This window comes from Loxodonta africana, chromosome 7, assembly GCF_030014295.1.
Source record: "Loxodonta africana isolate mLoxAfr1 chromosome 7, mLoxAfr1.hap2, whole genome shotgun sequence".
Lineage (NCBI taxonomy): Eukaryota > Metazoa > Chordata > Mammalia > Proboscidea > Elephantidae > Loxodonta > Loxodonta africana.
The window spans coordinates 18,489,933-18,562,021 of NC_087348.1; the positions used below are offsets into that span (position 1 = coordinate 18,489,933).

At 41.3% G+C, this 72,089-nt stretch overlaps 2 protein-coding genes across 2 annotated transcripts; both read left to right on the plus strand.

Annotated features, from left to right (window-relative positions):
• Positions 1-30,230: 30,230 nt before the first annotated feature.
• On the plus strand, positions 30,231-31,710 carry LOC100659581 (olfactory receptor 9I1). The gene has a single exon (XM_003421342.3). It carries the CDS (start codon positions 30,571-30,573, stop codon positions 31,513-31,515), a length of 945 nt encoding a protein of 314 aa, XP_003421390.1. The 5' UTR covers positions 30,231-30,570; the 3' UTR covers positions 31,516-31,710.
• A 12,436-nt stretch (positions 31,711-44,146) lies between these two features.
• On the plus strand, positions 44,147-45,412 carry LOC100656640 (olfactory receptor 9I1-like). Its single transcript, XM_003421389.3, has one exon. It carries the CDS (start codon positions 44,147-44,149, stop codon positions 45,098-45,100), a length of 954 nt encoding a protein of 317 aa, XP_003421437.2. The 3' UTR covers positions 45,101-45,412.
• The last annotated feature ends 26,677 nt before the right edge of the window (positions 45,413-72,089 follow it).

A 72,089-nucleotide genomic window follows, 5' to 3' on the forward strand; every position in this document is an offset into this window, starting at 1 on the left:
TGGTAAAAGTGAAAAGGACTTTACTTACTGATGAAGATCAAAGACCATAGCCTTTGGTATGGATTACACCTCAGCATAAAGAAAACCATAACCCTCAAGACTGAACCTGTTGCCAGTGAGTGGATTCTGACTCATAGTAGGGCAGAGTAGAACTGCTCCACACAGTTTCCAAGGAGCGCCTGATGGATTCGAACTGCTGGCTTTTTGGTTAACAGCCATAGCTCTTAACCGCTACACTACTGGGGTTTCTGAAGTTGTCAAAATTTCATTTTATTTTGGATCCACAATCAACATCCATGGAAGGAGCAGTCAGGAAATCAAAAGACGTGTTACATTGGGCAAATCTGCTGCGAAAGACCTCTGTGAAGTGTTAAAAAGCATAGATATCACCTTGAAGACTAAGGTGCGCCTGACCCAAGCCATGGTATTTGCAATCACCTCATATGCATGGGAAGGCTGTACAATGAATAAGGAAGACCAGAGAACCATTGACGCCTTTGATTTGTGGTGTTGGGGAAGAATATTGAGTATACCACAGACAGCCAAAAAAACGAACAAAAAACCCGTCTTGGAAGAAATACAACCAGAATGCTCCTTAGAAGCAAGGATGTTGAGACTATGTCTCACACGTTTTGGACATGTTATCAGAAGGATCAGTCCCTGGAAAAGAACATCATGCTTGGTCAAGTAGAGGGTCATCAAAAAAGAGGAAGACCTTCAATGAGATGGACTGACACAGTGGCTGCAGCAGTGAGCTCAAGCGGAACAACGATTGTGAAGATGGCTATGAATTGGAACTGACTCAACGGCACCTAACAACAACAACAAAATTCATAGTTTACATTAGGGTTTGCTCTTTGTGTTGTACAGTCCTATGGATTTTGGCAAATGCGTAACATCATGTGTCCACCATTATACTATTCTACAACATTATTTCACTGCCCTAAAAAATGCCATGTGCTCCACCTATTCATTCCCTTCCACCCAGACTCCCAGAACCCCTGGAAACCACTGATCTTTTCACTGTGTCTTTATAGTTTTGCCTTTTCCAGAATGTAGCTTTTTCAGACTGAGATCTTTCACTTAGCAATATGCATTTAAGGTTTCTCCATGTCTTTTTTTAGCTTGATACTGCAGTTCTTTTTATAGTTAAATAATACTCATTGTGTAAATATACCACAGTTTATTTTTCCACTCAGCTATTGAAGGACATCTTGGTTGCTTCCAGTTTTGAGTGATTATAAATAAAGATACTATAAACCTTTGTGTACAGATTTTTATGCGGACATGTATTTTGAACCCATTTGAGTAAATACCTAGCGGCTTGATTGCCAGATGGTATGATAAACCTATATTTAGCTTTGTAAGAAAATTCCAGGCTATCCTCCAAAGTGACAGTACCATTTTCATTCCCACCTGTTGCTCCACATCCTTACCAGCATTGGGTATTGTCAATGTTTTAGATTTTAACCATTTCATGGGTGTATGGTAATGTTACATATTGAACTGTGTCCCCCAAAAATATGTGCCAACATGGCTAGGCCGTGATTCCCAGTATTATATGATTGTCCACCATTTTGTCATCTGATGTGATTATCCTATGCGTTGTAAATCCTACCTCTATCATGTTAATGAGGCAAGATTAGAAGCAGTTATGTTAGTGATGCAGGACTCCATCTACAAGATTAGGTTGTACCTTGAGTCAATCTCTTTTGAGATATAAAATAAGCAAGCAGAGAGACAGGGGGACCTCCTACCACCAGGAATGAACCAGGAGGGGAGCAAGTCCTTTGGACCTGGGGTCCCTGTTCTGAGAAGCTCCTAGACCAGGGGAAGATTGATGACAAGGACTTTCCTCCAGAGCCAACAGAGAGAGAAAGCCTTCCACTAGAGCTGGCACCCTGAATTCTGACTTCCAGCCTGCTAGACTATGAGAGAATAAATTTCTGTTTTTTTAAAGCCATCCACTTGCGGTATTTCTGTTATAGCCGCACTAGATAACCAAGACAGGTAGTATCTCATTGTTGGCTTTAATTTGCAATTCCCTGCTGACTTAAGCATATATTTTAACACTGGCATGCCTTAAACTTGTTTTGATGTAGGGTATGAGAGACAGTTCAAATTTGTTTTCCCAAACAGTTAGCCAATTGTTCCATTATCAGTGATTTAATAAACTTATCTTTCCCCACTGACGTAAAACACCAGCTTTATTATAGATTAAATCCTAAATTTTCATGTGTACTTGGGTATATTTCTGAGCTTTTCAATTTGCTGTATTGATAAGTCTAATTATTCTCATGCCTGAAAAACATTGTTTTAATTATTAAAGCTTCATAGTAAGCTTTTATATAAGGTAGATTAATTGCCCTCTCTCTACTATTCTTCTTTTTCGAGATTTTCTTGGCTGTTTTCTCCCATTTATCCTTCCCATAATACTATAAACATTGAAATATCTTTTCTTTATAATAACATATGATTTTTCTAACAAATACCCACACAAAGATTATGAAAGTGACTTCTCTTTCATAAAATCCACTGAAGCTCATTTTAACAGTTTGGTATACATTCTTCTAGATGTTTCAATGCCTGTTAAAACATATGAAACAATAAATACTTCAGAGTTGGTATCAGGATCTTTTTCGTTAAAATTGCTAGGAAACCCACTAACGTTGACTTAAATAAAAAAATAAAATGTGCTGACTCATGTAACTGAAAATGGTTAACGTTTCTAAGCCTGTTTTCTCATCTGTATAATCAAGATAAATCTTCCTCTTTCATAATGTTATTATGAGGTCGAAATGAAATAAAGCCTTTAAAGTGATGAGCATGGTACCCAACTCAGGGTAAGAGTTCAATAAATGTTGACAATAATATTTTGAGACATTGAGCCAACTAAGGTGGGTTGGTCTTGAAGGCTTCAGGCACAATTATCTCCAGGAATTCAAATTGATGTCATCAGACCACAGTTTTTCTTGCTCCATCTCTTAATTTCTGTCTATGGGGTTCAGCTCCACATGGGAGTCCTCAAAGTTCCTAGACATAAATACTCAAAGGTCTAGCAGAAATAAAGAGTGTCTTGAAGTATTCTGGTTGCCAGGCCAGTACACCCACCCAAAACTGCTGTGAATGTTGGCTGCTAATGACTCATAGCTACACCCTTCTCTGGAGGGTGAACCAAAGAATCCACTTCTCCCAAAAATGCATGAAAGGTCACATCCCTACCTCTTGGGGGCAGCCTATCTTCAAGGGACGATTTATATGGGCTGCAAAAGGCCAAATCCCTAGCCTAGAGGCAGAACTAAGTCTAAGGTACTATTCACACACAGAGTTCCCTGAAGGATCAAACCAAGCCTAGACATCAGCTGAAACTACCTCTTTGCTTAGCCTGTTCCTGCTTCCTTCACCTCATTACAGGTTTCTTCTGTGAGCGTTTTCTCAATGATTCACTTGCACACAAGTCATTGTCTCAGCCTCTTCCTTTAAGGAACCCCACCCAACATACTTCTCTTCCCCAAAAGTCCAAACTGAAGTTCGGAGCATGATGCTTTCGTACTAACAACAAGAAGAAGAAGAATGTGATACATCAAAGCATCCCATATTCTCTCAATATTTCAAAAAGGGGGGAGTGTGCTGACACATTTTGGAGATTGCAACTAATGTCACAAAACAAATGTATATAAATTTTTGTATCAGAAGTTATCTTGAGCTGTAAACTTTCACCTAAAGTAAAATTAAAAAAAAAAAAAAAAGGAGGCAGATAATAAATACCATGCAATCATCTGCTTCCACAAGTTTCCCCCAAAACAAGCCAAACCCATTGCCATTAATTCCAACTCATGGCAACCCCATGTACTTCAAGTAGAACTGTGCTCTATAGAGTTTTCTTGGCTTTAATTTTACGGAAGCAGATAGACCTTTTACCACGGCACTGATGGATGGATACAAAACCGCCAACCTTTCAGGAGAGAAGTAGAAAACAACAGACTCTTAGCGCCACTCAAGGATCTACAATTCCCCAAAACCAATGGCGCCATGGAGTCAATTCCAACGCAGAGCAACACTATAGGAAGAGTAGAGCTGCCCCACAGGGTTTCCAAGGCTGTAATCTTTTTTTCTTTATTGGTGCTTTGGTGTGACTTGTTGCTGTTGTTGTTAGGTGCCATCGAGTGAGTTCCGACTCATAGCAACCCTATGCACAACAGAATGAAACACTGCCCGGTCCCACGCCATGCTTACAATTGTTACTATGCTTGAGCCCATCGTTGCAGCCAATGTGTCCATCCACCTTGTTGAGGGTCTTCCTCTTTTCCGCTGACCCTGTACTCTGCCAAACATGGTGTCCTTCTCCAGGGACTGATCCCTCCTGACAACATGTCCAAAGTATGTAAGATGCAGTCTCGCCATCCTTGCCTCTAAGGAGCATTCTGGCCGCACTTCTTCCGAGACAGATTTGTTCGTTCTTTTGGCAGTCCATGGTATATTCAATATCTTTGCCAACACCACAATTCAAAGGCATCAGCTCTTCTTCGGTCTTCTTTATTCACTGTCCAGCTTTCACATGCATATGATGTGATTGAAAAGACCACGGGTTGGGTCAGGCGCACCTTAGTCTTTAGGGTGACATATTTGCTCTTCAACACTTTGAAGAGGTCCTTTGCAGCAGATTTCCCCAGTGCAATGCATCTTTTGATTTCTGGACTGCTGCTTCCGTGGCTGTTGATTGTGGATCCAAGTAAAATGAAATTTTTGACAACTTCAATCTTTTCTCCATTTATCATGATGTTGCTCATTGGTCCAGTTGTGAGGATTTTTTTTTTCTTTATGTTGAGCTGTAATCCATACTGAAGGCTGTGGTCTTTGATCTTCATTAATAAGTGCGTCAAGTCCTCTTCACTTTCAGCAAGCAAGGTTGTGTCATCTGCATAACGCAGGTTGCTAATGAGTCTTCCTCCAATCCTGATGCCCCGTTTTTCTTCGTATAGTCCAGCTTCTCGTATTATTTGTTCAGCATACAGGCATGGTAAAAGAATACAACCCTGACGCACACCTTTCCTGACTTTAAACCAGTTTCCCCTTGTTCTGTCCCAACAACTGCCTCTTGGTCTACGTAAAGGTTCCTCATTAGCACAATTAAGTGTTCTGGAATTCCCATTCTTCGCAGTGTTATCCATAGTTTGTTATGATCCACACAGTCGAATGCCTTTGCATAGTCAATAAAACATAGGTAAACATCCTTCTGGTATTCTCTGCTTTCAGCCAGGATCCATCTGATATCAGCAATGATATCCCTGGTTCCATGTTTTCTTCTGAAACCAGCCTGAATTTCTGGCAGTTCTCTGTTGATATACTGCTGCAGCCATTTTTTAATGATCTTCAGCAAAATTTTGCTTGTGTGTGATATTAGTGATATTGTTGTATAATTTCCACATTTGGTTGGATCACCTTTCTTGGGAATAGGCATAAATATGGATCTCTTCCAATCAGTTGGCCAGGAAGCTGTCTTCCATATTTCTTGGCATAGACAAGTGAGCACCTCCAGCGATGCATCTGTTTGTTGAAATATCTCAGTTGGTATTCCATCAATTCCTGGAGCCTTGTTTTCCGCCAATGCCTTCAGAGCAGCTTGGACTTCTTCCTTCCCTCCCATCGGTTCCTGATCATATGCCACCTCTTGAAATGGTTGAATATCGACTAATTCTTTTTGGTATAATGACTGTGTATTCCTTCCATCTTCTTTTGATGCTTCCTGCATCGTTTAATATTTTCCCCATGGAACCCTTCACTATTGCAACTTGAGGCTTGAATTTTTTCTTCAGTTCTTTCAGCTTGAGAAATGCCGAGTGTGTTCTTCCCTTTTGGTTTTCCATCTCTAGCTCTTTGCACATGTCATTGTAATACTTTACTTTGTCTTCTCGAGAGGCCCTTTGAAATCTTCTCTTCAGTTCCTTTACTTCAACAATTCTTCCTTTTGCTTTAGCTGCTCGACGCTTGAGAGCAAGTTTCAGAGACTCCTCTGACATCCATCTTGGTCTTTTCTTTCTTTCCTGTCTTTTCAGTGATCTCTTGCTTTCTTCATGGATGATGTCCTTGATGTCATTCCAGAACTCATCTGGTCTTAGGTCACTAGTGTTCAATGCATCAAATCTACTCTTGAGATGGTCTCTAAATTCAGGTGGGATATACTCAAGGTCATATTTTGGCTCTCATGGACTTGCTCTGATTTTCTTCAGTTTCAGCTTGAACTTGCATAGGAGCAATTGATGGTCCGTTCCACAGTCGGCCCCTGGCCTTGTTCTGACTGATGATATTGAGCTTTTCCATCATTCCTTTCCACAGATGTAGTCAGTTTGATTTCTGTGTGTTCCATCTGGCGAGGTCCATGTGTATCGTCACCGTTTATGTTGGTTAAAGAAGGTATTTGCAATGAAGAAGTCGGTCTTGCAAAATTCTATCATTCGATCTCTGGCATTGTTTCTATCACCAAGGCCATATTTTCCAACTACTAATCCTTCTTCTTTGTTTCCAACTTTCACATTCCAATCACCAGTAATTATCAATGCATCTTGATTGCATGTTCGATCAATTTCAGACTGCAACAGCTGATAAAAATATTCTATTTCTTCATCTTTGGCCCTAGTTGTTGGTGCATAAATTTGAATAATAGTCGTATTAACTGGTCTTCCCTGTAGACGTATGGATATTATCCTATCACTGACAGCGTTGTACTTCAGGATAGATCTTGAAATGTTCTTTTTGACGATGAATGCAACACCATTCCTCTTCGAGTTGTCATTCCCAGCGTAGTAGACTATATGATTGTCCAATTCAAAATGGCCAATACCAGTCCATTTCAGCTCACTAATGCCTAGAATATCAATGTTTATGTGTTCCATTTCATTTTTGACAATTTCCAATTTTCCTAGATTCATCCTTCGTATATTCCAGGTTCTGATTATTAATGGATGTTTGCAGCTGTTTCTTCTCATTTTCAGTTGTGCCACATCAGCAAATGAAGGTCCTGAAAGCTTTACTCCATCCACATCATTAAGGTTGACTCTACTTTGAGGAGGCAGCTCTTCCTCAGTCATCTTTTGAGTGCCTTCCAACCTGGAGGGCTCATCTTCCAGCACTATATCAGACAATGTTCCGCTGCTATTCATAAGGTTTTCACTGGCTAATGCTTTTCAGAAGTAGACTGCCAGGTCCTTCTTCCTAGTCTGTCTTAGTCTGGAAGCTCAGCTGAAACTTGCCCTCCTTGGGAGACCCTGCTGGTATCTGAATACCTGTGGCATAGCTTCCAGCATCACAGTAACACACAAGCCCCCACAGTACGACAAACTGACAGACACGTGGGGGTTGGTGTAACTTTACAGAGCAAATTAGTTTGTCATTCAACAATTTATGCACAAATTGTTTTGTGACACTGCTAGCAATCCCCACAATGTATCAGAACTCTCCCCTTTTCCACCCCAGTTTCCCTTCACCCAGTTTTCTCTTCCTTCCTGCCTTCTCATCTTTGATTTTAGGCAGGTATTGCTTGCATACTTAATTAAATGAAGACGCACATTCCTCACGCATGTTATTGTTTGTTTTATAGACCTGTCTAATCTTTGGCTGAAGGTTGAACTTCAGTTTTGAGTTGAAAGTATGTCTGGGCCATAGTTTCAGGGATTCCTCCAATCTCTGTCAGACCAGTAAGTATGGTCTGTCTTTGCGAATTTGAATTTTGTTCTATAATTTTCTCCCACTCTATTTGGGACCCTCTATTGTGTTCACTGTCAGAGCAGTTAGTGGTGGTAACTAGGGACCATCTAGTTCTTCTAGGCTCAGGCTGGTAGAGGCTGTGGTAAATGTGGTCCATTAGTCCTTTGGACTAATCTTTCCCTTGTTTCTTTGGTTTTCTTCGTTTTCCTTTGCTCCGGACTGGATGGGACCAGTAGGTGTATCTTAGATGGCTGCTTGCAAACTTTCAATACTCTAGATGCTAATCACCAAAGTCAGATTCAGAACAGTTTCTTTATTTACTATGTTATGTCAATTGACCTAGATGTCCCCTAAGACCATGGTCCCCAGCCCTCAGCCCCATTAACTCAGTCCCTCAAGGTGTTTGAATGTGTCTAGGAAGCATCTATGACTTTTCCTTGGTCAAGTTGTGCTGACTTCCCACGTGTTGTATACCATCTTTCCGTTTACCAAAGTTAACACTTGTCTACTTTCTAGTTAGTGATTTCCCCTCCCTATTTCTCCCCTCCCTCATTACCATCAAAGATTGTTCCCTTCTGTGTTTAAACCTTTCCTTGAGTGTTTATACCAATGGTTTCATACAGTATTTTCTCCTTTTGTGGTTGGCGTATTTCACTCAGCATAATGCCCTCCTGAGTCATCCATGTTGTAAGAAGTTTCACAGATTCATACTGTTCTTTAACATTGCGTAGTATTCCATTAAGTGTATGTACCCGAATTTGTTGACCCATTTGTCTGTTGATGGTCACTTAGGTTGTTTCCATCTTTTTGCTGTTGTGAATAGTGCTGCAATGAACATGGGTATGTGTATGTCTATTCGTGTGATGGCTCTTATTTCTCTAGGATATATTCCTAGGAGTGGGATTGCTGGATTGTACGGTATTCCTATTTCTAGATTTTTAAGGAAGCACCATATCTTTTTCCAAAACAGTTGTACCATTTTGCATTTCCATCAGCAGTCCATAAGAGTTCTGATCTCCCCCACAGCTCCTTCAACATTTGTTATTTTCTGGTTTTTGTTTTGTTTTTGTTTTTGATTCACACCAGTAATGTCGGGGTGAGATGATATCTCAGTGTAGTTTTGATTTGCATTTCTCTAATGGCTAGTGATTGACAGCATTTCCTCAAGTGTCTGTAAGCTCCATGAATATCTTCTTTGAGAAAGTGACCATTCATATCCTTTGCCCATTTTTAATTGGATTATTTGTCTTTTTGTTGTTGAGGTGCTTAAGTATGTCATAGATTTTAGAGACTAGGCCCTTGTTGGTATGTTGTAGCCAAAAATTTTTTCCTTGATTGTAGGTTATCCTTTTAATCTTTTGGTAAAGTCTTTTGATGAGGACCTCCCAGTGATCTAGTTTATCTTCTGGCATTTGTGCATTGTTACTTATGGTTTGTATACTATTTATGCCACATATTAGGGCCCTAGCATTGTCCCTATTTTTTCTTCCATGATCTTTATAGTTTTAGGTTTTATGCTTAGGTCTTCGATCCATTTTGAATTAGTTTTTCTGTATAGTATGAGGTATGGGTCCTGTTTCATTTTTTTACAGAGGGACACCCAGTTTCACCAGCAATTTGTTAAAAAGACTGTCTTTTCCCCATTTAATGGACTTTGGTCCTTTGTCAAAGACCAGCTGACCATAGATGGATGGATTTACATCTGGATTCTTGATTCTGTTCCATTGTCTATGTGTCTGTCTTTGTACCAGTACCAGGCTGTTTTGACTACTGTGGCTGTATAGTAGGTTCTGAGATCAGGTAATGTGAAGCCTCCTACTTTGTTCTTCTTCAATAATGCCTTACTTATATCTGGGTCCTCTTTCGGTCCCATATAAAGTTAGTGAGTAGTTTTTCTGTCCTGTTAAAGAATATTGTTGATATTTGGATCAAAAATGTATTATAGGAGGTGGAGCCAAGAGGGCAGAATAGACAGATGCTTCTGGTGAGCACTCTTACAACAAAGACCCAAAAAAAAAACAAGTGAAACGAGTATATTTATGAAAAGCTAGGAGCCCTGGACTTCAAAGCAAGCTCAGAAAATGAACGAGGGGCGGGGGAGGGGGAAGAAATGGTTTAGAACCTGAGAGGAGTTACCCGACCTGAATCTCGGGGAGCCCTCAGGCACAATTCCTGAAGGGGCAGCAGTGGGCTGGTACTAGCACTCCTTAGGGAGAAGCAGCCAGCCACACAGCCTACTCACACCTCCAGAACCAGAGAAGAACAGCGCTCTCAGCAAAAGCTAAGTACTTTCATATATTTTACCCAAGCCAGCTGCAGCAGCTGATTTCCCTGGGCCTGAGATAGGCTCTGTCAAGCGCCTAGAGCCATCCTCCTGGCCTGGGAGAAGGAATAAATTTGCAAATGGGGGAAAAGATAATTTGCCAGCTCTACTAACCGGGGGAGCTCAGGACAGAAGCAGCTCCTGTCCATGCATAAATGGTCCGTGGACTTTGAGTACCTTTCCCCTCTGCATGGACCTGTGTGGGTCTATTTCAGAAGAATAGACCCTTGTTGGCAGACTCCAACCATTTTGGCTGTGCAGCAGAGAGGTGGATGTTTGATGTTTGACATTGCTTTGCTTGTTAAACAGGGTCCTAGTCTATGCACATCAGGGGCCTAAGGACTTGTGGCTCCACTCAGGTCACTGAGCCACCCAGGACAGGGGTCCAAGGATAACTGGTACCTCCCAGTCCTTACAACCTAAAATATTGGGTGCACATGGTCTATCTGCAGAACCTACCCACCTGTACACTCTAGGGCACAGGGACACACTTTCCTCAGAGACACATGGGGAATGATTCTCAGCCCTCTACCTTGTTCAGAGTCTGACCCCTTGCTGCAACCAGATACCCAGATACCAGTACCTACAACAATCACCCCTGCCTCTAAAAGACTGTAGGACAGACCCTGTACCACACACTTGATGATCAGCTACCTACACACCTGAGCTGAATTCATACAAGAAAAGTGAATGGACTCCTAGACTGATATACCTGATAACAGCTCTAGCCATCTGGGCATAGGACATCAGAGCTCCAAAGGCGAAAATAATCAAGCTAGCTCATTCAAGCAACCCATTTGGACATATCAAAACAAAACAAAGCAAGAAGCTATGACACAGTAAGCAAACACAAAATGAATTAATACAATAACATATAGATGGCTCAGAGACAACAGTCAATATCAAGTTGCAAAAAGAAACAGACCATGATCACCTCAACAAGCTCTCAAAACAAAGAATCAAGGCTCTTCTAGATGAAAGTGCCTTCCTGGAACTACCAGAGGCAGAATAAAAAAGATTAATATACAGAACCCTTCAAGACATCTGGAAGGAAATGAGGCAATATGCAAAACAAGCCACGGAACACAAAGATAAAACAAGAACATAATGAAAAATTCAATAAGCTGGAAAAATCCATAGACAGACAGCAATCACAAATTCAGAAGGTTAACAATAAAATTACAGAAGTAGACAACTCAATAGAAAGTCAGAGAAGCATAATTGAGCAAGTGGAAGGCAGAATTTCTGAACCTACTGATAAATCACTTGCCACTAACATAGTTGAAGAAAAACCAGACAAAAGAAATATAAAAAATGAAAAAAACTTAAGAATCATGTGGGACTCTAACAAGAGAAATAACCTACAAGTGATTGGAGTACCAGAACAGGGAGGGATAACAGAAAATATGGAGAGAATTGTTGAAGATTTGTTGGCAGAAAGCTTCCCTGATACCATGAAAGATAAGGAGATATCTATCCAAGATGTTCATCGAACTCCACATAAGGTAGATTTTAAAAGACAGTCACCAAGACATATTATAATCAAACTTGCCAAAACCAAAGATAAAGAGAGTATTCTAAGAGCAACAAAGGATAAACAAAAAGTCCCCTACAAAGGACAGTCAATAAGAATAAGCCTGGACTCCTCGGCAGAAACCATGCAGGCAAGGAAGGATGACTTATATAAAAAATTGAACGAAAAAAATTGTCAGCCAAGAATCTTTTATCCAGAAAAACTATCTCTCAAATATGAAGGTGAAATTAGGACATTTCCGGATAAACAGAAGTTTAGGGAATTCATTAAAACCAAACCAAAACTACAAGAAATACTAAAGGAAGTTCTTTGGTTAGAAAATTAATAATATCAGGTATCAGCCCAAGACTAGAACACTGGGAGAGTAATCAGAAGTCAACCCAGACAGGAAAATCACAAAAATAAATCAAGAAAAAAAAAAAAAAGCTCAAAACAGGGAAACAGTTATGTTATTACATAAAAGAAGACAACATTAAAACAATAAAGAGGAACTAAGAAATGTAGTAACATATCTCCCATATGGAGTGGAAGACAAGGCATTACAAAGAAATAAAAGTTAGGTTTAAATTCAGAAAAATAGGGGTAGATAATAAGATAACCACAAAGGAGACAAACTATCCTACTCATCAAAATAAAATACGAGAAAAAAATAGAGACTCAGCAGAAACAAAAACAACAATGACGAATATGAGGAAAAGACAGTATATAAAGATAATCTTAGCACATAAGATTAAGTGGGAAAAAGAAACTGTCAACAACACACAAAAAAAGACATCAAAACGATAGCACTAAATTCATACCTATCCATAATTATGCTGAATGTAAATGGACTAAATGCACCAATAAAGAGACAGAGAGTGGCAGAATGGATTAAAAAACTAGATCCGTCTATATGCTGCCTACAAGAGACACACCTTAGACTTAGAGACACGAACAAACTAAAACTCAAAGGATGGAAAAAAATATATCAAGCAAACAACAATCAAAAAAGAACAGGAGTGGCAATATTAATTTCTGACAAAATTGACTTTCAAGTTAAATCCATCATAAAGCGTAAGAAAGGACACTATATAATGATTAAAGGGACAATATACCAAGAAGATATAACCATATTAAATATTTATGCACCCAATGACAGGGCTGCAAGATACGTAAAACAAGCTCTATCAGCATTGAAAAGTGAGATAGACAGCTCCACAATAATAGTAGGAGACTTCAACACACCACTTTCGGTGAAAGACAGCACATCCAGAAAGAAGCTCAATAAAGACACGGAAGATCTAAATGCCACAATCAACCAAATTGACCTCATAGACATATACAGAACACTCCACCCAACAGCAACCAAGTATACTTTCTTTTCTAGTGCACATGAAACATTTTCTAGGGTACACCACATATTAGGTCATAAAGCAAGCCTTAGCAGAATCCAAAACATTGTAATATTCCAAAGCATCTTCTCTGACCATAAGGCCATAAAAGTGGAAATCAATAACAGGAAAAGCAGGGAAAAGAAATCAAACACTTAGAAACTGAACAATACCCTGCTCAAAAAAAGACTGGATTACAGAAGACATTAAGGGTAGAATAAAGAAATTCATAAAATCCAAGGAGAATGAAAACACTTCCTATCAGAACCTTTGGGACACAGACAAAGCAGTGCTCAGTGGTCAATTTAGATCAATAAATGCACGCATCCAAAAAGAAGAAAGGGCCAAAATCAAAGAATTATCCCTACAACTTGAACAAATAGAAAGAGAGCAACAAAAGAAACCCACAGGCACCAGAAGAAAACAAATAATAAAAATTAGAGGGGGCCAAGACAGCTGACTAGGTAGAACTACCACAGATCCCTCTTGCACTCAGAAAAACAAGTGAATTGATCACATACATGGCAATCTACAAACCCTGACCATCAAACACAGAACTAAGGAGTTGACCTGAGTGACAGGGGAGCGAAAAGCCGCGCGGTGAAGTAGCGACTGCTTCTGGAACCTGAGTCTCCCGCCACAGCCTTGAGCCCTTGTGGTTCCCTGCTGCCAGAGTGGTTGGGCTGATTGCGGCTTACTGAGAGGGGCCAAGCACAGGACGCAGCCCTAACCCCTAACCCCCGGAATAACCTCAGCAGAGACCCAGCCAGCACAAGCAGCCTGCACACTGACGCAGCTGACAGGAGAACGAGAACCCACAGGGAAGCAGCGACTGTTTTCAGAGCCTGGAGCCAGCATCCCAGTCAGAAAATCTTGGCGCTGGGATTTGGACTAAGCACAGAGGAGCAGATCACGGCTTCCTGAGATGGTGCAAGCACTGGACACAGCCCTGACCCTCTGGAGTAACCTCGGTCGGAAACCCAGCTAGCACATGCAGGCTGCACACCAACGCAGCTGACAGGAGAAGGAGAAATCGCGGGGAAGCAGCGACTGGCTTTGGAGCCTGGAGCACAGCGTCACAGCCAGAAAACCTTGATGCTGGGCTTTGGACTAGAAGCAGAGGAGCTGATCACAACTTCCTGAGACGGTGCAAGCACTGGACGCAGGCCTGATGCTTGGGGACAATCTCAACCCAGCCAGCCACACAAGCTACACACCCCTCTGGAATCTCAGATAAAACAGTCTTCACCAAACAAGATAAGTAACTTTGTCTATATTGCCATGCTACTCTCTCCTATCTATCTGATCCCTCCCCTCCCTTCCCCAGGTCGGCTTCATTAACATTGGAATTTCCTGGGCCAGGGATTGAAGTGCTCTGGGGGGGGGGGGTTCTAACCCATTCTTCTGGCCTGAGAGAAGTAGCAATTAACAATCAGGGAGAGAAAAATCCTTCCCTGACCTCCCTAAACTGGAATAATAATACACAACCAGCTCCAGCCAAGCAAAAGAGATCCACGGTCTCTGGCTTTCACTAGAGGTCTGACTGTAATTCTTTTAGCAAAGCAGTAGAAAGACAAGTTTTGGAGGTCTGATACCTCTCTACCTACCAAACAGAGCCCTCACTGATCCAAAGCAGGGAACTGACGGCTAAAGCTCCACCCACACCACCTACCCACCTGCTAAAGGGGTCTGAGGATAGTGACACCTACCAATCTTTAGAGGTACTGGCATTGGGTGCCTAAGGTACAGCAGCAGAGCACACCCACCAAAGTGCTCTGGGAATAGAGACACTCCTACCTCACTGGCACGTGGGGGAAGGCAGTCAGCATTCCGCCCTCCTTGGAGTGTGACCCTCTGCTGCTACTAGAATCTGGTGTGTACAACCATCACCACTATTCCTCTAACCTAATAGGTGACAGCCTACAACACACACTAGGTGACCCACAATCAGCACACCTAAGCTGATCCTATTCAAGAATAGTGAATGTACTCATAGGCTCATATATGTGGTAAAAGATCAAACCAGCTGGTAATAGGCCATAAGTAATTCAAAGGCTATGACAATCAAGACAGCACAATCTAGTAGCCCAGCTGGGTTTATTGAAATAAAACAAAACAAGAAGATAAGACTCAGTGAGCAAATACAAAATAAATCATTACAATATCTTATAGATGGCTCAGAGACAGCAGTCGATATCAAATCACATAAAGAAACAGACCATGATTGTGCCTACAAAATCCCCAATTAAACAATCAAAATCTTTCCCAAATGCAGACACAATCCTGGAATTGCCAGATGTAAGATAAAATCCTGCAATTGCCAGATGTAGAATATAAAAAACTAATATACAGAATGCTTTTCAAGACATCGGGGATGACCTCAGAAATGAAATAAGGCAATCTACAAAAAAAGCCAAGGAACACACTGATAAAGCAGTTAAAGAAACCAAAAAGATTATTCAAGAATGTAGTAAAAAAAAATTAATAAGCTGCAAGAAGCCATAGAGAGGCGGCATTCAGAAATTTAAAAGATTAACAATAAAATTACAGAATTAGACAACTTGATAGTAAGTCAGAGGAGCAGAATGTAGGAATTGGAATGCAGAGTGGGGGAGTTGGATGATAAGACAATTGACACCAATATAGTTGAAGAAAAGTCTGATAAAAGAATTTTAAAAAATGAAGAAACCCTAAGAATCATGTGGGACTCTATCAAGAAGAATAACTTGCATGTGATTGGAGCTCCACAACAGGGAGCGATAACAGAAAATACAGACAGAATAGTTGAAGATCTGTTGGTAGAAAACTTCCTTGACATCATGAAAGATGAAAGGATATCTATCCAAGATGCTCATCGAATGTCACACAAGATAGATCCCAAAAGAAAAATCGCCAAGGCATATTATCAAACTCGCGAAAACCAAAGATAAAGAGAAAATTTTAAAAGGAGCCAGGGGTAAACAAAAAGTCGCCTACAAAGGAGAATCAATAAGAATAAGTTCAGACTACTCAGTAGAAACCATGCAGGCAAGAAGGCAATGGGTTGACATATATAGAGCACTGAAGGAGAAAAACTGCCAGCCAAGAATCATATATCCAGCAAAACTCTTTCTCAAATATGAAGGTGAAATTAAGACATTTACAGAGAAACACAAGCTTAGAGAATTTGCAAAAACCAAACCAAAGCTACAAGAATTAGTAAAGGAAATTCTTTGGTCAGAAAATCAATAATATCAGATACCAACACAGCACAAGGTCACAGAACAGAGCATCCTGGTATCAACTCAAATAGGGAAATCACAAAAACAAAATAAGATTAATTTAAAAAAGAAAAAAATGCTCAAAACAGGGAATCATTGAAGTCATTATGTAAAAGATTACAATAATAAAAAAGAGGGACTAAATACAGGAGGCATAGCTCTTCCATATGGAGAGGAAAACAAGGCGATATAGGATGATACAAGTTAGGTTTTTACTTAGAAAAATAGGGGTAAATATTAAGGTAACCACAAAGAGGTCTAACAATTCCATAACTCAAAATAAAAACCAAGAAAACCATAATGACTCGGCAAAAATAAATTCAACTACTATGAAAATGAGGAACACACAATTTGCAAAGAAAAACTTCTCAACTCAAAAAAGTAAGTGGAAAAATGAAATTATCAACAACACACGAAAAAAGGCATCAAAATGACAGCACTAAACTCATACTTATCTATAATTACGCTGAACGTAAACGGACTAAATGCACCAATAAAGAGACAGAGAGTCTCAGACTGGATAAAAAAACACGATCCATCTATATGCTGCCTACAAGAGACACACCTTAGACTTAGAGACACAAACAAACTAAAACTCAAAGGATGGAAAAAAATATATCAAGCAAACAACAATCAAAAAAGAGCAGGAGTGGCAATATTAATTTCTGACAAAATAGACTTGAAAGTTAAATCCATCACAAGGGATGAAGAAGGACACTATAATGATTAAAGGGACAACTTACCAGGAAGATATAACCATACTAAATATTTACGCAACTAAAGACAGCGCTGCAAGATACATAAAACAAACTTTAACAGAACTGAAAAGTGAGATAGACAGCTCCACAATAATAGTAGAAGACTTCAACACACCACTTTCGGAGAAGGATAGGACTTCCAGTAAGAAGCTCAGTAGAGACTCGGACGACCTAATTGCTACAATCAACCAACTTGACCTCATAGACTTATACAGAACACTCCACCTAACAGCTGCAAAGTATACTTTTTTTCTCTAGTGCACATGGAACAGTCTCTAGAATAGATCGCATATTAGGTCATAAAACAAACCTTTGCAGAATCCAAAACATCGAAATATTACAAAGCATCTTCTCAGACCATAAGGCCGTAAAAGTAGAAATCAATAACAGAAAAATCAGGGAAAAGAAATCAAACACTTAGAAACTGAACAAATACCCTGCTCAGAAAAGACTGGGTTATAGAAGACATTAAGGAGGGAATAAAGAAATTCATAGAATGCAACAAGACTGAAGACACTCCCTATCAAAACCTCTGGGACACAGCAAAAGCATTTCTCAGAGGTCAATTTATATCAATAAATGGACACATACATAAAGAAGAAAGAGCCAAAATCAGAGAACTGTCCCTACAACTTGAACAAATAGAAAGTGAGCAACAAAAGAATCTGTCAGGCACCAGAAGAAAACAAATAATAAAAATTAGAGCAGAACTAAATGAATTAGAGAACGGAAAAACAATTGAAAGAATTAACAAAGCCAAAAGATGGTTCTTTGAAATAATTAACAAAAATGATAAACCATTGGCCAGACTGACTAAAGAAATACAGGAAAGGAAACAAATAACCCGAATAAGAAACAAGATGGGCCACATCACAACAGACCCAACTGAAATTAAAAGAATCATGTCAGTCTACTACAAAAAATTGTACTCTAACATATTTGAAAACCTGGAAGAAATGGATGAATTCCTAGAAACACACTACCTACCTAAACTAACACAATCTGAAGTAGAGCAACTAAATAGACACATAACAAAAGAAGAGATTGAAAAGGTAATCAAAAAACTCCCAGCAAAAAAAAAAGCCCTTGCCTGGATGGCTTCACTGCAGAGTTCTACCAAACTTTCAGAGAAGAGTTAACACCACTACTACTAAAGGTATTTCAAAGCATAGAGAAGGGTGGAATACTACGTAACTCATTCTATGAAGCTAGCATATCCCTGATACCAAAGCCGGGTAAAGACACCACAAAAAAAGAAAATTACAGACCTATCTAAATTCTAGCCAATAGAATTCAACATATCAAAAAAATAATCCACCATGACCAAGTGGGATTTATACCAGGTATGCAAGGCTGGTTTAATATTAGAAAAACCATTAATGTAATCCACCATATAAATAAAACACAAGACAAAAACCACATGATCTTATCAATTGATGCAGAAAAGGCATTTGACAAAGTCCAACACCCATTCATGATAAAAACTCTCAGCAAAATAGGAATAGAAGGAAAATTCTTCAACATAATAAAGGGCACCTATACAAAGCCAACTGCCAACATCATCCTAAATGGAGAGAGCCTGAAAGCATTTCCCTTGAGAACGGAAACCAGACAAGGATACCCTGTATCACCACTCTTATTCAGCATTGTGCTGGAGGTCCTAGCCGGAGTAATTAGGCTAGACAAAGAAATAAAGCGCATCTGGATTGGCAAGGAAGAAGTAAAATTATCTCTATTTGCAGACGACATGATCTTATACACAGAAAACCCTAAGGAATCCTCCAGAAAACTACTGAAACTAGTAGAAGAGTTCAACAGAGTTTCAGGTTACAAGATAATCATACAAAAATCAGTTGGATTCCTCTACATCAATAAAAAGAACATTGAACATGAAATCACCAAATCAATACTACTCACAGTAGCCCCCAAAGAGATAAAATACTTAGGAATAAATCTTACCGAAGATGTAAAAGACCTATTCAAAGGAAACTGCAAGGTACTACTGCAAGAGACTAAAAGGGACCTACATAAGTGGAAAAACATACCTTGCTCATGGATAGGAAGTCTTAACATTTAAAAAAAGTCAATTCTACCAAAAGCCATCTATATATACAATGCACTTCTGATCCAAATTCCGACTACATTTTTTAATGTGATGGAGAAACAAATCACCAACTTCATATGGAAGAGAAAGAAGCCCCGGATAAGCAGAGCATTACTGAAAAAGAAGAACAAAGCGGGAGGCCTTCCTCTACCTGATTTTAGAACCTAACAGCCTGGGACTGGTATGACAATAGATACACAGACCAATGGAACAGAATTGAGAATCCAGACATAAATCCATCCACATATGAGCAGTCCACATTTGATAAAGGCCCCAAAGCAGTTAAATGGGGAAAACACAGTCTTTTTAACAAATGGTGCTGCCATAACTGGATATCCATCTGCAAAAAAAAATGAAACAAGACCCATACCTCATGTCATGCACAAAAATGAGCTCAAATGAATCTAAAACAATAAAGATCATGGAAGAAAAAATAGGGACAAAGTTAGAAGCCCTAATACATGGCATAAACAGTATACAAAACATTACTAACAATGCAGAAGGAAAACTAGAAAACTGGGAGCTCCAAAAAATCAAACACTTACGCTCATCCAAAGACTTCACCAAAAGAGTAAAAAGATTACTTATGGACCAGGAAAAAGTTTTCACCTATGACAATTCCTATCAGCACTTGATCTCTAAAATCTACATGATACTGCAAAAACTCAATTACAAAAAGACAAATGACCCAATTAAAACATGGGCAAAAGATATGAACAGACACTTCACTAAAGAAGACATTTAGGTAGCTGACAGATACATGAGGAAATGCTCACAATCATTAGCCATTAGAGAAGTGCAAATCAAAACTACAATGAGATTTCATCTCACTCCAACAAGGCTGGCATTACTCAAAAAAACACAAAATCATAAATGTTGGAGAGGTTGTGGATAGATCGGAACACTTATACACTGCTGGTGGGAATGTAAAATGGTGCAACCACTTTGGAAATAGATTTGGTGTTTCCTTAAAAAACTAGAAATAGAACTACCATATGATCCAGCAATCCCACTCCTTGGAATATATCCTAGAAAAATAAGAGCCTTTACACGAACAGATATATGCACACGCATGTTCATTGCAACACTGTTTACAATAGCCAAAAGTTGGAAGCAACGAAGGTGCCCATCAATGGATGAATGGATAAATAAATTATGGTATATTCACACAACGGAGTACTACACATCGATAAAGAACAGTGAGGAATCTGTGAAACATTTCATAACATGGAGGAATCTGGAAGGCATTATGCTGAGTGAAATTAGTCAGTTGCAAAAGGACAAAGAGTGTATAAGACCACTATTATAAGAACTCGAGAAATAGTTTCAACAGAGAAGAAAATATTCCTTTATGGTTATGAGAGGAGGGAGGGAGGGAGGATGGGAGAGGGGTATTCACTAATTAGATAGTAGATAAGAACTACTTTAGGTGAAGGGAAAGACAGCACACAATAGAGGGGAGATCAGCACAACTGGACTCAACCAAAAGCAAAGAAGTTTCCTGAATAAACTGAATGCTTAGAAGGCCAGAGTCACAGCGACAGGGGTTTGGGGACCATGGTTTCAGGGGACATCTAAGTCAATTGGCATAATAAAATCTATTAAGAAAACATTCTGCATCCCACTTTGGAAAGTGGCATCTGGGGTCTTAAACACTAGCAAGTAGCTGTCTAAGATGCAACAATTGGTCTCAACCCTCCTGGACCAAAGGAGAATGAAGAACACCAAGGACACAAAGTAATTATGAGCCCAAGAGACAGAAAAGGCTACAAGCACTAGAGATTACATCATCCTGAGACCAGAAGAACTAGATGGTGCCTGTCCACAACCGATGACTGCCCTGACAGGGAACACAACAGAGAACCCTAAGGGAGCAGGAGAGCAGTGGGATGCAGACCCAAAATTCTCTTAAAAAGACCAGACTTAATGGCCTGACTGAGACTAGAAGGACCCCAGTAGTCATGGCCCCCAGACCTTCTGTTGGCCCAGGACAGGAACCATTCCCAAAGCCAGCTCTTAATACAGGGATTGGACTAGAGAATGGGATGGAGAGGGATGCTGGTGAGGAGTGAGCTTCTTGGATAAGGAGGACACTTGAGACTGTGTTGGCATTTCCTGCCTGGAGGGGAGATGTGAAGGTAGCGGGAGTTAGAAGCTGGAGAAATGGACCCAAAGAGAGAGTGGAGGGAGGGACCAGGCTGTCTCATTGGGGGAAGAGCAATTGGGAGTAAGTAGCAAGATGTATATAAGTTTTTGTGTGAGAGACTGACTTGATTTTTAAACTTTCATTTAAAGCACAATAAAAATTTTCAAAAAAAAAGAATGTATTATATCTGTAGATCACTTTGGGTTGAATTGATATGTTCACAATGTTGAGTCCTCCTATCCATGAGCATGTATGTTTTTTCCATTTATATAGGCCTCTTGGTTTCTTGAAGTAGTGTTTTGTAGTTTTCTTTGTATAGGTTTTTTATGTCCCTGGTTAGATTTATTCCTCAGTATCTTTTTTTTTTAAGTGGCTATTATAAATGCTATTATTTTCCTGATTCCTTTTCGAAGTTCTCTTTGTTGGTGTGTAGAAATCCAACGGATTTTTGTACATTGATCTTGTATCCTGCTACTCTACTGAATTTTTCTATTATTAGTTCCAGTAGTTTTCTTGTGGAATCTTTGGGGTTCTATATGTACAAGATCATATCATCTGTGAATAGGGATAGTTTTACTTTTTCCTTTCCAATTCAACTGCCCTTTATTTCTCTCTTTTTTTTTTTTTCACCATATTGCTCTATCTAGGACTTCCAACACAATGTTGAATAGGAGTGGTGATAAAGGTCATCTTTGGCTTGTTCAGGTTCTCAGGGGGAATGCTTTCAGCCTCTCTCCATTCAGAATGGTGTTTGTTGTTGTTTTTTTATAGATGCCCTTTATTATGTAGAGAAATTTTCCTTCTATTCCTATTTTATCGAGATTTTTATCAGGAATGAGTGTTGGACTTTATCAAATGCCTTTTCTGTATCAATTGAGATGATTATGCAATTCTTTTGTTTTATTTATGTGAAGAATTTTGTTGATTAATTTTTTAATGTTGAACCAGCCTTGCATACCTGGTATGAATCCCACTTGGTCAAGGCTATAATCTTTACTGAAACAAATTGCCATGTCTTTCTCCCACAGAGTGATTGATGAGATCAAACCATCTACCTTTTGTTAGCAACTGAGTGCATAACCACCGTGCTACCAAGGCTCCTACAAGTTTCCCAGGTGATGTTTAATGAAATATTCTCATTGCTGACATTCTCCCTCCCTTTCCTCTTTTCCCGACCCAATTGCCACTCTACCATCTTTACCACTCTAGGAAATATTTGCAGTATGGTAGCAAACCCCAAACCCAAACCCACTGCCATGGAGTCAATTCCAACTCACAGGGGCCCTACAAGACAAAGTAGAACTGCCCCACAAGGTTTCCAAGGCTGTAAATCTTTACATCTTTCTCCATCGGAGAGGCTGGTGGATTGAACCACCAACCTTTTGGTTAGCAGCCGAGCACTTTAACCACTGTACCACCAAGGGTCCTTGCCGTACAGTACACAACTCTTCAAAAAAAAAAAAGACCACTGCCGAGTCAATTCCAACTCATAGTGACCCTCTAGGACAGAGTAGAACTGCCCCATGGAGTTTCCAAGGCTGTAATCTTTTACAGAAGCAGACTGCCACATCTTTCTCCTGCAGAGCAGCTGGTGAGTTCAAACTGCCCACATTTCAGTTAACAGCCGAGCCCTTTAACCACTGTGCCATCAGGGCACCTCATCACATACACTTACTTCACACTTATTTCAATAGACATTTAATTATAGGAAATGATAATAAATATTTTTAACAACACATTGGAAGCTGGAATTTCCTGTGCTGCCAGGAGCCTTGATTTGTGACTGCTTCCCTTCTTTGTAATATATTCCTGCATCATCTGACATCTGCAGTTACAAAAACCACTCTGGCTGGCTGATTGCTTGCTAATTATCGTAGGGTTTTATGCCAGCTATGTTACTTGGGAGTAAATGGGGCACATAGTCTCTCTGAGACCCATTCTGCTGGAAGCACTCTGATTCTACGATAATAAGCTGATGGAAGCACACAGGGTGGAGGGACAACTCCATTAAGCAGGACACATGTTAGTAGGAGGAAGCAAGATGGTTCCTCCAGGAACCCACAAGATAGCTGGGGAGATGAGATAAGCCACCAAGAAACAGCTATGAACCATGCAAGACAAGTGGAATTAAGTGCTAAATGGTGTGGTTCTAAGTGGTTACGGGTTTCAGAGAAGAGATTACAGCTGGAGTTACTCAAAAAAGCCATTGCCCATAGAAAGCCTGGAAATGCATCGCATAGAAAGGTGAACTAATAAGCTACTCAAGGTGTGGACTCAACTGAAGCATGTCTTTTGTTTAGACTGCCCCAGCCTCATTTCCTTCTGAACCAACAAGCATCCTTCCTTGTGAAATTCAGAGCAGACAATATACCTGGGTTTCACCGCCTGAGATGGGACTTGTCCTCAGGACTGAGGATGGGCACCGTGTAAAGAGAACTTCACAGAAGTCAGCAGACCTGAGTCCCACTGACTAGCTGCGGGATAGCGGAAGCTTACACGAGGACCAGAGACAAAGAAAAACCACATTCTTTCTGTCTTATAGGGTTGCTATGAGTCGGAATCAACTCCACGGCACTAGTATTTTTTTTTTAGGTTTTTCTCTGCAGAAGCTTCAGATGAGCTTTGAGGCTAACCAGGTTTAGGAGTTGCCATGAAATCTCACAAGATTTGTTTCTATTCCCTCAAATGCAAAGAAAAGAGGAGATAATGACCCCCTACTGAAGTGTGTTCTCCCCAATAGGGCAGACTTTTCCCAAGACCCTTGGGGACCGTCCCAGGTGCTGACTCATGATGCAGAGACAATCTTTGAGCTCACTGCACCCCTCCCACAAAACCACCCCCAAAAGCATTTAAAATATCTCACTGGTTTGCTTAGCAAGAAGAAAGCCTAAAAATCTATCTGTCTTGGCTATCCTCATATCTTTGGGCAATCTTAGCTGCTTTTGACAAGATGCTGCACAAACTTAGATCCAAGAGGAACCCAACTGGAATTATTCCACCAGGTAATTAAGACATAATTGTCACCCTGGTAACCTTGGCAGGATACCCGCTCTAAAGTAAGGTCCACAGAAGCTGGGGAAGTGAAACAGAGCAGAGAACCTGGCCACTGTCATCGGAACTTGTCAACTAATGGAACTGAGTCTAGGCTGGGATTTCAGCTCTTGTATGAAATGCCCAATTAAGACTGGATCTTTTTTTTTTTTTTTTAATCTAGACCTATGTGTCAATGGGTAAATTTAGAAAATATAAACAGTTACATGGGGTGATATGTGGACAGGGGGTCGACTGGAGACTTTGGACCAGAGACTTCCCCATAAGCTACTGTGCTCCCTGTAATTATGCTGAGGTGATTAATCATATATACTGGAGTTCCAACTTTTAAATCAGACAGGCCTGGGTTAGAATCTGGCCTTTTTCACTTACTAGCCATGTGACCTTGGGCAAGTTACTTAACCATTCAATCTTATTTTCCTCCTCCATGTACCTGTATAATGAGGTTGTTGAGATTACATGAGATAATGTATGTAGAATGTTCAGTATTATGATTGGCACAGGGTTATGCTCAAGAAATGGTTGCCAGTATTAAGAAGAGCAGAGTTGCATAGTGGTTCAACACTTCATCTCTGAGGCCAGGGCACCAGAGTTCGGATCTAAACACCTCTTTCTAGCTGTGAAACCTCAGGCAAAATATTTAATGTTTCTAAGCCTCAGTTTTCTCGTCTGTAAAATAAAGATAAGTGTCCCTGCATGGTGCAAATGGTTAGGCCCTTGACTATTAGCTAAAAGATTAGCAACTCCAACCCACTTAGAGGCAACTCAGAAGACAGGCCTGGCGATCTGCTTCACAGCCTTGAAAACCCTATGGAGCAGTTCTACTCTGCACACATGGGGTCACTATGAGTTGGAATTGTTTTGAGGGCAACTAACAACAACAAACCTATTTTCTCATCTGTAAAATAAAGGTAAATATTCCTCTCTGTCTTAGTCATCTAGTGCTGCTATAACAGAAATACCACAAGTGGGTGGCTTTAACAAAGAGAAATTTATTTCCTCACAGTAAAGTATGCTAAAAGTCCAAATTCAAGGCATCAGCTCTAGGGGTAGGCTTTCTGTCTCTGTCGGCTCTGGAGGAAGGTGCTTGTCCTCCACTTTCCCATGGTCGAGGAGCTTTTCAGGTGCAGGGACCCTGTGTCCAAACGACATGTTCTCCCAGTGCTACTTTCTTGGTGGTATGAGGTCCCCAACTCTCTGCTTTCTTCCCTTTCCTTTTATCTCTTAAGAGATAAAAGATGGTGTAGGCCACACCCCAGGGAAACTCCCTTTACACTGGATCAGGGAGGTGACCTGAGTAAGGGCGGTGTTACAATCCCACCCTAATCCCCTCAACATAAAATTACAATCACAAAATGGAGGACAACCACACAATACTGGGAATCATGGCCTAACCAGGTCGACACATATTTTTGGGGGAACACAGTTCAATCCATGACACTTTCTCATACTGATATTGTGAGGTTGGAACGAAATAAAGACTTTAAAGGGCTTTAAAGGGCTTTGCCTTATCTGAAGGCAAAAACCAAAAACCTGTTGCTGTCAAGTTGATTCCAACTCATAGCGACCCCATAGAACAGAGTAGAACAGCCCCATGTGGTTTTCTTTACAATGTACCATCCTTAGCCCTGAGGGCAAGTCCAATCTCAGGGGCTGAAACTCAGCTGCACTGTCTGCTCTGAATTTCATAAGGAAGGATGCTTATTGGTTCAAGAGGAAATGAGGCTGGGACAGTCTAAACAAAAAACATGCTTCAATTGAATCCACACCCTGAGTAGCTTATTAGTTCACCTTTCTATGCGATGCATTTCCAGACTTTCTATGGGCAAAGGCCAGAGCTCAATAAATGTTAATGATGTTTTGTGATACTGAACCCAAAAAGGTGCAGAGAGTTAACTTCGTTGAGCTCCTTCACTTTCCAAAGGGTTCAACATTTGGAAGCAAGACAAAGTGGAGCTTGGGGGAGGATTCCAAGTTAGTAAGGAAACATCTGATTATCAAAATAACTATGGAGAGGATTTCCATAAATCATAAAGATACAGTGGAGTGTAAGGAGACGGCAAAGCATAGCTGCACGGAATTTGCTCTCAAACAACTAGGGTTCAGAATCCAACACTTCTACTTGTGAAACTGATGACTTTAGACAAGTTAATTCCCCAGAGGTTCACATTCCTTGCCAGTAAAAATAAGGTAATAACATTTGCTCAGAAAGTTATTTTCAGCATTAAATAAGATAACATATGCAAAGCACTCAAAGTTTTTAGGGGAATGTGTAAGTAAAATATGATATAAAAACACCAATTGTCTTAGTCATCTAGTACAGCTATAACAGAAATACCACAAGTAAATGGCTTTAACAAAGAGAATTTTGTTCTTTCACAGTCCAGTAGGCTAGAAGTCCGAATTCAGGGCGTCAGCTCCAGGGGAAGGCTTTCTGTCTGTGTTGGCTCTGGAGGAAGGTCCTTCTCATCAATCTTCCCTTGGACTAGGAGCTTCTCCTCACAGGAACCCAGAGTCCAAAGGACACACTCTGCTCCCAGTGCTTCCTTCTTGGTCACTTCCTTTTCATCTCTTGTAAGATAAAAGGTGGTGCAGGCCACACCCCAGGGAAACTCCTTTTACATTGGTTCAGGGATGTGACCTTAGTAAGAGTGTTACAATCCCACCCTAATCCTCTTTAACATAAAATTACAATCACAAAATGGAGGACAACCACACAATACTGGGAATCATGACCTAACCAAGTTGACACATATTTTGGGGGGACACAATTCAATCTATGACACCAAGGAAGTCCATAACAAAATAAGAAATAACAAATTAGATTTCCCGAAAACATGGACAAACCATAAAAATATTATGCATGTGGAAAAAGGAAAAACAAAATTGAATTTATAGTATAATACCATGTATGTAAATTTTAAAACATACCAAAAACATTATATTTTTTAAGATACATATATTTCTAAATAAACATGAAAGAAATAAATAAGAGAGGAATCATGTGTGTGAACATGTGTATACATATATATCTATGTGTGTGCAAACATATAAATATATATATACAGAGAGAGAGAATATACTAGAGAGGACACTGATGTGGAGAAGGGGAAGGGGTGGGGATGGAGAAAGATAGATGGAAAATAATAAAACGAAATGAAGAAGTACCTTGCCCTGAACAATGGTGCTGGTTTCTCAGGAACTGGGGAATATGTTTAACTCAATTCTGGGCCTGATATTCAAGAAGATTGTGTTTAAGTCACAATAAATCAATTGAAATCATGCTCGTATATTTTAGATACTCAAAAATTAGTAGTTAAACAGTATGCAGTTTTCAAATAGTACAGATATTAGGAAAATTCTTTCAATAGCCTCATTTAGCCCATACAGGTAAACATATAAAATCACAGATGTGAGAGACATATGTTAATGATCATATAAGCTCATTCCACCACTTTTCAGAGCAGAAGCTTAAGCCCAAAGAGGGAAAGCAAACTTTTGAAGGGTATCTAGCTAGTTAGTGCCTGTCCTAGACATGGCAGCCATGGAGCTTGACAATACCAGCAGAGCCTTCCAAAGAAACTAACTCATTCCCAGACCCTGCTGCTGGGGTGAGCTGGGTGGAAGAGGTGAAGATGAAGAACGACCCTAGAAGACTATGTTTTATATGATATATGACCACTGTTTAGAGCTGGAGGAGGCCCCTGACCCAAGAGCAGCTTTCATTAGGCCTGGCAGAAAGTTTGTGCTGCTTGTCCCTCTACCCACATAGAGAGTAAAGCTATCGTGATGATTCTACAGATGCCTAGGCTGGTTGGGGACTTCATCACAAGTTCAGGTCCTCTTACTGGAAGGTACCAGCGGAATTAAACCTCAGGTGGGAGAGAAGTAGAATAGTCATCTGTGGAAGCCTGAAGAACTGCCTGCTATACCCAGGTCTGCAAATAACTAATTATTTGACTTTTTTACTTTTAACCTGTCTGGGTGTCAGTTTTCTCACCTCCAGAATAATGAAAGTATCAATAATGTCTACTTCACAGGGCTGTGGAGGCAATCACAGACATTCATAGATAGAAAAATGTGTAAAAGTATAGAGAGGTATTATGAAGAGTTTTTATTACTGTGGATTTTATCAATAATAGCAATCCCCATGTTACTACAGCAAAGAAAATTCCTAGCTGTGTTATATGGGAAGGAGTTTCTTAATAATCCAACTTTGATATTCATGGATTCACCAGGGTTTCTGGATGACATAATGTGGGTAGTCATGGGTTTGGTTATAGATTGAAGAACTCTGAAATAGCAAATTCTAAACTGAGAAAGTTTGGGAGGTGTTACTAAGGAGGCCAAGCAAACAGTCCATGGGGACCAGTGCAGGGTAATGAACCCAGGAGACTTGGGTGTGGACTCTGAATCTACTACTGACCCACACAGAGGTCAAAAAATAGCTTTACATGTCTTGTCTCAGTTTCTCATTTACAAGTAAGTCTAATGGCACCTGTTCCATAGGATTGTTGGGAGGCATCCATAAAATATTGTACATGGAACAAGGTTCTGGTACAGTAGAGATGTCTTTCAAGAAAGGTCATATAATTCTGGGTTTCCATTCAAGTGCTCCCAAGGATCACTTGGACCTGAGGCATTTTAAGAGGAATCCTAGGTGGGCTTGGAATGTGAAGAGCAGCAAGCATGCAGTACTACAGTGTGACTCAAAATCATGTCATATAGCAATATAAAATTCTAGGAAATGAAAAAAAAATGCCATGACTCAAATATAAAGCAAAGTTAACTATGGTGTAATTATTTTGACTGATTGGTAGGGCACAAGAAAAGAGCATTCATTTGACTTGATGTTTGAAAGCTTCTCCTAGCAGCAGCAGAAGTTAAGGGACATTTTTTCTCTACATATCCAATCACATTATTTAGTCTTGCAGAAAATGGCACATGTTTTATCATAATAGAGAAACACCATTTACTATTTTCAGAATCAACCCATAGACAAAGTATAAAAGACTTAACTAGAATAGCAGGCATTGTTAAATGAATGGGGTGTTTTTTAAAAATGGGACCAAGAGGAGGATAGAGGAAAGAATGGTGGAATAAATTCTCCACTTTACTCAGTGAGACTCCAAATTTCTCACTCAATTATTGCAACAAAGAAGTAGAGATATAAATACATTATTTAGAGATATAAAGATAACTCAGAAAATCTAAAGATAGTCATATAATAAAGTTCATGTGAGGGAAATTCTTCATCTTCTAGAACAGGAAGTCAATACATTCTATCTAAAACTGATGATGATATTAGCAACAATAATAATAGCTAACATTATTTAGCTCTTTCTGTGTGTCAGGCACTGCTCCTCATCTTTAACAATTATTCATTTATCTAATACTCAGAATTGCACTATAACATAGGTGTATTTTTTTTCATGCTACAGATAAGGAAATTGAAGCAGAAAGGGGTTAGATAACTGGCCCAAGGTCACACAACTGGAAGATAGCAAGGCCAGGAGTTTGAACATATTATAATTACAGTGTTGTAAATAACCAAAAAAAAAAATTTAATACAAGTTATTGAAGAAGATGGCCTCTGAGCAGGTATGGTAAATACTAAAATGAAGAGAATGACTTTTAGTTTTCATTTAACACCATTCTAACAAGGCTTTTATTTATTTATTTTTTTACCATATGCCTGAATAATTACATACATAATAATAAGAAAAGTGTATCCACGTATAATCTGATGGAATAGTCAACATCAAGACCAGATTCATCATCTTCCAACTTCTGAAAGTCTTTCATAAGAGGAAGGGATTAGAATTTTTGTAACTATACGAAAGGGTAAACCTAAGGCCAATGTTTGGAAGGTGTAGAGAAAGAGAATGTGGTCCATGAATAGAAATAACAGATGGAGCTGTCCAATGACGGAGCCTCACACAGTAACTGGATGATCACGTGATGAGTACATGGAAGAGGAGACACCAGCATTAGATGGGGATTAGAATAGATGCTATCTGGGCGGCTTAAAAATTTGAAAGTCTATGTGTCTCCTCAACAGCACTGGGTCTGGGCCAAATATGAGCCAGAATTAATTTGAATAAGAGTACAAGTTTAAGGCTCATCTTCACAAAATGCATAAGAAGAAAGCAGACGTCCAAGGAGAATCGACCAGGTACAGGATTTCTGAAAAGCAAGTTCTATAAGTTGGCTCAGAAATATAAATCTAACTTTTACCTTAAAGAAAAAGAATTTGTCCTTCAATTCTGGAATTGTTTAATTTCACCCTTCTCCTTAGACCAATAGTCTACATTGAACCCATGGCCAAGAATAATCTCACCACAGTAACTGAGTTCATCCTCATGGGCTTTACCAACCACCTCAAGTTGGAGGTTCCCCTCTTCATGGTGTTTCTGAGTTTCTACCTAGTCACCCTTCTGGGGAATGTGGGGATGGTCATTCTGATCCAAGTAGATGTCCAACTCCACACCCCAATGTACTTCTTCCTGTGCCATCTTTCCCTCTTGGATACCTGCTATACCTCAGTCATCATCCCTCAGATCCTGGCCACACTGGCCACAGGCAAGACAGCCATCTCCTATGGCTGCTGTGCTGCCCAGTTCTTTTTCTTCACCTTTTGTGCAGGAACAGAGTGTTTCCTGCTGGCAGTAATGGCCTATGACCGTTATGTTGCCATTAGCAACCCACTGCTCTACACTGTGGCCATGAATTCCAGAACCTGTTGGAGTTTGGTGGCGGGAGCCTATGTCTGTGGTGTATCAGGAGCCTTACTTCGTACCACGTGTACCTTCACCCTCTCCTTCTGTGATGACAATCAGATCAACTTTTTCTTCTGTGACCTCCCACCCCTGCTGAAGCTCGCCTGCAATGACACAACAAACATTGAGATTGTCGTTATCTTCTTCAGCAACTTTGTGATCTTGGTCAATGCTTTAGTCATCCTGATTTCCTATCTTCTCATCATCAAAATCATCTTGAGGATGAAGTCTTCTGGTGGCAGGGGCAAGACTTTCTCCACATGTATCTCCCACCTCACTGTTGTGGCTCTCTTCTTTGGAACCCTCATCTTCATGTATCTACAGAGCAGCACAGGCAAATCCCTGGAAGAAGACAAAGTCGTGTCTGTTTTCTACACTGTGGTCATCCCTATGCTGAACCCTCTGATCTACAGCTTGAGAAACAAGGATGTGAATGCTGCCTTCAAAAAGATCACTGGGAGATTCCAGGTGTCCCACAGCATGTAGATCTGAGTAAGTGGACCTCTCACCTTAGTCCATTCCACCCCCCCATATCTACATATTCTAATAGGTATCAGCACTATACGCAACCTGTACCTAAAAACAGAAAGAAGATCCTCAAATGTGAAATTTGTTTCCACCAATTCCATGGTACTTCCTTTTTTTTTTTTCCCCCTCTCCCACCCCTAGTTCATCCCCTCCTTTCTAAGCACCTAGAAATCTCATGCTACTCTCTAACACCATAGCTTATAGAATCTCAGGGGTCCAAGGGGTGTTGAGTTTATCTCATCCCACCCCAATAGTCTTTGCACCAATGCATGGTTTTCCCATGCTTTTCTTGTTTTTTCTCCCATTGATTCTGCCTTTTTCACTACGTCAAAGATTATGTCTGGAGATCCCTGTGAATCAAGCATTGTTTGTTCTTTTAATGTAGCTGATCAACCCAGTAAGCGTGGAGTATTGCATAAGACAAAACTGAGTCTCTAACTGGCCAGGGAAAGAAGGTTTTTGAGAAACAGGCCTTCCTCTTCATGATTCTAGAGACTCAAGTCACCCTCTTGGATTTTCTTCCTTCTTACTCAGTCCAGAAAAATGGAAATTGCAAATCGCCCTCCCCATTTGATCACTCACTGGTTTTGTTGTTCCTGTTTTAATATTTTTCTGATATCTTCACATGTACTAAGCCACTTTACCTTTGGAAACATCCCCTCAAGGGCTGTCTAGTTTCTGAAGAACTCTGTGTCTTGCTTCTTCTCTTCACCACCATCGCCTGCCTCATGAACATTTCTCTTCTAGGAATCATTCCTTTTCAGGGACATCAAAGTTAGAGTGTAAAGATAGCTATAAAGATACCAGTGAAACACATATTACCTTCTCTGGTAAAAGATTTGGTGAGAGGGGAAAATAATTGTAACTCCCACATGAAACTGCAAAACCCTTGAGAAGAGACTGTTTTCTTCATCACTGTACCCACCCCCAAGTCCAGAGTCTGGACCAGATTTTATCTCAATAATTGTTTTTGAAAGGACTTTTATGGCACATGCATGATCTCATTTCAGCCCCATGGCAATTCTTTAAGGCAAATAGAGAAGACATGGATAAATATAAAATTTAAATTTTATAAGTAAAAATACTGACATTCTCATGGTTGAAAGAGTGCTCAGAATATATGACAGTAGATCAGGCATGGATTTTGGAGTCAACCTGTATCTGAATCCTGATTCTACCACTAATTCATTGTGAGACCTGGGGCAAATTATTTAATTTCTCAGATCCTAATTTCCTTCATGCATAAAATAAGGATAACAATATCTAACTCAAGAAAATGTTAAAGATGATGACTGAGAAATCTCCTAGGTGCTCTTCCCTTCTCTTCTTCCACTTTCTGATGTCAACCGTAGGCCCTTGCTACAGTTCCATAGCCATAGACAAAAATAAAATAGATCATGGACCAATGACAGTGAAAAGTAATGAACTGAGGAAGATGAAAAATGCAATCCTTTGCACCTAAGTTACAAAGGAAAAGAAATAAGACAAATTTAGGTGTTTAAGAAAGGATAGTATGTATCTTCACCCAACAAGGTTAAGAATAACAAAACAATTTTTTTTTAATTATTGAATGTATTGTTTTGTAACCAATGATTCCTTGTATCCAACCTTGATTTTATGAGAAGTTGATCCTCTGTGCGTCTACAAATGGCAACAACCATTTTATTAAAATGACCACCACCCCGTCTGCAGTTTGACTGGTTCAGAAATAAACACATGACCTATATTAGGTTAATAAAAAATTTTTCACTGGGCCTTTTGAACCTGAACACATAAAAGAAACTTAGAATAGGCAACCAGGTTCACTAAGGTAGATGAGTTATGTGAGGCAAGAATGAAGCAGGTGTTCAAAGAGAATCTGCAAAAAAAAAAAGACCAAGACGGTGTCCTGACTGGTTCCAGCCTATGTTTCCAGTCATATGGGGGAACAGCCACAATAATTTCTCTTGCTTCCTTCAGACACCATTAGAATCATAAAATAAATTACTTTTTTTTTTTTGCCTGATTCAAATTTGGTTTTGTCATGAGGTTCATAGGAGTTCACAATGATACAACTCTAATGGAGAGGAACTCTTCAGTGTATCATGGCAGATCTGCCCTGGTTGACACTGAATGAACAGAGTACTGGTTCCCAGTTTCCTTCATATTTCCATCATAGTCCCAATACAGGAGAAACTTCCATATGCAGAACCCTTTGTTTAAGTAACTGTTGTTCTAGTACTTGCCTTTGCCCTTCATAGAATGTAATTCCATGGAAGCAAAGAATTCTACTGTTTAGGTGCATTGCCAGGTGCTCAATAAATATCTCTTCAAAAGTATAAAGAAGACAAATTAATAGGACTTCCATTTCTGGAAATTTGGTAAACTATGGTTTTCCAACCAACCTTGCCCCTGAAAAATAAGTTTAAAAAAAGAGTAGAAAATATACTAAAAATTAAGAGCTAAAATCTAAGGAAAATGAGAACCCCAGGAAGTAAACAGAGTATTGAAGCTGTGTTTGCCACTGAGAGCATTTGGCTATGAGGACGTATTAGCTGTGTATTGCTGTTAAACTTGGAAGCTTAAAAGAACACATGTTTACTGTCTCACAGTTTCTAATGGTCAGAAGTGCAGGCATAGGTCAGTTGGGTGTCTCTAACTCAGGGTCTCTCATTCAAGGTGTTGGTCAGGGCTGCAGTCATCTTGAGGCTTGACTGAGGGAGAATCCACTTCCAACCTCACTCATGTTGCTGTTGGCAGATCTTTGCTGACTGTTGACCAGATATACCAGTTCCTATGTGGGCCTCTCACAACATGGCAGCTGACTTTCCTCGGAGTGAATGCCCACTCAGCCCACACTCAAGAGGCGGTAATTATTCAAAGGCATGAATTCTAGGAAGGGAGCATTACTGGGGGCCATCTTAGAGGCTACTACCACAATCTACCTTCTGGCCTCAAATGATTCATATTGTTCAGCTAGAACGAGGTATACAGCTAGGCTATTTTTTCAGCTTCCTTTTCAGCTAGGTGTGGACACGTGACTGAGTTTTCAGCCAATAGAATGTTTGAATAAACGGTGTACCACTTCCTGACCCATGAAAACATGTGAACAGCCATGCTCTTTACCCCTCAACTAGCTTGAGATAAGTGAGCTGTGGCCCTGGAAGACATGTGTTGTAAATGGCAGAGACACAAGATGGGTAGAACTATGGTCTCTGAATCACCCTTAAAGGAAAGGTTCTCTCAAATCCAGAACACTTGTTTCATACATTATATGAGAAGGAAATAAACTTCTATTGTTTAAGCCGCTGGTATTTTGTGTTTGTTCCTGCAAGTAGCATTACCCTAGCTAGTTGAGAAATTGATATCTTGAAATGGAATACTACCATAGCAAAAAATAAAAATAAGAAATATTTAGATGATAGACAGATAGATAGGCAGACTTAAGCAGAAGGAGCAGTTGGAAAGAAAAATAAATACTTGAAGCTAGAAATGCACCTTATGTAGTGGCAGAATATTTACTAAAGCTGTCACATGTGACCATTTTGAAGGAAGACCATGTGCATACTAAGCCGATAAACTCTACAGATTTTAAAAAAGCCAATTTGTTGATGTGTTTGGGCTGTCGTTGTTGCTGTTGTTGGCTGCCATCGAGTCGGCCCCCAACTCATGGCAACCCCATGTATTACAGAGTAGAACTGCTCCATAGGGTTTTCTTAGCTGTAACCTTTACAGAAGCAGATCACCAGGACTTTCTTCCTTGAAGTTGCTGGGTGGGTTTGAACTCGCAATCTTTAGCAGCCAATCTCAAACCACTTGAGCCACCTAGGCTCTCTGTTCGGTTCAAGAAAGAGATAACATCAGACAAAAAATGGCTGAATTTTAAGTGGAGAGCACAGGGAATGAAGAAAGCCCAAAATTCAGGGACCTTGTAAGGCTGGAAAAGCTGATTATTCGTGGGCCCAAAGAAATAATAGCAACAAAGGCCCAGCAAACTTCTCAGTTGAACAAAGTAGCTCAGCCTTGCAGAAAATATCAGATTATGGTGTTATCTTCCCACCCACAACCATTTTTTTATGTAAATTTAAACTGCCATTAAGTTGAGAGAAAAATGTAAGGACAAGGAAGCAAAGAAATAATTTTGAGAAAAACTACTAGTAAAGACCATTGGGTATGGTTACTAATCATTAACAAGTTGATCAGAACTTTATCAAGTGTTTGATGGAATTTTATTGCCAAAGAACCATAAGCTTAGTCCATAAAATCCTGTGACTGTTCAGAAAATTTTAATATAACCTTCAGGACCCAAATCTGCTCAGACTGTGTAAACTGCACATCTTCCAAAGAGAGAACATTCCCTAGCATCTCCTTCAGATATGATCATGGGAGATAATAGAAAAGACAGAACTCCACAGAGTGCAGAGTCAGGAGCCACGGAGAACAATCGACAAGGGAAACCATTGAACAGAGCCAGGATCTAATCAAAGACTTTCCACATTTCCATAATAAGAGGTCTCTATTTTTTCTTTTTATAAAGACTATCGGAGTCCTTCTGGTGCAGCAGTTAAGAGCTACAGCTGCTAACCAAAAGGTCATCAGTTCAAACCCACAAGCCACTCCTTGGAAACCCTATGAGGCAGTTCTACTCTGCCCTATAGGGTGGCTATAAGTCGGAACTGAATTGACGGCAGCAGGTTTGGTTTTTGTTTTTGTTTTTGTTTTAAATGCCTATAATACAGCCATGGTGGTGCAGTGGTTAAAGTGCTTAGCTGCTAACTGAAAGGTCAATGGTTAGAACTCACCAGCCACTCCATGGGAGAAAGATGTGGCAGTCTGCCTCTGTAAAGATTATAGCCTTGGAAACCCTACAAGGCCATTCTACTCTGTCCTATAGGGTCACTATGAGTCAGAACCGACTTGACAGCAGTGGGTTTCATTTTGGTTATAATGCCTATGGAGTCCCTGGGTGGTACAAACAGTTTATGTGCTCAGCTCCTAACTGAAAGATTAGAAGTTCAAGTACACCTCACAAAATGTTGAATAAGAAAAGCAAGCAAAAAAAAAAAAAAACTAGAGTATGATTTAATTTATATAAAGTTGAAAATAGGCTTAACCAAGGAACGTTGTTTAGGGATACATACACAGACGACATAGCTATAAATAGAACAAGAAAATGATTATAATGCCACTCAAGATATAAAGGTAAGGGAGGTGTTATGGATTGAATTGTTCCTCTCCCTTCCCCCGTGAAACGTGTTGAAATCCTAACCCCTATACCTGTGGGTGTAATCCAATCTAATGCAATGTAACTATCTTCCGTAATGTAATCTCCTGTGATGCAGTCAATCAGCTGGAGTCACACCAGTGTAGGGTGGATCCTAAACCTAATAACTTCTTAGCTATAAAAAGAGCAGCATAGAGACTGAGATGCGTGCACAAAAGGGGAAGGGCAGCCACCATGTGAGGATTGTCTATAAGCCAAGGACCAAGGAACACCCTGGGCAATGGACAAGGAAGGAATCTACATGGTAGAGACCCTGATTTGGACTTTTAGCTTCTAGAATTGTGAGAAAATAAATTTCTGTTCTTTGAAGCCACCCACTTGTGGTATTTCTATTACAGCAGCACAAGGAAACTAAAACAGGAGGAATATGATGGGGGAAGTCCCACCAGGACATCTGGAAAAAGGAAGTTTTCTATTCCTGTTGATCTGATAACGATTGCCTGGGTGTTTGTTTTATAATTTTTAATTAAACTGTATTCGTTTTCATGTATTTGTATGTGTTTTATATTTAACAATAAAAATGAAAAACAAATATCTGAAACCCCCACCCCACCCCAAGCTAGAACAAAGGCCAGAGTCACAAGCTCTGTGCCTACGATGGACAGTGTCCCACAAGATCCTGTGATTCAAGGGGCTCTAGGAGGCCACTACTCAGGAATGGCTTTATCCTGTTCTATTGTTGTGACCTAATCTTCTACCATTAAAGTAGTCATCCTTTATTTCAAAGTTGAATACTTTATAGTATTGAACACATAACCCAGGGAATATTCTGGGAAGCAGATGGTTAAACTGAGGGGAAGGGCCTGATGCTCAAGAACCTACCACAGTCTAGAACAGAGAGGTAAGCCAAGTGGTGCTCACCAAGGGCTGAACAATTGCCTATATGGGGTTCACAAATGCTTTCTAGAAAAGTGAGACTTGAACTTGAGTCTAAAGGAAAGTGGAATCCTTGAGCAAACCAGGCTAATAGGTGAAACAAACCTGATCAACCACACCCATAGTTTGATAAGCCCAGCCTTATCTTCCCAACCATAGTCACCCTCCACCATCACTTTTGATTGGACCACACAACCTCCAGCTGGAAGCTGAGAAGCTGTGTGACCTCAGGTAGGACATACAACCCACTGGGTCTGTTTCCTCATCTGCAAAGTGTCAGAGTAGGTCTGGACTCCCAGTTTTTTTCCAGCCTGGGAGGAAGTAGCATGAAGGTGGCAGTGTTCATTCCCTGCACACAGAGGATCTTGGGAAGTGACATCATTCACAGTCAATCTTTTATCCTCCTGAGCCTTTTGATTCCTCCTGACATTGTTCTTTCTTACCTAGCTGTATAGAGAGGAGGGTATAATAGCCTTGCAGTCAGCTAGCTGAAGAGAGCTGGCTTCTTCCAGAAATGTGAAGCCCTGTCCTGCTCATTAAGCTGCAATTTGGAAGCAAATCGGGGCTCACACAATCCCCACTGAAGACAGGTAAATCATCACAGTGAATTTTACAGAAAACAGAGAAAGAGTTTCTCTGTCTTTAATTTATCACCTTCCTATGCAAGCATCATCTTGGGTTACATCAACCAGTAACAAAATGTCATTGAGTCCATTATGACTCATGGTGACCCCATGTGTGTCAGAGTAGAACTGTGCTCCATAGAGTTTTCAATGGCTGATTTTTCAGAAGTAGATCACCAAGCCCTTCTTCCAATGCACTTCTGGTGGACTTGAACCTCCAACTTTTCAGTTAGTAGCTAAGTGCATTAACTGTTTACACCACTTAGGAACTCTGGGTGATATCTACAAGATGTTAAAAACCACTGAAAGATTTGATTTAATCAGAAAACTCAATGATTTCAAAATTTGAAGATCCTAATTGGGTTGTTTGGGAAAAAAGACTAAACAGTCAGCCACCTGGTAGACCTATGAGGTCATGAGCTCTAAAATGTTCACCAAGCTTGGCCGGCTAAAACTGAGCACACTCTGGCCCTGCTTCCTGCTGGTGTGTTCAAAGGTGAGTTCTCAGCATATGCGTAAAATCAGCCTAAGAAAGATTAGGTAGTTGTGTTTTCTATGCTTTTCAGATCCCCACAGCAGTAATTTCCTTGAACCTGCTGAGCACACAGAAGAAAATGCTAACAGAAGTCCCTTGTAGGAGCAGCTCTTTCCCTACAAGGTAAAGTACACCTTGTAATTATGTTATATTGAGTGAGTGATAAAATACATACCAAAGACTATTGAGTGTGCTTTCCAAATCTTTTAACTTAATTAAAATGTTATCTTTGTGACTTTTTGGACAAGTTATTTATCTTCTCAAAGCTTCAATGCTGTCTTCTATAAAATAAGCATGTAGATACATACCTTGCTGGGCTTGCAGTAGCAGTAACAAATACATTAAGGGCAGGGAACAATATTTAGCATACAGGTGTTTTTACTCCCTTGACATCCACATTTAACCTAGTGTTCAGAGCTTGGATTGAGAATGGACCTTTTCCCCTCCGGGGAGATTTTTCTCAGTTGCTGAGTTCAGAGAGAAAGATACTCAATGAGAAGTATTTTGAGAAGATAATGCGGAAAGGGGCTACAATGAGGGAGGTGATGCGTCAGGGAACCCCAGTTGACCTGGGACTCTGGGTTTCCCAGCAGATCTTCAACAATCCTCCAGCCCTGTGGCCCATCCTCCACCTGTTAGTTCTGATTTGTACTTCTATGACTCTGTGGGCCTTCGCAAGACACCAAATGGACACTAGTGTCAAGGACCCACAGAGATCAATTTGGGAGAGAATGTTATGGGTCGCCCTGGATAAAAGTTACTTCCTCTCTGTGCCTCAATTTTCTCATGTGTCAAATAAGAGACTGGTTGGTCAGGTGTGTTCAAAACTCTTTTTAGCAGTTGTCTTAGTTATCTAGTGCTGCTATAACAGAAATAGCACAATGGACAGCTTTAACAAAGAGAAATTTATTCTCTCACAGTCTCTTAGTCGAGAAGCCTGAACTCAGGGCGTCAGGTCCAGAGGAAGGCTTTCCTCTCTGTCGGCTCTGGGGGAAGGTCCTTGTCATCAATCTTCATGGAGCTTCTTAGTGCAGGAACCCCAGGTCCAAAGGACATGCTATTCTCCTGGCTTGTGTTTCTTGGTGGTATAAGGTCCCCAAGTCTCTCTGCTCACTTCTCTCTTTCATGTCTTAAACGAGATTGGCTTAAGACACAACCTAATCTTGTAGATTGAGTCCTGTCTCGTTAACATAACTGCCACTAATCCCATCTCATTAACATCATAGAGATAGAGTTTACAACACATCAGATGGCAAAATGGTGGACAATCAAGCAACACTGGAAATCACGATCTAGCCAAGTTGACAGATATTTTGAGGGGACACAATTTAATCCATGACAACATCATACCCCCTTTTCCAAACAAAATGAAATGAATAATCTTGTTTTTACAAGAGTTAAAAGAATTGCTGGTTTGTTCAGAGCTGGAACTGAGATTGCAGTGCCTCATTTGCTCAGCTTCTCTTTCATTTCCCTCTCTGTCCCCTTGAGGCATCTCCTTGAAATCTAAGGTTTCTTAGGAGCAGAGCTGGAAAATCACTGAACCACATCCTCAAGGCCCTTTCCAACTCTAGGGTCCTATGCATGCATAATGTCCCAGGTCTCTGGGAGGGTCTTGGATGCCTTCAACAGGTGTAGAGAGGGGCATGGTGAGCCACCACTTCCAATGCCATAGTCTCCCTGAGCCAATACTGAAGGTCATGTGCACAGTGACTCCAAATATTGGCAAGAAAGAGAAACCAGTCACCCAGATTCTCACTTGCCATAATGCCACATTCAAATGTAGGGCATCAAGCAGAGGTGGACACGGAAAACTAACAGACAAGCTCAAGATTTCAAGGAATGTTCTTATCATGTAGGTTTTCCTGTTGAGACAGTCAATGTCTTAAGCAGATGCAAACTGTAGCTACCACCACCAGAAGAAAGCTACAAAATGAATGTATCCCTCAAGACAAAAGAGGGCAAATAGGGTATGACAATGTCTATACTCAGGCTGAGTGGCCTGAGTTGTGCAAATACTACTGGACATGTCCAAGGAATAGACAGAAATGTTGTGACCATCCTGGGGGAAAAAAAAATTGCTGTGTTTGGCCAATCATGATAGCACAAATCCTACTAAGTAGTGGAATACTGCAATAATTTATAAAGCATATGATTATTTAGAAATCTGGATTTGCTGAAATATTTAATTCAAACATTCAGAGTAATTTTTAAGAGCCTCAAAGAAGCATATATCCATAGTCCTATGGTTCAGAGATAGGCATAGCAAAAAGAATCCTTGGAGATCATCTAGCCAAGCATGTCCTAGAACGCAGATTCGATATCTCTAAATGTCCGTGTAAAAAGAGGCTCTGTGAATAAATAAGGATGGAAATGCTACCCTGTACGGAAGAATTGAAGCCCTGGTGGCACAGTGTTCAAGAGCTCACGGGCTAACCAAAAGGTCAGCAGTAGGAATCCACCAGCCACTCCTTGGAAACCTTATGAGGCAGTTCTACTCTCTCCTATAAGGTCACTATGAGTCAGAATCAACTCAACAGCAATGGGTTAAGGAAGTGGTATTGAGTCTTAGAAGAGAATCGTAGATTTTAATGCAAATTCAAGGTCTCTGTACTAGAAAGTTACAAAATAAGCCATGGCCACATTAAAGACAAGAGATACCACAGTACCAGCCCCCATCCAAAGCCCTGGTATGAAGGTATAATAGTTATATATACCTTCAACTTTTTTAATTTATGAGGTGGACAAAAAAAAAAAAAAGGCAGCTAGATAAATTGAACTCTCTTTTTAAATTCTTTGAACTAAGAGATCTTGAAATAATTTTTCAGTTTTCAATAGATATAAAGGTGATGGACTTCTATGAAGTGATGAGCCAGAGCCACGCACAAGTCTAAGTTATGACAAAGCAGAGACAATAAAAATAATGGCCAACTCAGTTGACAGGACAGAAACAGGCAGACCGTTGAAACATAGAAAAATCATAGTAATATCAGTGCTCTGGAGGAAAGATGCTTAGACTTCTGTTCTTAAAGTCCCTTAAATTCAGTAATCTAGGACTTCCTTCCATCTCCAGTTTTCATTAGACCCAAGTCAGTAAGAGCAGTAAAAAATGGGTAGACCATGCTATCTTAGAGTGCTGATATAACAGAAATACCACAAGCGGATGGCTTTAACAAAGAGAAATTTATTCTTTCACAGTTCAGTAGGCTAGAAGTCCAAATTCAGGGTGCCAGCTCCAGAGGAAGGCTTTCTCTCTCTGTCAGCTCGGAAATGTCCTTGTCAGCAACCTTCCCCAGTCGTGGAGTTTCTCGCGCAAGGACCCAGGGTCTAAAGGACACGCTATTCTGCTGGCTCTCGTTTCTTGGTGATATGATGTCCCCATGTCTCTCTGCTTATTTCTCTCTTTTATAGCTCAAAAAAGATTCGTTTTAAGGCACAACCTAGTCTTGCAAATTGAGTACCGCCTCATTAACAATGGCAGTTGCCGTTAATCTCATTAACATCGTAGAAGCAGGATTTACAACACATAGAAAAATCACATCAGATGACAAAATGGTGGACAATCACACAATACTGGGAATCACGGCCTAGCAAAGTTGACAGATATTTTGGGGGAACGCTATTCAATCCATAACAATCCACAACATTTCTCCTTTTTTAGACTATGCCCAAGAAACAACAGATCAACAGTTTTGATATGCATTGTTCTCCAACGCCTTATTGCAATTGTTAATTATTGGAGATTTGGTGGACCTGATGCTCTGAATCTGAAATACCAGGACTTTGCTTTTGCCTTATGACCCGTGCAATCCACAGGGTCAAAATTGACAAGCATCCATGAAAGTTTCTGTGAAAGTTCTATGAATAGTAAGAATCCTGTATTTCACAAACAAACCCTTAAACCTGACTCTAACTAGGCTCCTGGTGAGTCTTGCATTCCCTGATGGAGCAGCTTCCACATCCACCCCCTGGAGACATCACCCTGGAGGAAAGAACCCAGAGCAATCTGCAGCTGACAAAGGAACCCACTCTACCTCAGAAACTGAAGAATCAACCTGATTTCTATGGAAAACTGGTTCTACCAAATACCGTAAAGCTTTCTGTGAGCTACCTCTAGACTAAAAAAAAAAAAAACTAAAGAGGCTAAAAATCAAAGTAGAAAGTTTATGGTCAAGAAGGATCAGTGTCAGGTAGTGGAACAAGCAATGCCCTGGAGTTATGACACTGCGGTTTAAACTCTAGCTCCCGCACTTGCAATTTATTGCCTCTGACAAGCTATTTTAACTTTCTGAATCACAGTTTTCACATTTCAAATGTAAAATAATAATGGCTGTTTTGTTTATATCAGGAGTATTATTGTGAGGAATCACTAATATGGAAATTTCCAACACAGAAAAAAAAAAAAAATTCCAACTCATGGCTACCCCACACGTTACAGAGTAGAACTGCTCCATAGGATTTTCTTGGCTATCATCTTTACAGAAGCAGATCACCAGGCCTTCTTCCACGGTGCTGCTGGGTGGGCTCAAACCACCAATCTTTCAGTTAACATCTGATGGAAAACTTCTTGTGCCACCCAGGGGCCTCCAACATGGAATAAGAACTCCATAAATCTAATAGTTTTCACAGAATCACTTTCTTTCATGGGCCAAATCAGTCGAGGACCTTGTTTATAGGAGAGAGAAAAAAAAAAAAATTATTATGAGAAGACACACAAGGAATTGTTGAAGTACCTGGGAATGTTTGACCTGACGAGGAAAAGACTAGACAAAAGGGGGGCATTACCTCTATCTGAAAGAGCAATTTGGCTATTTTAACAGGCAGAATTGCTCAAAGGTAGAGTGGCCAAAAAGTCCTTTCACATAAATATTGATACAGGGCCCTGCATCTAGAAACTCTGAAGGCACCATTTGCGAGGCAGTCTATATAAATATCCCTGCCTGGAATTATGCAGAGCACAACCTGAGCTGTGTAGAAGAGACTCCAACATCACTTTGAGGGACTGGTCCCTTCCAGTCTGAATAGTCTAAGATTCTGTAGTCTTAAAGAAAGTTCCAGACAATAAATAAGTGAACTTGAAGAAATACTGATCCAAGGTACAAGTTCAGTAGGGTACAGGAGATAGGAAAAAGGTCTCCTCAGTAACCTTCAGTTGCAGATTTTTAAGATGATAAACATTTTCTTATCTCTCTGGGCAGAGAGTATCTGAGATATTTGCCTAACATTTGACACTGAAGTTCTGGAATCTTTAATCCTGTTCCCCTCCACAGACCAACCAGCTACACTGAGCCCATGGCCAAGAGAAATCTCACCACTGTGACAGAATTTATTCTTGTGGGCTTCACTGATCACCCTGAACTGGCCGTTCCTCTCTTCCTAGTGTTTCTCAGTTTCTATCTAGTCACCGTTCTGGGGAATGTGGGGATGATTGTTCTAATTCAAGTAGATGCTCAACTCCACACCCCAATGTACTTCTTCCTGAGCCATCTTGCCCTCTTGGATGCCTGCTATGCCTCTGTTATCATTCCTCAGATACTGGCCACGCTGGCCACAGGCAAGACAGCCATCTCCTATGGCCGCTGTGCTGCCCAGTTCTTTTTCTTCACCATCTGTGCAGGCACGGAGTGTTATCTGCTGGCTGCAATGGCCTATGACCGATTTGTTGCCATTAGTAACCCACTGAGCTACAATGTGGCTATGACTCCAGGTACCTACAGGGGATTACTGGCTGGGGCCTATGTCTGTGGGGTATTGGCAGCCATTCTACGTACCACATGCACCTTCACCCTCTCCTTCTGTGACAACAATCAAATCAACTTCTTCTTCTGTGATATGCCACCCCTGCTGAAGCTTGCCTGCAGCAGCATGACCCAAAGTGAGATTATCATCCTCTTTTTTGCCAAATCCATGTTCCTTGCCAATGTTGTGTTCATCCTGGTCTCCTACATGCTCATCATCAGAGCTATCTTGAAGGTGAAGTCTACTGGTGGTCGGGCCAAGACTTTCTCTACCTGTACCTCCCATCTGACCACAGTGATTCTCTTCTTTGGGACACTTGCTTTCATGTATGAGAGGAGTAACTCTGACAAATCCCTAGAGGAGGACAAGATTGTGTCTCTCTTCTACACTGTGGTCATCCCCATGCTGAACCCCTTGATCTACAGCCTGAGGAACAAAGATGTGAAAGCTGCATTCAGAAAAGTCACTAGTAAACTCCAGGTACCCAAAGGATGTAACTGTGGGTGAGGGTACCTCATCCTGACCCATCTTCTCCCCATATCTTCATTCTCTGATGGACATCAGCACCATCCAATGCTTGCCCTAAGGAATGGATAATAGGTGGCTTTCAGCCACACCTGGGAAGTAGCCAGAAACTACCAACCCTGTGAGGAAAACCAAGTTTGGTAAAGTTTGTTTTGATGATTCCCTTCACTCCCTTTTCTTCTTTTTTTAGCTCACCTTCCAAACTCTCAGGGTTCGAGAGCTACTCTCTGACACCACAGAGATATAAAGTAGCATAGTCATAAGTGAACTGACCCCCACAACCAATCTCCCACTCCCCAGCTCAATCACGCTTAGATTTCCTGGTTGCCTTTTCTATATCCTTTTGTCACTGTGCTCACGGATACTGGCTTTTCCTCTTTGTGGAAGATCATAACGGGGAATTGTACTAATAGAGAATAAGGAGCGTTTTTTTGTTTCTTTGCTTTGTTTTTGTTTTTTATGGTGGGGGGAACCTGACAACTCATTATGGGGAAATTAATTCAAAGAACCTGTGAACTCTGTAGCTTTCTAATGGTAGAGATTAGTGTATCGAGGAGGATTGTCTTCTTTTGACTTCTCTCTCCTGTATGCCTTCTCAAGTAGTTCCTGACCTCTCTAGGACTCTAATATCCACTTCGCAAGGAACAGTTTTCCAAGATTCTGGATGGCCAAATCCTGTGTTTCTCCTCCTCCTGAACATATTACCTAACTCATGGCGATTACTGCTCTCAATAAACTCATTCCCAGGGTCTGCAAAGTCAGCGATGATAGCAAACAGTTGTAATTGTCATAACCTTCTTAACTAAAAATTGATTTGATGACTAGAGAAGAAAGTAATACCTGCCCATCAGATGGTGAACTCCTTGAGGACAGAGTCTATGCTTTGCTTATTAGTCTCTTTTCTAAACTGCTGCTTCCAAATGAATTTTGCAGAGCATTGTTATTATCTTATTTGGATATCATGAATAAGAAAGTGTTATCTTTCTTTTACCACTTCTGCACAATTTCTTAAATATAATACCTTGTTGACACAGCATGTAGTTGCAGAAATGCATGGAATTTAGAATAAACATGGATTTGCATCCTTTCTGCTATTTAATAACTCTGTCATTGTTGTGGTTGTGCTCTGATAAGTTGATTCTGACTCATAGCAACCCTATATTACAGAGTAGAACTGCCCCCATAGGGTTTCTAGACTACAATCTTTACAGGAGCAGATCACCAGGTCTCTTCTCCTGTGGAGCCAGTCTGTTGGTTCAAACTGCTGATCTTTTGGTTGGCAGCTGAGCACTTAACCATCGTGCCACCAGCGTTCCTTAAGAACTCTGTAACTTGGAAAAATATCCTTTGAAAATACCAGCTTCTTCATCTCCCAAAAAAGGATAATTTTTCCCACTTGGAAGAGTTGTCGTAAAGATTAAGTAAGATGATGAAAATCAGTTTGGAGGTTTGAATTATTCAGAACAGGCTAAGTTAGCTGGGGCAAAAAATCAACTCTAAACAAAGCTTTATTTATTATTCACAATGCTTGTCCCATGCAGGCTGGCAGGGTTCTGTTCCATGCAGTCATTCAGGGACCCAGTCCTAGGGAGGCTCTACCATTTTGTTCTGCACTGTCCCGGACACAAAAGCTCCTCAGTCACCATAGCAAAGGATGGGAATCTATAGAATCAAACATGGGCCTTTACTGCTTCAGCTCATCTTAGAACCAGTTACATGGTCCTTTCTCACTAAAACCCAAAAACCCACTGCCACCAAGTAGATTCCAACTCATAGAGCAAAACTGTCCCATAGGATTTCCAAGGCCATAAATCTTTATGGAAGCAGACTGCCACATCTTCCTCCCACAGAGTGGCTGGTGAGTTCAAAGAGCCTCCCTAAAAAGAGGTGATTAAAGGTAGAGGAGCAAATGAATATTTGCTAAGCAATACTGTCTGTGCCATGGGGTTATCTGTGGTTGGGATGATGTACATTCCACAAAATCATGAAAAATTAGAAAACCACTTTTCTATTGTTCATATAATTTTCTACAAACACTCCTTTCATATTTGGGGATACAGTTCACTCTTTCAATGGTTACTGTAGGATCAGCCATTGTATACAAAATAGCCTGCTCCACCTGGCCAGTTTTCACTGGAACACACATGGGTCTCTCACTCAAACTTGATTAATTGGAATTTTTCTCCAGAAATATTATTAGTGAAATGACAAGTAGCCTAAAATACTCTACTAGCTACTAACTAAAGCCAAAAAAAAAAAACTATGAAATAGTGTTTACTGACTAAAATTAAAAGATGTGAAACTCGTGTTTTATAGACTCTGGCCATATGGGATGGAGGAGTAGAGAGGAGAGAGAGAAGAAAGAAGCCCATATGCAAAGAGGAGGAAAGATAAGAGAGGGAGAAAGAGGCCAAATCCCAGTTGACTAATTGATTTTTCTAACCTAACATACCCAAGACAAAAGTCTTGATCTCCCACTTCCAGAGCACTCCCTTCCCAAATTTTCTTCAACACTACCTGAGGAACCTAGTTGCTCAGGTAAAAAAAAAAAAGAAATTAATCAGTTTTGTTTACTCTTCTCATCTTCTCACAGCCCACATCCAATCTATCAGCAAATTCTTACAGTTCTAACTTAAAAATAGACCCCATCTAGTTTATGCAGGTGGCAGTGACCACTGTGCCATAGGATGTGTCCTACGTCCTCTGTCATTGCTGAGTGCATGCAGTGCATGGAGCATCGCTGTGGAGCGAGAACAGGTGCATGGTGCCTGTCAGTAGCAGCTATGTTCTTATAACCAGTAGCAGTTGAGTCAACTCTAGCTCATGGCGACTCCATATGTGTCAGGGTAGAACTGGGCTCCATAGAGTCGTCAATGACTCATTTTTTGGAAGTAGATAACCAAGACTTTCTTCCAAGGTGCCTCAGGGCAGACTTAAACCTCCAACCTTTTGTTAGCAGCCAAGCACATTAATCTCTTGCACCACCCAAGGACTCCTTTGCCATCAAGTGGACTCTGACTCGTAGTGATCCCATGTGTGTTAGAGCAGAACCATGCTCCATAGGGTTTTTGATGGCTCATTTTTTGGAAGTAGATCGCCACGCTTTTCTTCCAAGACAGGTCTGGGTGGACCGAAACCTCCAAACTTTCAGTTAGCAGCCAATCACATTAACTGTTTGCACTACCCAGGGACCCCTATGTTCTATGTTGCTGTCACTGTGTGCCATCGAGTTGATTCCAACTCACAGCAACACTAAATGACAACGACACATAACGCTATATGATAGAACTGCCCCCATAGGGTTCTTATAAAAAAAAAAAAAAAAAACCTGTTTCCTTTGAGTCAATTCCAACTCACATCGACATTATAGGACAGAGTGGAACTGCCCCATACAGTTACCAAGGAGTGGCTGGTGATTTGAACTGCTGACCTTTTGGTTAACAGTTGAGCACTTAACCTCTCCAAGGAATTAGGCTGTTTCTCTGATTTTGTAGTCTTTCAGTTTGTAAGCAGCCTCTCCATGGTTTGATATATTGCTTCTCCAGCCCTCATGTAATTCTATGAGCTGCCCAATATCATTTCAATAAATTCCGTTTCTGATTAAATCAGACAATCTATATCTGTTGCTTGCAACCAAGGAGTGCGATTGGTACAGAGATAAATACCAGGATTGTTATAGGCGGGAGGCTATGAGAGAAATTGGAAGAATCAGGGCTTGCCTATTTTGCCTGAAAGAGCGAGAGTATATCTAGTATTGAGATACAGGGTGCAAGCTGACATTCTTTAATCCCATAGTTCATAGTAATGAAACAACAGATTCATCATGAACATTTGTCTCCTGAAATGTGATGCCTGTTAAAGGCAAAGCACTGGGAACTATGAGGCCTTTCTCACATAGCGAAAGGTATAAGGGCATCAGGAATTCAAGAACGCAGTAGACTGGTTCTTCTAAAGGTACTGGGTAGCTTGAGAAAATTGAATGACAGGAGATTTCCTAAATTCTTGGATCAAAACACAAAATAAAAACTGAGGACTTCAAATTATTATGCTTAAAAAAAAAAAATCTCTTAACTCGTTTACTTTAGGGCTGAGATAGTGGAAAAACAAGCCCAACGTGTGAACCATGGGATACCAGATTGTACCATTAGTTGAATTACTTCCCTGTCCAGAGTGAGTTTCTTTTTCACCTAGGTATAAAGTTGTGGCATTAATTAAGAAAGAGTAGGACACAGAGATGCTGGGAAGAGTATAGCAGCCTACTGGAATGGCAACATAATAGAGGATTTGGACATCTCTGAGGATCCCGAATCTCAACCCCATAGAGGCTCCCTTGCTACCTGAGGCATAATCTCTTTCTCTGTGTAATAGAGCTTCCTGCCCTGTTTGGACCTTGGTAACAGCCTTGCCTGAAGGACATACCTTGCATCCCAGTTCTACCAACCCTCATTTTCTTCAGATCTAAGAGTGGAATTTCATTAGAGTTCGATCCCAGTATGTCCAGAAATGTCAGTTACTAATTCAAATCAAGAAGAGAATGTTTACACACTACACAATTAAAAAATCCATTGCCAATCCCACTGCCGTCAATTCGATTCCTATAAGACAGTGTAGAACTGCCTATAAAGACCTATAGTGACCCTATAGGACAAAGCAGAACTGCCCCAAAGGGTTTCCAAGGAGATGCTGGTGGATTCCAACTGCCAATCTTTTGGCTAGCAGCCGAACATTAACCTCTGTCCCACCAGGGCTCCAAAAAATTAAAAGGTCTATCAATTTATAAAGCAAATATCTAAAAGTTCTAAACAAAAGAGTAAAGAATGTAGTTTTAAATTAAGCTAAATTTACTGTTAAGGGCCTGCTTGCCAAGATCTCTTATGGATTATTGGATTCTGGCTTCGAGATAACTTACCGGGGCCCAAACCTCGTAATCCGACAGCCAGGGAAGGAGCTTAGGGTGGTTATGTAGTGAATGGATTTTGACCCATGTAGGCCCAGTTGTTGTTGTTAGGTGCTGTCAAGTTGGTTCTGACTCATAGCAACCCTATGTACAACAAAATGAAACACTGCCCTGTCCTGCACCATCCTCACAATTGTTGCTATGTTTGAGCCCATTGTTGCAGCCCTGTGTCAATCCATCTCATTGAGGGTCTTCCTGTTTTTTACCAACCCTCCACTTTATCATCCGTGATGTCCTTCTCCAGAGATTGGTCCTTCCCAGGGGCAAATTAACCAGTAAGCAAGGTACCTTTGGGCTTACAATAAGTAAGATACTCACTAGCTTAATTGTATTTACTTACTAATTTGTGATGCACAATTTCACACGGATTTTACCACATCAAAACAGATGAAATTGTGCACTACAGATTAATAAGTAAACACAAGTTAGCCCATGCCTACCTTGCTTATTGAGTTATCCATCCCTGGTCCTTCCTGAAAATATGTCCAAAGTACATGAGACGAAGTCTCACCATCCTTGCTTCTAAGGAACATTCTGGCTATACTTCTTCCAAGACAGGTTTGTTGGTTCTTCTGGCAGTCCTTGGTATATTCAATATTCTTCACCAACACCATAATTCAAAGGCATCAATTCTTCTTCTGTCTTCTTTATTCATTGCCCAGCTTTCACACACATAAGAGGCAATTGAAAATACCATGGCTTGGGTCAGGTGCACCTTAGTCCTCAAGGTGACATCTGTGCTTTTTGACCCTTTAAAGAGATCTCTTGCAGCTGATTCGCCCAATGCAATGCATCTTTTGATATCTTGACTGTTATTTCCATGGGCATTGAATGTGGATCCAAGTAAAATGAAATCCTTGACAACTTCAATCTTTTCTCCATTTATCATGATAGGCCCAGTGGATCCCTTGGTTCTTTCTTAGATTGCTGAGTATTTCATTAGAATACACGTTCTCAGAAAATGATGTAATTCTTACATTGGCTCTCTGAAATAAAGACTAGAACAGACCAAGTATAAGCCCCTGGAATGCCTCCTCTCTATAAAAAGAATAAATAAAAAGCAACGCCACATCCATGGGAATCACAACGATTTTGTGCCACCATAAAAAGATTTGAAAGTTTCAAGCATGGTGATTCCTATCACTTTCCCATTTAAATCACCTACCCAGCCAGAATGGGTCTCAGAATGACAGTGGATAATAGCAGGAGCTCAATCAGGTGATGATGTCAATTGTAGCTACTGTTAAAGATACAGTCTTTTACTAGAACAAATCAATACAGCCCTCAGAGCTTGGTTGCAGTCATTGATCTGGTGGATTTTTTTTTCTTTCTCTAACTCAGTAAGCTGCCTTCACCTGATTTAGGCAGCAGTACGTCTTTACTATCTTGCTTTAGAGTTATATCAACTCCCTACCTCTGTGACCTATTTCATCCATAACTATTGATTATCTCACCATATCTCAAGACATCCTACTAATTCACTACATCGATGACATCATGCTAATAGGATTTGAAAAGCAGAGATAAGCACTTAACTCAGGATTTGGTAAGATACATTCATTTCAGAAACTGAGAGACAAATTCCACGAAAATGAGCACACCAGCCCACAGAAGTTTCTAGAAAACTAATGCTCTGGGGAATTTGAGGATATTCCTTCCAGAGTAAAGGTCAAATCAATGTCCTTATTCCCCTTATAGTTAAGAAAAAGATAAAACATTCAATGGATCTCTTTAGATTTAGGAGACAACAGATACCGTATTTGGATTGTGTTGCTCTAATCTACTTAAGCAGGAACCTGAGAGGCTTCCAGCCTTTAGTGGGACCCAGGACATAAAAAGGATCTCCATTTGATACAGGAACAATAGCATGTATCTCTACCTTTTACATCTCCGTCAGCAAATGTGAGATTGCTCAAAAGTTCTGTAGCAAATTGAGATGCTGTGTGGAAATGGCAATCAGCCAAAACAGGAGCAGCATAGGCAAAGACCCTCAGGTTTTAAAACAAAGCCATAAGCCCTGCAGCAAGAAATTACTCTTTTTAGTATGAAAACTCAGTTTGCTACTGAGCTCTGCTAGAGACTGAGAACTTGAACATATAAAAAAAGGTAATCATAAAACTGGAGATTCTTATCCAGAACCAAGTATCTTATCCAACTAGGCTTAAAGTTGGTACGGCCAGAAAGTCTCAAAAACATTATGTTGACTGGAATAAGCCAGACACAAAAGAACACATATTGTGTGATTTCATTTATGTGAAGTTCAGAATTAATAGAAACCAGAATAGTGGAGGGTGGGAGAAGAATGATGGTCTGAACAGAGAGAGGAGACAATTTTCTGGGATGTAGACATCTTCTATATCTTGATCTGTGTGTGTGTGTATACAATTGTATATATTATCAAAAATCATTGAGCTGTACATTTAAGACTAGTACATTTTACTGTATGTAAATCATATCAATAAAGTGCTGTTACATAACAAAAAAAAACTTTATTTGGTAATACTTTACTGCTTCAAAAGCTTTTTTTTTTTAATTTTAAGGAAAAAAAATTTACAACTTCAAGTTTTGCCCAGTACAGTCCCTATTTACACCTGTTTTCTGGCATCCCAGCCAATGTAGCATATTCCCAGATTTTCCATTTTTTTATTATGAGTTATTTGGTAGACTTTGGTTTTGTACTTCAGCTTCTCCCATGGTAATAATTAATAGTGCGTGAGACACGCATGCACTCAACAGAATTGTCACTTTGGCATGTTTTTAAATCTGACAGACAAATCAGCCATAACTTGCCTTTCCATGATTGTTTTTACATTCAATTTAACTAAAATCTCTTGTCCAAGATAGCACGCAAGATGCCGTTCAATAAAACAAAATTTCTCAGACACTAGGGTCTAGGGAATAAGGAAGAAGACCAAAAAAGATTTCATGCTTTTGAATTATGGTGTTGGGGAAGAATATTGAATATACCATGGACTGCCAAAAGAATGAACAAATCTGTCTAGGAAGAAGTACAGCCAGAATGCTCCTTAGAAGCAAGGATAGCAAGACTTTGTCTCACACACTTTGGACATATTATCAGGAGGGCTCAGCCCCTGAAGAAGGACATCATGCTTAGTAAAGCAGAACAAAAGCCAGTGCCGTCGTAAAGCAGAGGGTCAGCAAAAAAGAGGAAGACCCTGGATGAGATGGATTGACACAGTGGCTTCAAAAATGGGCTCAAACATAACAATGATTGTGGGGATAACACAGGACTGGGCATGTTTCAATCTGTTGTTCATAGGGTAGCTATAAGTTGGAACTGACTCACCGGCACCTAACAACAACAACAGGGTCTAGGAACAGCTAGTTTCTCTGGCTTAGGGCAGTTGTAGAGAAGTATTTGACACTGATGCCCTTGAAGTTACTTGATGTACCAGCCACACATATTGTGCCCCTCCCATGGCTTGGGAGATGCATGAAACCAACAGGTTGTCCATTAGTAGACTTTTAGGTATAAATGGAAAATGTGTAGGAAACAGAACCGAGATCTGCTGCTGTAGAGCATAGAGAGAGTTATCTGATACAATGGTTCAGTCAATTTTTTATTTTACTGTTTGGCAACACTTGCATATTTTACAATAAACACTGTCTGTAGCAATGGACTCAAAAAGCAGAAGCACTTGTCTCTCAAGAAAGTTGATGATAAACACATATTTTGCATGAAATGTCAACCTTTATCAGCCATTGTGGAAGTCATAACGATGTCACTGGTGACTTGAGAATCAGAAGATACAAATCTGCTGAAAATGCACCAATATTTGCTTTCAAAGATGCTGCCTGGTGATAAGGGTTTATAGTAGGGCTGCAGGAGATGTGTTCACATATCAGTCTGTGAAGCTGACTTCTAGTTCTTATCAAATGACTGCTCTGCAAGGTTACTTTAACTCATTTTTTTAATTCCGAACATTTTGCACACAAAGAAGAATTAAAGCAAACCTGTTCATGTACTGGATCATAGCAAAAGAACTATTTCACACAGTGAAAGGATAACAGTTTTATATCAGTGTCATTAAATACTTCATACAGAAAATCATTTAGAAAAATCCAGTGATTTGACTTTTCCATCCACTTCATTGGAGTAAAGCTATCAAAAGTTCGTTCTGCCAAAGACGGTATATCTGGCATTATGGTGAAGAGTGTTGTAAATTCAGATAAAAATCTCAACCTTGAAGACAATACTGTTTGTTTTTGTGAAATAACAGAAATACAAATTTTAGTGAAGCATAGCATTATGATTAAAAAAATACATATTCTTATTGAACCATGAAACCTGTGGAACAGACATGGATTTGAAATTAGTTATAAGACACAAAATTATCACATCTGTACAAGCTGTGATGGTATCAATCAAAATAGAAGCTATAGTTGTCAAAATGTACAAATATTTTCATTTAGTCACAATTAAAGAAACTGAGTTACAAGACATTTGACTAAGATGGGGCTGAATACCAAAAAAAAAAACAAAACAAAAAATCTTTCTGTATGGAAGTTCATTATTGCTTCCCTGCCTCTTATCCACAGGATTGCAGAAGTGTTTAAAGCCTCCTTTGCAATCGATCTAAGTGACCTACAATAGTATTGAACTCATTTGTGAGCTGTTCTCAAAACTTTTATTTTATTCAAAATCATTTGGAAATCATTGGTCTTTCTCAAAGCATGGAGCGAATGGAGCACAAAAACCTTCAAATCTTGGAGGCTTTAGCAAATTCTAAGTATCGTAGACAAGTCATGCGAAGTGGAAAACATTGAAATTTATCCTTTCTAAAAGAAGGGTGAAACTGAACATAATCAATAAGCAAAAACAGTGTACAAGATGTTAATTCTAAAATTACATAATTTGGCTTGGAATATATTGACTAGAGGCAAGTCCCTTTGATGGAGTGCCCAATTTTAACTGAATAAATTTATATTCTGAACTGGAATGGAATAGTTGATAAGGTCAGTGGTTTTGCAGCATCTAAATGTGGTGAAACATTCAAAAGAATCATTATTTTATGATTTTTGTCTTGTAAAAATTTGTCAAAGAAAAGTACTCCAACTGGGGGCAAAAAAAATTGCATATGTGAAAATATAGGTGCTAAAATATTTATACGTGTCAAAATGGAAGAAAAAAATTGCTATCCTATAGTTAGAAAAGTTTGCTTGGAACTTATAAGATGCCTCTATGAGGAGAAATACTGGGAATACTGCATGGTTTAAAGTTAGCAAAGGTGTGTGTCAGGATTGTATCTTTTCACCGTACCTAGTCAATCTGTATGCTGAAAAATAATCCAAGAATCTGGACTATATGAAGAAGAACAGGGCATCAGGATTGGAGGAAGACTCATTAACAACGTGCATTATGCAAATGACACAATCTTGCTTGAAGCATTTTGTTGATGAAGATCAAAGACTACAGCCTTCAGTGTGGATTACACCTCAAAATAAAGAAAACAAAAATCCTAACAATTGAGCCAAGCAACATCACAATAAATGGAGAAAAGATTGAGGCTGTCAAGGATTTCATTTTATTTAGATCCACAGTCAACACCCATGGAAGCAGCAGTCAAGAAATCAAAAGATGCATTGCACTGGGCAAATCTGCTGCAAAAGCTCTCTTTAAAGTGTTGAGAAGAAAGATGTCACTTTGAGGACTAAGATGCACCTGACCCAATCCATGGCGTTTTCGCTTGCCTCGTATGCACATGAAAGCTGGGCAATGAATAAGGGAGATCAAAGAAGAATTGATGCCTTTGAATTATAGTGTTGGTGAAGAATATTGAATATACCATGGGCTGCCAAAAGAACAAACAAATCTGTCTTAGAAGAAGTACAGCCAGAACACTCCTTAGAAGCGAGGATGGTGAAGCTTGTTTCTCACATACTTTGGACATGTTATCAGGAAAGATCAGTCCCTGGAGAAGGACATTATGCTTGGTAAAGTGGATGGTCACCAAAAAAGAGGAAGACCCTCCATGAAATGGATTGACACAGTGGCTGCAACAATGGGTTCAAGCATAACAACAATCACGAGGATGACGCAGGACCGGACTATGTTTCATTCTGTTGTACATAGTGTCATTATGAGTTGGAACCAACTCAATGGTACCTGACCACAAAGGGATAAAAGCTATGTTTCCATTAAGAAAATATTATAGTTCACTGCAAAAAAATATGGATCAATCTTACTAACATAATGTTGAGTAAAAATTCATGTATGATATGAATTTTTCTAAATGTATGTTATGCTTCAGTGACATTTTTTGAAAATATTATCCTCTATAGAAAATAGTTACCAAAACCAATTCCCGCCAAGTTGATTCCAACTCATGGCACCCCCATGGGTTTCAGAGTAGAACTGTGCTTCATAAAGTTTTCAATGGCTGATTCTTCAGAAGTAGATCACCTAGCCTTTCTGCCAAGGTGTCTCTGGGTGGCCTCAAACTGGCAACCTTTCACTCAGCAGCCACGTGTGTTAACCATTTGCACTATGCAAGGACTCCAAAAGTCAGTTGAAGGCCATTAATTTCATATTAAAAAAAAAAATTCATATTTAGTAACCAAAAAATGCAACTTTGAGGAAGAGAGCAATTTTTTGAAAAAGAGTAAAAATACGGTCATATTGAAAAATACCAGCGACACAATATTAGAATCAGATATGACTAAGAAACTGATTAAATAATTATTCTGCTTACAGTTCAGAGAATCGATATGAGTTTTTTTGTTTTGTTTTAATCTACATGAATATATGTAATTTTAATTTTGAAAGTACGTTCTCTCCTCACTTATCTACGTGGTTAAAACTTATCTACATGGTTAGGTTCCAAAAAACAGATCATTACACAAAATCAGCATTACTTGAAAATAGAGGATGTCCACATCAAATCACAAAATGGAGGATGACAACATCATTATGTAACTGCCAAACCACTGAGAATCATGATCCAGCCAAGCTGACACATCACCTTAACCATCACAGCCAGGGTTACTCTCACCTCATAACTCAGTGTTCATCACTGCTAAAGTACTTCGTTAATGTGCAAAATAGATGGTAGATTTTTTACTGTTGTAAATGTGAAATGTTGGATAACAAGATAGTAAGTGAGGAAAAGGTGTAGTTTTTTTATTACACCTAGGTATCTAGTACTTTTTGCTATATAGCAAAGCACCTTAAAATTTAGTGGATTTAACCAACAACCATTTGTTTAGCTCACATTTCTACAATTCAGCAATTTGGATTGGGCTCAGTTGGTCCGTTCTTCTGGGATCAACATGAGTTGGAATCAACTCATCTGCAGCTGGTTCAGGGCCTTCCAGACGTCACTGCAGAAGGCTATGAGGCAGAGCCAGAAGTCGTGCAGTTAGGCTGCTGGGGCAATGGAGCCAGTGAAACCAGAGTGTTACCTTTAATGTGAGGCATGGGCATATCTGGGTAACAGTCACAAAGCAAATCCCTCTGAGAAGGCTCCTGTAAGCAACTCTAAGCACTTGTGGGGCCAGTGTGCTGTTATCACAGGCAGAGACAGGTCCCAACTGCTGGGGAGACAGGGAGAATTTCTCCTGGGCTGGTTTCCCCTCCTCTCTTTCTCTGAGGTTCCTCCCTGTAAAATAAGGGGACTGGACATGCCATCTCAGCTGTGTATGGTAGACAAAGTTCGTATCCATGGAGCCGAATCTCAGGACTCTGCACATTTCCTGCTCCTTGGTGCCCCCTTTAGGCTGAAGAGTGCACAAGTGCTGCCCATGTTCTCTCTCACACCCACCCTCTGGACCAAAACTGTTCCCTGGAGTACTCGCCCCTAAAAGCTGCTTGTTGGTGTTGTTGCTATTGTTGTTGTTGTCAGCTGCCATTGAATCAACCCCTGACTCATAGTGACCCCATGCACAACAGAACTAAACATTTCCTGGTCCTGTACCATCCCCATGATAGGTTGCAGATTGCACCATTATAATCATAAGGTTTTCAATTGCTGATTATTGAAAGTAGATCACCAGCCGTTTCTTCCTAGTCTTTCTTGATCTGGAAGCCCCGTGAAACCTGCTCAGCATCACAGCAACATGCAAACCAACACTGATAGACGGGTGGTGGCTGCACTTGAAATGTATCAGCAGGGAACCAAACCTGGGTCTCCCGCATGGAAAGTGAAAATTCTGCCACTGAGTGAGAGCTGCTATTTCCACAAATACGCTATTGTAACTGTGTCTCCAATCCTGGCATAGCCATCCCTTATTTTTCTCAGCACTTTAAAATTCACAAAGCTTTTTCAAATGCCTAATTATCATGTTTAAACTTCTCAATAGCCAAGTGAGCAAGGAAAGCAATATCACTTCCATTTGACATGAAATGAAAGTGAGACCCACAGAGACTGAATTCCTGCTCCCATTCACACAGCCAGCAGGGAGTGAGTGGCAGTCTATGTTGTCACTTGAGAAGGGGCTGAGTGCTCACATTAGTGGCTCCTCCACAGGGTGGGGGCTCATTCCCATGGTTGGAGGTAGGGAGCATAGAACAAAGAAGCATTTCAGACAGGAGCATGGAGGCGCTTGGCCTCCTGGGACTTTTCGTGGAGCTCATGATTGTCCAACCTGCTCTTGGAGGCAGCCTGGGTGACAGCCTGGGTGACTCAGGTTCTACTACCTTCCTCCACCGTGGGGAAATATTTCCAAACACGTGGGCAGCCGGCCTCACCCAAGTAAGGGCAGGACAACAAGGCAGAAGGTAGCCTGGCAGGTGATGCCCTGCCCTGCCTCTGCAAAACAACCTAGTAACTCAGAGCAGGCCCAGGGCAGGATCCAGGGCACTTGGTTGCTAAGCCTTTACCTTCCCTTTTCTGCCTGCATGACCAGGGCTGAATCAGCTTCCCCTCTGAAGATGACACCAATATACCTGCTTTACATGGACTACCATGAGGACTAAATGTGAAAATGGGTTGAAAGGTGCTTTGAACAGTGTAAAGTTGTCATCAGCCCTGATACTGCCCTCAGGTGCACACCTGGATCTCTCTGGAGCAATAAATGTGCTTGTCCCAAACAGACCAGCCCAGCTGTCCAGGCCCGGAATGACCCAAATGAAACTAAGTTCCATTGGATCTCTTAGCTTATCCATGTTTCCTGCCTGTTCAGGGTTTCCTAGTCTGCCGCAGTGCAAAGGACACAATTCCAATGCTTCCCTTTCTAGCCTGAGTCTGGAGTCTCCTTGTCCTCTCCACAGCCCCAGTCTCTCCTAGGCCAAGGGTATGGCTATTGCAATATTCACCTACTTATGTTGTTGTTGTTGTTAGGTGCTGTCAAGCCAGTTCCAGCTCAAAGCAACCCTATGTACAACAGAACAAAACACTACCCGGTCCTGCACCATCTTCACAATGGTTGCTATGTTTGAGCCCATTGTTGCAGTCACTGTGTCAGTCCATCTCATCAAAGGTCTTCCTCTTTTTTGATGACCTTCTATTTTACCAAGCATGATGTCCTTCTCCAGGGACCGGTCCCTCATCGTAACATGTCCAAAATACATGAGGCAAAACTCACCATCTATCTTTCAAGGAACACTCTGTCTGTATTTCTTCCAAGACACACTTGTTCATTCGTCTCAGTTGTACTCAGAAATTAAATTCAGACCTGGAAGGAGCCTCAGAGGCAATTAAGTCCCACGGCATGAAACTGGGGTCCTTTTATGTCGGGGATTCTGTGAAGAGGCCCAAGAGGGGCTAGGGGAATGTCGAGCAGACAAACCTCTGGCCCCGCCTCATACCGGGCATCCCCACATCTATTTGCTTTTACGTATGGAGTGTCTATGTATTGTGTTATGAAAGGATTTGGCTGTTAAAATAAAGTTTGTAAACCACCTGTTGAATCCAACATTTTCCTATCATAGAAGAGGAAACTGAGGCCTACGGAAGAGGAGGTGAATGGCCCAACATCAGAAATCCTGGCAGGACTGGGAATAGAATTCAGACCAAAAGCAAGTTCAAACTAAACTCGAAGTTCAAACTCCCTCTGCACGTGCCACCTGTGGACACAGCACCACCCCAGGCCAGTTAAGCCCAGGAGAGGGCCTGCGGTCACAGACAGGAAAATTGCTTTCACTGGCTTGTTTTCCAGCCTCTCCCTGGAGGCCAGGGCCTTTCCTGCACACAGATTAATTTTGGTTTTGAAGATTATGGGGTGTGAGCAGGCTCTGAGGCAGGGACCTCTGACTCCTTCATAAACACAGGCCTCCATGGCAGGGTCCCCACAAGAAAAGAGCTACTGAAGGGCAGGGTGCGTGTCCCCCTCTCACCTGGATGAGGATGTCTCTGCCAGTCACCTGGGCCAAGAAGTGAGGAACAGTTGTAGACGGTCTCAGGGCTGGCAGTATGTGAGACACAACGATGGAGCTGCTGGGGACCAGGGCTGGAAGGGGGTCACAGAGCCCTGGAGAATTCTCAAAGCCATAGTCATGTAGGGCAAAACCCACTGTCACTCATTCCCCTTCTCTTTGGTATCTCCTGGAAGCACCAGCAGGTGAACCTAGACCTTCTGGAGGAAGAAGGTCCAGATGCTCTGAGAACAGAGGACCCCCCAGCCACACACCCACAAGAAAGGACAGTCACCATGCTCCATCCAGTGTTCCTTGTGGCTCTGCTCTCAGCAATACCCATGGCAAATGTTGTCTGGGCCCTTGACTACCTGCCAATGTTCAGATCCTCGGACTCCGTCTCCACTGAAGGAGACATGCTCATCAGAGCTGTGACCCCCTTACACGCAGTGCTGAATCAGCCAGAAGTCAAGTTCCAACAGCCTCTGGAGCAGCTGCTATGCCAAAGTGGGTCAAGCACTCTACCCCTGGGGAGAGAGGGAGGAATGAGGGAGAGCAACCTTCCTGAACACTGTAGGCAGCTGGGGGCCCCAGATCTGCTACCTACCCTTCAGGGCAGCCCTGGCAGGGAGATCTTGGTGGGGAAAGCCCCTCACTGTGAGTCCTCTCAGTCTTTTGGGTCTCAGTGGGAGTGGGCGAGTTGTAGCTAGAACAGTGCCATAGTAAGGGACTGAGCCTACTCTGGACAGTGTGCCCCCAGGAAGGGCCTTCAACAGCCTATCATGGGTGACATGACCTAGCAGAAGGAATGTGTACCTGGGTATTAGAAACTTGGTTCTAGTCCTGCTTTCTCTCCAGGTTGCTAAGTAACCAAAGGCAAGTCCCTTTCTCTAACTGGGCCTCAACACGCAACCCCATGCATAATGCTAACATTCCTTAACATTAATCAAGGGCAGAGCTCCAGAACTTGGGCCTGGGCATGGTTTCAGAAGCATAGTAGCTAGAGCGGTGGTAGGATTCATGTATGGGCATGTTCTTGGGGCCAAGGAGAAGGCAGCCTGAGGTACACCTTGTCATCCACCTTTCCCTGAGACAAACTTTCACAAAGCTTAGCCAAGCTTTCAATCTTTGAGTGTGGCTCAACTGATCCAGAAAGACGCCCAGGAAGAGTGTAGATAAGACCCCCACCCCACCCTTCTCCATGTCTGTCTTTTCATATCTGGATCTTTGTCAAATGCATCCTGGTGCATGTCTTTCACATCTGCTCCTAGCTGTCTGCCTGGGTCTGGCTGTTTGTCTTTGCATGTGTTTGTCTGTGTCCGGCTGTGCCTCTATCGTCTGTCTCACTGTGATATGGCTACCTGTCTCTCCATGCATCTGTCCCCATCACTATAGTCTGTGTCTGCCTGTCTCCCTGTCTCATTCACATCTGAGTGCCTGACTGCCTCATCTGCATCTGAATCATTTATCCCAGTCTGTGTGTCACATCCATTTGACATCCAATCTGCCAGGGGCCTGCCTCAGTTTGAAGAATCAAAGGCATCAATGTGCTTGCATTGCCGTCAGCTTCTCTCTGCATGTCTGTGAGTCTGAGTGTGTGTGTGTGCGTGTCTGTGTGGATGTCTATCTGTCACTTTGTATGTCTCCTTGTCAATCTCTGAGACACTGCCAGCCTTCCTTCCTGTCTGTCTACTTGTGTGTGTGTGCCTGCCCTGGAACCCCTAGAGCCCCCAAAGCTTCTTTCTCATCACCTTCCCAAGGAAAACTCCTGAGGCTGTTTTGTGTGGCTCTTTAGAATGCTACTGACCAGTCCTAACACCCTTTGTCCTTCACCCCCTCTAAGATTCAAAGTCCACTTTGTCCTTCAAGCCCTGGGCCTTCTCTTTGCTGTGGCTGAGGTGAAAGGAGACCCAACTATACTGCCCAACATCACCGTGGGCCTGCATATCTATGATTCCTGCATCTCAGGGATCCAGGCCCTGGGAAGCACGCCACCCCTGCTGTCCAACCAGCCCCAGCCTACACCCAACTTCAGCTGTGGCCCCCAGCAACTGCTCCTGAGTCCAAGCACATGGCTGAGCTGCTCTCTGTTTACAGAATCCCTCAGGTGAGCAATATGCATGGGAGGGGGAAGCCACTTGAACACTGGTTGGTTGCATAATGACAGCAAGACGCTAGAGGGTAGAGCTGCACATGGTAGAAGGAGCATGGGCTGTGACCTTGGGAAGGTCTCTCCCTTCCCTGGGCCTTAGAGTTCCCTTCTACAGAACAGGGCAGCTGGTGTGGGCTAGATCTGTGGCTCCCTGATGCTGGGCCAGGGCTTGGTGCTGATCAGTAATACTGTTTTGGCTGGTTTGTAGCAAAATGACAAAGCAGCAACGCTGGGTGCAAACGTGTCAACGTGAGGTTGCCAGCTCTCCTTTTGGAAAAAGACCGTTCTGTACTCTAAGAAAAGATTCTTTCTCCTCTTCTGGTGTTAAAATGTCCTTCTTGTTTATGATTTGGTAGAAAACAGTGGTTTTATTTTTCTAATAAACTTTCTTGGCAAAATAAAAATGTGGTCCCCTTAAGCTAAACTCCCAAATGAATTGTTTTAATATTTGTTAAACAGCCTGGGACCCGTAGAACTAATGATCCTGTCACTCTCTAACAGTCCATGATCTGAGGGCTGATGGAATTATTTATTATTAGTTGCCATTGAGTCAATTGCATGTCCTGGCCACCCCGTGTATGCAGAGCAGAGCCATGTTCCATAGGATTTTCAAGGGTATGAACTTTCAGAACCAAGTCGCCAAGCCTGTCTTCCAAGGCATCTCTAAGTTGGTTCAAACCACCAACCTTTCAGCTAGTAGTCAAGAGCTTAACCATTTATGCTACCCAGGGAGTCAGAGGGATGATGGTAGCAACTTGGTTTCAGGGAGTAGGAGGAGGTACTATAGGGAGGAGGAGGGACTTTTGCCTAAATCAAAACGCTGCCTATATTTGTCCAGTAAGCCAGTTGTCATCCAGTCAGTTCTGACTCATGGCAACTCCATGTGTGTCAGAGTAGAACTGTGCTCCGCAGGGTTTTCAATGGCTGGTTTTTCCAAAGTAGATTACCTGTTTTTTTTCCTAAGGTGCTTCTGGGTAGACTTGAACTGCCATCATTTCAGTTACCAGCTGAGGATGTTAACCATTTGCACCACCTTCAAGTTTTTAGCTCACTGGAACCTTTATTTCTCAGTATCAAAATTTATACGGTATATAAATACAAAATCCTTTGCACCCCTTTAGTTCCCTGCTTCCCCCAACCACACCCCAAGATATGTTCTTTAGTCTACTGCATTCCTTCTTAAGAAGGTACGTTGGCTTCTCAAGCCTGAGCTAACAGTCTTTGAAGGACCTGGATACTGCACACATCAAAGGCCGGTGAAATAAGAATTAAAAACTAAAGGCAGAGAGGGGAGGAATGAGACCAGGTCACAGGGCAGCAGCCTACACATTTGTGCATACTGAGCAGAGGTGCTGGGATGTTCTGGCAAGGAATACACAGCCCAGTTTCTTCTCCCAGATTAACCATGGATCTCAACACCCCCAGTTCTCCAACAGTCTCCACCTCCCGTCCTTCCTGTGCACAGTGCTCAGCAATGCCCACCAGCCCTGGGTCCTGGCCCAGCTCTTGAGTCACTTTAACTGGACCTGGGTAGGTCTGGTGGGCGCTGACAACGGCAACTTTGAGTGGCTAGATCAGCAGCTGCAGGAGGAAATGAGGCATGGGGATGGCTGCCTGGCCTTCTCAAAGAAGATCAGCAGCCCCGGCAACAGCATCAGCAGCACAGCCAGAACCACCGCTTAATCTCCTGCTGCCAGGGTCATTGTCTGTGACTGTTACCGCTTTCACGTCAGGCTCCCAGCTAAGGCCCTTTGGGAGAAGAATGGACCAGGAGGATGTGGATCTTCTCTACATCCTTCTTCTATGACCCCTTGGTGCTAGGACCCAGGGCCCAGGAGCTGCTTAATGGCAGCTTGGTCCTGGCCATACACTCAGGGGTAATGCCTGGCTTTGAGGACTTCCTGTTGGCGCTTTGCCCAGCTATATACCCAGGCAACAGTCTGATGAGGAAGCTGTGGGAGAAGCTACAGGGATGCAGGTTGCCTGTGTCAACTCCTTCTACCTAAAGTGCCAGAGATGCGACCAAGCACTGCACAGGGCTTGAGAGCATGACAGCCGCTCACCTGTCTGTCTTTAAACTTTCAGATCTGACCGCCACTTACCAAGCCTATGTGGCAACCAAAACCCTGCTGGCGGCTTATCAGAACCTGGTGTCCTGCGCCCCAGGAGAAGGGCCATTCCTGGGAGGTGCATGTGCCAGTGCACACAATGCCAAGCCATGGCACGTGAGCAGCCAAGACCCCCTACCTAGTCCCTGTTCATCCTAGCTTGTATGAGTCAGAAAATAGCAGAGAGGCACCATGACCTAGTGACAGAGCACTGACTTGGGCTCTAGTCCCGAGATGGCATTTATGATGACCTTGTCATTTACTTTCTCTGAGCTTCAGCTTCCACTTCTGTGTTGCTGTCATTAGTTGCTGTCTAGTCTGCTCCAATTCACACAACCCCTTATATGACAGTACAAGACATTACTTGTTCCTGCCTCATCTTAAAGGTCGTTAGTATGTTTGAGTCCATTGTTACAGCCACTGAGTACTTTGAGTGCCTTCCCATCTAGGGAGTCATCTTCCAGCACTAGATCAGATAATATTCTGTTGTAGTTCATAGGGTTTTTAACAGCTTATTTTTGGAAGTAGATCATCAGGCCTTTCTTCCTTAATCTGGAGGCCCTGCTAAATCCTGTCCACTATAGGTGACCCTGCTAGTGTGTAAAATACTGGTGGCAGAGCTTCCAGCATCATAGCTACATGCAAACCAGCACCATACAACAAACTGACGGATGGGTGGTAGTTCTCCTCTGTAGAGTGAGTATAATACTACGTACAGTAGAGGACTGTACATTAGCAGTGCACGTTATCAGTTATAGTTCTTTGTGGTGGTACAATGCTGCTAATAATGGTGGCGATACGAGAACTGCAAGGAACCTTTGAGATCAACTGATCCAATCCCCTTCAAGGACATTGGAAATCTGAGAATCAGAAATGGGAGGTCACAAAAGATGGGAGGCAGAGCCAGGACAGAACCCAGTTGTCTTGGTGTCCAGGCCACTACATGCCAATGGTAATGTGCAACAAAAGCAATATGAGCTCCATAGCAGGAGAGAACAATCCAAAAAATTAGGAAAATGGGAAATCTGAAGTGTAGAGCCCACAACCCAACACCTCACCCATTCTTCTTCTGCTGCTCAGTGATGGGGACAGAAAGGGGAGAGGGTGAATCTTCCCCCCATAATCTGAGAGGTAGTGCTCAAACAGTCTCAAAGAGGGAATGTGACAGACTTGGGTGGGCAAAGGCCTCAGCCAACATCTTCAAGAAAAGGGCATTGGATTTTCAGCCAGAAGAGGTGGGTCTGGGTTCTTAGCCTATCAATGTTCTGCATGACCTAGAATAAGCCTCTTTGCCTCTGTGGACATTCTTTAGGTACTTTGGTCAAAAGAACTGGAAGAGAATGTGAGTTGTAGATCCAGAAACAGCCACTCCAAAGCCTCTGGTGGTTTTCCCAAAAGTCCTTCTATTCTACCACTGAAGCTGTTCCCAGAGGAATGATACTGGGGCTTTAATAGTCTCATAATCTGAGGTTCTCTCACCTGTGAAGGTTGGAGGAATTAGAGTTTGCAATACATATCTGCTTTTAACCAAAAAACATTCTCCATCAGCCACACTACTGAGATGAACAGATGGTTCTTTGAGGGCAGGATTGAGTTGTCGCATCCTAGGTACTGATCATGTCCAGCACAAAGAAGGATGCTAAGTAACATGTATGAACAGATGTTGTAACATTGGATAGATGGAGACACCCATATCCATAAGACCAGCTTGCCAATGAATTGATCTTAGGCAAAACCCAACACTTCCATGAGTTTGACTTTCACTTCTCTAGCACCCCCCGCCATAGATTAATGCAAACTTGGAAGATGAGAAAATAGGGTTCCTTCTTCATAAAAGGTGCAGAGGTAGTGTGTCTCTCTCCAAGTACAGACGTGGGAGAATGCTCTGGAAGGAACACTTTCTAGTGATGTGGAGGAAGCTTTTGCTCCTCACTGGTTTCTTTCCCTCCATCTTCTATCTCTGTCTCAGGTGCTGCACTACACCCAGAAGTTTCGCTTCACCACCAGAGTCCAGGAAGAGGTTTTCTTCACCAAAGATGGGGAGATGCTGTCAGCGTTTGACTTTAAAAATACCTACGTCCTCCCAGACCAAAGCTGGCAGGTAGCCATTGTTGGGCACTTTGACCTCAGGTCACCTCCTGGAAAACAGCTGCTGATAAATGACAGCGCTATTATCTGGGTAGGTAAGATCTTAAAGGTGAGAACTGAGAACCTCCTAACAACCAAGACTGCCTAGCACCTCACACATCCCAAGCACTCAGGAATATTTTTTTATATTGAACTGATTTAGAGAACTTGGTGGTCAAAGAGGTAGGATCATTGACTCAGACAATTTTCAAACTGTTTATCAAACAAAACCTTCCAAAACTTCTCCCTGCCTTCCACAATAAGTAATAAAAAAAAAAAGGAAAAGACAAAAACTGCTTGTTAAAGGTAAGAACAATTCATGAGCAAGAGGAAAAGTGAGTTATATGTAATTGTCAATTAGAGTATTCCCTGAGAGAGTCTACCTAAAGTCACCATTATTTCAGTCTTTGCAGCCTACTATCAAGAAATAGACAATTGATGTCAAGCTTTTTTAAGTAATGGACAGTATCCCACAGAACTCCATTAGTCCTTTCCTGGACCCCTAAGTATTTAAGGTCACCAGGTGGACTTCTAATTTAACGGTGTTTTCACCTCAATGGTCATGCTATGCCAACTGCAGTTGTCTCCAACTCATCCGGGCAGAGACAAACACTCCCTTCTCTGAGCAACTCTAATATTTTCTACATATCTCTATAATAAGAGTATGTATAGTATATTCTCCACCATCTTCAGTGATTTCAAACTTGTTCCCTTGGTCTCACTTTGATCAAGACTGTCTTTTTCCATTCTGATGACTATCACACCCAATGTCCAAATTCCCCACCATGGGAGGAGGGACCGAAGAGATGGCAGCTGATGAGGAGAACAGCAGGATAGAGTTCCAGTGGAGAAATGAGCATCGTTGCTCCAAAGACAAAAAGCTGACTCCTGGTTGTTGGGATCTTCACTCAACACTGTCTCAGGTGCCTCATGGCTGCCTAGTGCTTGTCTTCTTCAAAAGCCTCTCCTACCCAGACCATGGAATTCTTTTATTATCCAGTCTGTCCAAGGAAACTCATTCTACAAGCAGAATCTGAATTTCAGTGGTTCTCAACAGGGTGGTTTTGTCCCTAGGAGACATTTAGGCATGACTGGGGACATTTTTTGAGCCCTGGTGTCACAGTGGTTAAGAGTTCAGACTGTTAACCAAAAGGTCAGCAGTTCGGATCCATCAGCTACTGCTTGGAAACCCTATGTGGTAGTTCCACTCTGTCCTATAGGGTTACTATGAGTCAGAACAAACTTGATGGCAATGGGTTTTTTGTTTGTTTTTTTTTTTTTTTGGAAGACAATTTTGGTTCTGTCAACTGGAGGGGAGGCATGCTACCAGCCTCTAGAGAGTAGAGGCCAGGGTAGATTCTAAAACCCTATAATACACAGGACACCACCCCACAACAAAGAACTATCTGGCCTAAATGTTAGCAGTACAAAGATTTGGGAACCCTGGTTTAATAGCTTAGCTAGTGTTTGTAGTCTTTGTTTCTAATGCACCTTAAGTCATTCAGCTCTTATTTTGGGAGATGGGGGAGAAATGAGTGCCTTGAGATACAAATGAAGGTATTTGGTGAGCCCAGGGTGGAGGACCAACTTCCCAGTTGATACTTCAGAATAGTATTCCTCCTCACAATGTTCCAGGCACTGTGGTATGGGCTCCACTTGCATCATCTCATTTAATCCTTATATAATCCTCAGAATAGGTCCTGTTACTACCCCGTTTTATTGAAGAGAAAACTGAGGCTTAGAGAGATTAAGCTTAAGGTGACACAGAATTCCAACCCAAACCTATTTCCTCCTAGAGGTTTGTTGGTCTCCCCATCAAACTGACATCCTTGAGGGCTCAGGCCATACTTACTTGTTGCTATTTCCCTAATACTCTGCACAGTACCTGATGCATGGAATGGTTCAATAACTACTTGAGCAAAGGAGGTTGGGAAGGGAAAGAGGGAAGGCAAGAAGAGGGAGTAAAGACAAGGTTAAGTTTTGAAAGGAAGGACAGGGAAAGGAGAAGAGACAGAGGGATCCATTAAGTAAGAATGACGTGGCTAATTCCTCTGAGACCTGGTTACACAGATGCTACTCGATCTCCCATTCAGTCTCCCCAGTGCCTTCTCTCCTTTAATGTGTAGGTTCCTTCCTCTGTCTGCAACGAAAAATGCCCCATGGGGACCAGGAAGTCAATTCAATATGAGAAGTCAAAATGCTGCTATAGATGCCTCCAGTGTCTATCAGGAGAAATCACCAAGACACCAGGTAAGGAGGGAGGCTGGCTTTTTGTCAGGGAGGAGCCAGCCAGCAGCTGTAGGGTGCTTCAGATGACAGCTGCCGTCCACATCAAAGAAGATTCCTTTGATGGGAAAGAAAAGTCCAGGGGAGAGAAAGCCAAAAAGATGAAGTCAATGTGTCCTTCTCATATGCTATACTAAAGCCATTAAATGTCATGCATCTGTTCTTTCTTTCATCAACCTTAAGTTTGTCCAAATCCTGTGGCTAGTTTGGTGTGTAGTAGTCCATAAATGCTAAAAAAAAAATCTCCCTAATGACAATCTATATTTTACTAAGATGTAATTCATTCAATAGACAGACATCAACTGGCATCTACCGTATACAGCCATTGTGCTGGTTACAAGGGAAAACCAAGCCCCTTGCTATCAAGTTGATTCTAACTCATGGCAACTCCATGTGTTGCAGAGTAGGACTGTGTTCTATAAGGTTTTTAAGGCTGTTACCTTTCAGAAGCAGATCACCAGGCATTTCTTCTGAGGCACTTTTAAGTGGTTTCAAACCAGTAGCCTTTCAATTAGTGGTCAAGTGCTTAACCATTTGCCCCACTCAGGGATTCCAACTACTGATAACTCACAGCCCCTAGACCCATAGAGCTCTTGATCTGTTCAGAGAGAATGATCATTGCAACCCCACACCTAGCACTGGGCAGATCTCTCAATAAAGAAACTAGGCTCTCAAGTAAAATCACTTGCTTTAATAAAAGTTCAAATATCAAGCCATGAAAGCATAGAGAATTCATTCTGAAGAAGAATATGCAGGGGGACTTTTTACCCGAGGAGGTAGCATGTGATGTTAACCTTGAACAACAAGTGGGGTTTCAAAGGATATGGATATTCCAGGCAGAGGAGTAAATTTGTAAAGGCTCAAGGTCTGAATGCAATAGAAGCCCAGGGCGGCTTAAGTGTAGACTGCAGTTGGACACGTAGGCAGATTTGAGTCAGGAAAGGAAGCAAGGTAGTGGGTGGCCAGATCATAAAGGGTTTTACAGGTCAGACCCAAGAGCCATTCTATGGGAAATAGAAAGCCACGGGATTACTTGAGTAGAGAAGTAGTGTGCATTAAATATGTATTCAGGGAAGATTGTTAGGCAACAGGTGTACTGAAGGGGAGAAAGATTGGAGCAGGAAAACCAGGGTCAGAATCAGACAGTTATTGAAGCCTCAGGTTCTCCTCACACTGCAAACTCTCCCTGGGAAAGGTGGGGACTTTGGGGAATATACTCATTTGCCTTAGTTATCTAGTACTGCTATAACAGAAATATCACAACAGGATGGTTGTAACAAAGAGAAATTTATTCTCTCACAGCCTAGGAGTCTAGAAGTCCAAATTCAGGGTACCAGTTCCAGGGGAAAGCTTTCTCTCTGTGTCAGCTCTGGGAGAAGATCCTTGTAATCAATCTTCCCCAATAGAGGAGCTTCTCAGCACAGGGACCCTGGGTCCAAAGGATACACTATTCTCCTGGCTCTTGTTTCTTGGTGGTATGAGGTCCCCACGTCTCTCTCCTTACTTCTCTCTTTTATATCTCAAAACAGATTGATGCAAGACACAACCTAATCTTGTAGATTGAGCACTGCCTCATTAACAGAATTGCCACTAATTTCACCTCGTTAATATCATAGAGGTAGGATTCACAACACATAGGAAAATCAAATCAGATAACAAAATGGTGGACAATCACACAATACTGGGAATCATGGACTAGCCAAGTTGACACACGTTTTTGGGGGGTCATAATTCAATCCTTAACACTATTTAAAGGGCAGCTGGATGGAGCAAATGAATAAGTACTTGAAAACTAACCAAACTGTCGGTGGTTCGAAAACAGTCAAAAGTGCCTTGGAAGCCAGGCCTGGTGATCTTCCAGAAGGTCACAGTCTTGAAAACTCTATGAGACAGTTCTACTCTGCACACATAGGGTTACTATGAGTTGGAACCCACTCAACAGCAACTAACAACAAAAACAACAACTCATTTAAAGTGAAAGAAACCACTGAATGAAGCTGAGGAGGAGTTGCCAGTTGGTAAAGAGTTATTGCTGTCATGTGCTAACAAGTCGGTTTCATAGCCGCCCTACTTACAACAATGGTCATGTGTCATTCCCACAATCATTGTTATGCTTGAGCCCATTGTTGCAGCCACTATATCAATCCATCTCATTGAGGGTCTTCCTCTTTTTTGATGACACTCTACTTTACCAAGCATGATGTCCTTCTCCAGGGACTGATCCCTCCTGACAACATATCCAAAGTATGTGAGACGTAGTCTTGCCATCCCTGCTTCTGAGGAGCATTCTGGTTGAACTTCGTCCAAGACAGATTTGTTTGTTCTTTTGTCAGTCCACTGTATATTCAATATTCTTCACCAACACCACCTTTCAAAGGCATCAATTCTTCTTCTGTCTTCCACATTCATTGTCCAGTTTTTGCATGCATATGACACAACTGAAAACACCATGGCGTGGGTCAGGCACTTCTTAGTCTTCAAGGAGACGTCTTTGCTTTTCAACACTTTAAAGAGATCTTGTGCTGCAAATTTGCCCAATGCAATGCTTCTTTTGATTTCTCAACTGCTGCTTCCCAGGCATTGATTGTGGATCCAAGTAAAACGAAACCCTCGACAACTTCAATCTTTTCTCATTTATCATGATGTTGCTTATTGGTCCAGTTGTGAGGATTTTTTTCTTTATGTTGAGGTGTAATCCATCCTGAAGGCTGTGGTCTTTGAACTTCATCAGTAAGTGTTTCAAGTACTTTTCACTTTCAACAAGCAAAGTGGTGTCATCTGCATATGGCAGGCTGTTAATGAGTCTCCCTCCAATCCTGATGCCACATTCTTCTTCATATAGTCCAGCTCCTCAGATTATTTGCTCAGCATACAGATTGAATAAGTATGATGAAAGGATACAACCCTGATGCACACATTTTTTTTTTTTTTACTTTAAATCACATAGTATCCCCTTGTCCTGTTAGAACAACTGCCTCTTGATCTGTGTACAGGTTCCTCAAGAGCACAATTAAGTGTTCTGAAATTCC

Coding starts and splice junctions, on each gene's coding strand:
- LOC100659581 (XM_003421342.3), top strand. CDS start 30,571: ATGGCCAAGAATAATCTCACCACAGTAACTGAGTTCATCCTCATGGGC.
- LOC100656640 (XM_003421389.3), top strand. CDS start 44,147: ATGGCCAAGAGAAATCTCACCACTGTGACAGAATTTATTCTTGTGGGC.